At 43.4% G+C, this 71,428-nt stretch overlaps 3 protein-coding genes and 1 long non-coding RNA gene across 7 annotated transcripts in view; 2 read left to right on the plus strand and 2 right to left on the minus strand.

Annotated features, from left to right (window-relative positions):
* Window positions 1-12,571, plus strand: part of LOC115383647 (ubiquitin carboxyl-terminal hydrolase 46-like) — an 18,497-nt gene extending 5,926 nt beyond the window's left edge. The window contains exons 4-12 of one of the 4 annotated variants that reach the window (XM_030085802.1): window positions 357-427; window positions 509-634; window positions 1,189-1,305; window positions 1,414-1,545; window positions 1,630-1,764; window positions 1,882-1,919; window positions 2,012-2,046; window positions 2,565-2,831; window positions 10,606-11,505. In XM_030085802.1, coding sequence (XP_029941662.1) covers window positions 357-427; window positions 509-634; window positions 1,189-1,305; window positions 1,414-1,545; window positions 1,630-1,764; window positions 1,882-1,919; window positions 2,012-2,046; window positions 2,565-2,831; window positions 10,606-10,667 — 983 coding nt within the window. In that variant the 3' untranslated portion in view covers window positions 10,668-11,505. Of the gene's footprint in view, window positions 1-356; window positions 428-508; window positions 635-1,188; window positions 1,306-1,413; window positions 1,546-1,629; window positions 1,765-1,881; window positions 1,920-2,011; window positions 2,047-2,564; window positions 3,732-10,605; window positions 11,506-11,535 lie in introns of those variants that run through there. The other 3 variants (XM_030085791.1, XM_030085782.1, XM_030085797.1) reach the window with 3 other exon arrangements.
* A 12,952-nt stretch (window positions 12,572-25,523) lies between these two features.
* On the minus strand, window positions 25,524-31,348 carry LOC115386197 (ubl carboxyl-terminal hydrolase 18-like). Its single transcript, XM_030088419.1, has 7 exons — window positions 31,344-31,348; window positions 30,973-31,101; window positions 30,766-30,894; window positions 30,657-30,694; window positions 30,527-30,567; window positions 30,313-30,425; window positions 25,524-25,556 (listed from the first exon to the last, which is right to left on the minus strand). The coding sequence occupies exons 2-7, from the start codon at window positions 31,090-31,092 to the stop codon at window positions 25,524-25,526; spliced, it is 474 nt and encodes a 157-aa protein (XP_029944279.1). The 5' UTR covers window positions 31,093-31,101; window positions 31,344-31,348.
* A 6,769-nt stretch (window positions 31,349-38,117) lies between these two features.
* LOC115383670 (splicing regulatory glutamine/lysine-rich protein 1-like) lies at window positions 38,118-47,120 on the plus strand. The gene is made up of 9 exons (XM_030085816.1): window positions 38,118-38,704; window positions 38,774-38,876; window positions 38,967-39,088; window positions 44,449-44,519; window positions 44,597-44,722; window positions 44,893-45,027; window positions 45,145-45,182; window positions 45,275-45,309; window positions 45,828-47,120. Exons 1-9 carry the CDS (start codon window positions 38,653-38,655, stop codon window positions 46,730-46,732), a joined length of 1,587 nt encoding a protein of 528 aa, XP_029941676.1. The 5' UTR covers window positions 38,118-38,652; the 3' UTR covers window positions 46,733-47,120.
* A 9,126-nt stretch (window positions 47,121-56,246) lies between these two features.
* On the minus strand, window positions 56,247-57,693 carry LOC115383832 (uncharacterized). Its single transcript, XR_003930766.1, has 3 exons — window positions 57,469-57,693; window positions 56,916-56,969; window positions 56,247-56,817 (listed from the first exon to the last, which is right to left on the minus strand). It is a non-coding gene; the product is annotated as an uncharacterized LOC115383832 (long non-coding RNA).
* Window positions 57,694-71,428: the final 13,735 nt, after the last annotated feature.

The following is a 71,428-nucleotide window of genomic DNA, read 5'->3' on the forward strand; positions in this document are numbered from 1 at the left end:
AAATCAGCGCTCATGAAGATCTTGCTTGATGAGCAGGGTGATAGGCCCGACGCCCGATGGCGACTGGTCACGAGCCGGTACGTCCATTTGATCCGATGAATCTTGATCCGAAGAAACTTGTGGCTTCTTAATGTCTCAAGTGATACTGAGGAAGAAGAAGGGAGAATGGCTGCCTCCAGCTCGGGGTATACCCTTTGGGGCTGCGCCAGGGAGAGTGCCAATAGCGAAGCCCGTAGGCGCGCTAAGCACTTACGAAGTAGAATAATAACATGTAACCACACAAATCCAGTTCATGCACTTTTATTTTTTAAATATATGGCGGTGATCCACTAACAGGATTCCTCTGCTCTCTTCAGTGTATAAACAAAGTGATGCAGCAGAACACTTTGAGAAGATTTTGGCGCTCACCAGTCCCGAGGCGTCAAAGGTAAGAGTGACGGAAACTCCTAAGTTTGATGAAAACTAACTTTTCATCAGCGTGTCAGTCACAGTTTATTTGTGCTTTCAGATATTTCAAGGAAATCTGGTCCACACAACAGAGTGTCTTAAATGTCACAACAAAACTTGTGAAGAGGGGAGATTTTGGCATTTTCCTCTTCCACTGGAGGATTACTGCGGTCAAAGCTACAGCGTGGTAAGATCAGATTAGATTAGAAAAAATAAATGGACTTTTCTGGGCAAGTTCCTTCGGCAGCATCATTGTATTGAAGGGACAGAAACACACATGCATGTAGTCAAGTGATATGGAGTACAAAAAAAAAATATGCGCAGGAATGGAACGTAGCCTTAAACTATTGTCACACCTCTTTCTCTCGTCCTTCCAGTTTAAAGCTTAAACAGACTTCAACTTCTTGTAACACACCTTGATTATACAGTCCAATAAACCAGCTTGAAAAACAAAAGTATATATAAAAAAAAAATCTATCAAAATATCAGATCAAGGTTTCATGCAGGATTAAAAAAATAGTTTTTATCATGTGTGAATTCATTGTTAAAACCACTTAACAATTGCGTGTGTTGATATCAATCCATCAGTCCACGCAGTTAATTGGAGACTCATGCATACTCAGGGAGAACATGAAGACATCCAGCTCAGATCTGAGAGTCCCACCTTGACTTCTTTTTATGGAACAACAATGATAAAAAGGTCAGATATTTCTTTAATAGCCAGCCTTTTCTTGTTTTCAGGAGAAAGGTGTTGCAGAGTTTTTCCAGACTTGTAAGTTAAAAGGAGAATACCAGCTGTACTGTGACGGCTGTGGTGAGAAATGGGACGCTACTATTAAAGAAAAAAGTAAAGAAAAAGTAAAGAAAAACCTGTTTCTAATTCATATTCACTCTCTGGAGATCTGTGGATTTGTGGAAAGGTTGATAGTGCTTTAACAAAATTAAAACCTGATTGTTTTCTTTCAGAAATGTGAAATGAAGCATCATCCAGACATTTTGACGCTGCTGCTGAAGAGGTTTGAGTTCGACTATCGCTACATGTCATACACCAAAAACAGCTGTGCTGTGGATGTCCCATACACCCTGGAAGTTCCACAGGTAGTGGAAATAAGCAACTGTATGATTCATATTTTGCTCATTGATCATGGTTTTAATGACTTTTTGTGTCTTTCTTGTGATCAGGGTCAGATCTATGATCTGTATGCGTTTGTAGAACATGTTGGCAGTTTGAAAAGTGGACACTACACAGCCACAGTCAAGTCTCAGGACGGCAGAGGAGCCAGATGGTACAACTTCCATGATTCGAGCGTTACGCAGGTAAGACTGGTCACAAAATAATCATCCACAATTCAAAACACCTTGTTGCAAAGTCATGTGTTGAAGAGGATAAAAGCATTGAGTAAGATATGAAGCATTTTCCATTTTTATCAACAGCTTAATGACAAACTTTTCAATGAGGACAACAAGAAAGAGTAAGAGTTTTTATTCTTATTCTTTCTTTTATGTACACTTAAGGAAATACAGGGGAATATAATTTATTTTATTCTTTTCTGTCTGGTTCCAGCAGTCCTTACCTTCTGTTTTACAGGAAGAGAAAAGGTGAGAATCAAACTCTATTTTTTTCAGTGCCAAATTGTTTTAATTTGTAACTGATGGGATCAAACTGTTTGACATTTTCTTTGAATAACAGCCCGAGTTCTTAAAAGGAAAAGACATTAATTCATTCACAAACTATGTTGGAAGAAGGTTGAAATCTAAAAGCACACTGTCTCTGGGTTTGACAACAGAACCAAATGAATTATCTGACTGATAAATAGATTTTCTCCACTCTGAAAAACTCTGTCTGAAAGTTGTGGAAATAGTAAATGGAATTAACTCTTTGGTTCTTTCCATTCCCCAGACATTTACACAATTATAACACTGCTGTGTTGCAACTTTTGAAGAAAAGGATAACATGTCCTGCCTTCAACACCTGCTGTGTTTTCTATAATGTATTGTGGATGAATTACTGGTTGATAAGATTTGACAATCACTGCATCTTGTTTTCCTTGTTTCAGTCATTGTCAGGTTCACTTCTTGAAGCTGGAGTTCTAATTAACTCTCTGTGTTTGCTACAGAGATCGATCCAGACATCAGGGAACGGTCGACCAGCAGCTCTGCTCGTGAGAGAGACGACCAGAGTGGAGATGCTGTGAGGAGAGGTGGAGGTGGAAGTGCTGTGGGAGCAGACGACGCTGCAGCGGCTGATTCCACCAGCAGAGAGGAAGAACCGCCAGTCAAACGAAGAGTCAGTGACACGTCCTGTTCAGCAGGGGGGTTAAGAGATCCCTGCAGTACCGAGGTCCAGGATGACAGAGGTTCTGTCCAGCAGAGCAGGTGTAATGGTGTTATAAGTTATGTTAAAATGCTGTTAAAAACAAATGTGAATTTGTGTAATGTAATATAAGTTCTTTTAAAATGCTGTGAATATGTTAAAATACCAAGGGACAGAATGTTTTAATTCATGAAAGTATTTGGTTAAAAATAACAATTCATGAAAGGTTAAAAAAAAGATCTAAAGTGAAATTCATAGTAGTTGATCAAATTATCTGTTATCCATTGCTTTGGTCTCCCAGGCAGACAGCCGGTGTTGAGCCAAAGAGGGTTAACCTGTGTGTTAAACATGATTAATATCTGATATTGTTTTGAAATATGTATTTGTGTGTCATTTGATAATGTTTTCTGCAGTGTTTTTGCTCCTACAAGTTTATTTCTTTGAGAATTGTTTATGATCAGGTTTTGATTGCTCATGCCTGAGCCCTGTGGAGGGGAACGCGCTGCTTCCGTCCATCCATTAATACACGGGATGTGACTGAGGAAACAGCGTGTCTGTGTGTTGACTTTATTATCCCCTTCACAGGTGAGAAATGATAATGATGATGCCTTTGTCAGATCATATGTGTTTTCTGTTTGTTAAGAAAGACATGTGGAGTAAAACACTGATGTCTGTAGTAACTTTAGGAGTGAAGGAAAAGTTAAATGAAAGTGGATGTGACACTCATTGTGGTTCCCTTTTGACTGCATGGTGGCGTAAATAGCATTATTTCTGAGCCATATTTGTAGTTTTACTGTGCAATGTTAAGCATTTGAATAATATGTGATTGATAGGAAAATGTGTTTCATGTGTTTATAAATGATATTTTCTGTTAACAGTACAATGTTATTTTTCTGGCAATGTTTAATTTTGAGGAATCCATTAATACACAGGATGTGACTGAGGAAACAGCGTGTCTGTGTGTTCACTTTATTATCCCCTTCACAGGGGTGTAACATTTTCTTGGAGGCACTGCTGGGATCTGGTGAGACAGGGTCTGACTTCTGCCAGCAACAGACGTCCCCAACTCTCATCCAGTCCCCTTCAACTTACCCAGGCAGGCAGCATCCAGTGGCAAGTACGGTGGTGTTGAAGTGTGAAAGACAAAGAGCATCAGCAATCTGAGGTGAACTTAAAGTACCAGGAGCGCTATTGCCAACGTTAGGCACACAAACTACTACTGAGACTGGCACTGAGTTTTTGCTGCAAGGACAATGGAATCAACTGAGGTCGAGACAGTACAGATGGACATACTTGGACTTTTGTGTACACTATCAGCAGAACATCTAAAGAGATTATGTAATTTCCTCAATATTGCCGGATTGGATTTTGAGCATGTGACAGGAAAGAGCAAAGCATCATTAATCACCATGATAAGTAGCCACCTACAAAGGGAAGAGTTGCAAGAACTTGAGGATATGGGACTGTCAGAGCTCCTCTTCTTTAAGGACAAAATAGCTGAGATAACCATGGCTGACCACTCAACTGAGCCTCAAACACCCCAAAATGAAGACAAAAATGGAGAGGACATGGCACAAGTCATTAAACCACAAGAAAGCAGCTCCCCTCAGTTACAGACACCGCCTTTTGCAGGAAGCACTCACACGGGAAGTGAACATAAGGCTCAGGTCACCACAGTCATCCACAGATCGCCAGCCTCAGGTGCAGGTCAGGTCCCACCCCCCTGGCACAAAGAATTCAAAATTGCAGGACAAATTGGAGAACCAGGACAAAAAAGATCGCCTCACATTTTCCAGCTTAGCCCGGCAGATTGAGCACAGCCTCCTCAAGGGTTTTCCTGAGACTGAGATTGTTGATGCTGTCATAAGAGCCATTGTCCCGGGAATGCAGCTGCGCAGTTATTTAGAGGGGAAAAATGACCTCACACTACCAACACTTAGGAGGATGCTCCGTTGTCATTATCAAGAAAAGAGCACAACAGAATTATACAAGCAGCTGTCATCTGAGGTTCAGGGCATAAAAGAGACACCGCAAAACTTCCTTATCCGTGTTCTCGATCTGAGGCAGAAGATTCTATTTGCTTCACAAGAGTCAGAGTCAGGCCTGAGATACGATCGTGTGTTAGTACAGAACATGTTCCTACACTCAGTTATGACTGGTTTGCAGAACGACAATATCAAGCGGGATCTCCAGCCATATTTGGAACAAGCTGATGTTTCTGATGAACTCTTGTTTGAGAAACTGAATACTGCATGTGCCTATGAAAGTGAGAGACAAAACAAGAAAAAAATGACAACACCACAGCGACCTGTAGCCGTCCACTCCGCTCAGTCTGACCATGCACCCGCTGAAAAGGAGAAAAAGAGTCAGCCAAGTCACAGTAAGAATCAAAGTGATATCCTTTCTGAACTGCAGGAGATGAGAGCTAACATGTGTCTCTTAAAGGATCTTAAAGCTGAAGTGTCTTCCATCAAAGAGTCCATGCAGCAGCCCTCCTACCTACCGCGGCAGTATCCAGATGCAGCAGCTGCACCAGACTGTACTCCACCTCAGCGAGCACCAGCCCATTATGGCCCACCACCCAGACACTGGATTGCTCCACCCCCTGGAGTCCAACACAGCTATCCTCAATTCAACCAAAGGTTTGGCAACCAACGCTCTTTTCACACACCTGCTCCACACCTCAGAAGGAGATGTTATGCTTGCCAGCAGGAAAATACAGAAAACTGCATTCACTGCTTCAGGTGTGGCAGTAGTGAACACTTTGCAGTCGGTTGCAGGATGGGAAGAGCAGATCAAGTCAGAGGCAGCGCTTTAAACGAGCAAGGGTTACCCCAGCGGGGCAGGGAGTGACCGCTTCATCAAAAGCGCCCCAACTTTGTGCACACTGTGCTGTAAATGGAAAAAATGTGAAACTAAAACAATGCGCAGCATGTAAAGGTGTGTTATACTGTTCTAAGGCATGTCAACATGAACACTGGATAATTCATAAGGATCAGTGCTCAACAACCACAAGTAATGCAGTCAGAGCCAAAACACGACAAAGAAAACAAGTCAAAGTTGCTCCACTTGTTGGAAAGAAATATCTTATTGACTGCCAGATTCAAGACCAGCATGTTAGAGCCTTATGGGACTCCGGCTCACAAGTGACTGTAGTGAGTGAACATTGGAAAAGAGAACACTTACCACATGTAACATTGAGGGACATTTTTGAAATCATTGATGCTGATGACACATTAAACCTCACTGCAGCGAATGGGGAAGAGCTACCATATTCAGGATGGATAGAAGTGACATTTAAATTAGCTGCAAACGGACTTCCCACAACAGAGGTCGTTGTTCCCACTCTGGTGATTAAAGGTAACAGTCTTGCTCAACCTATTATTGGCTCAAATGTTATTGAACTGATTGTTGATATTGAACTGCAGCAGAATAACGCCACTGATAAAGAACAGCTTATCAAAACTGTCCAAGCGGCTTTTCCTGGCTTTGGAATGGATCGTGCTGAAGTTTTTGTAAAGCAAGTTACTGCTGAACGGCGATCCCATGAGTATGTAGCCAAGACAACCAGAGAGCGAGTACTTGTCCCCAAACACACAGCTTTAAAAGTAGAGTGCCGTGTTTTGACAGCACCTTTGCAGGAGGACACAACACTGATCTTTGAGCCTAATGTTGACCCACAGTGGCCAGAGGGCCTCGAGTTCACGGATACTCTTGTATCACTGAAAAAAGGGGCAAAACCATTCATAATGGTGGATGTGCAAAACTCAACAGATCATGACATAATGCTCACTGGCAGAACTGTTATTGGGACAGTGCAGCACGTTCAAGCAGTCTACCCATCAGAAATCTTTGGAAGGTCCTGCCCCTCCCCTCCAGTAACAGTGGGTAATGTGGAAGTAAGGAAAGAACAAACTTCTGGTGATGAATGGGATCCCCCAGTCGATTTGAGTCACCTTAACCCACCTGAGAAAGAAAAAGTTAAACAAATGTTGAGAGAAGAGTCAGGCTCTTTCTCCACTTCAGATGATGACATCGGCTGTATTGAGAACCTGCAGCTCTCCATATCATTGACGGATACTGAACCTGTGGCCAAAACGTACCTGTCTGTACCGAAATCTTTGTATCAAGAAATGAAGAGCGACTTACATGATCTCATCGCACAAGGCTGGGTATGCAAATCTAACTCCCCCTACGCATCCCCAGTTGTGTGTGTTCGCAAAAAAGATGGAAGTTTACGCCTGTGTATCGACTACCGTGAGCTAAACCGTAAAACTGTACCAGACCGTCAGCCCATTCCCAGAGTGCAAGACATCATGGATGGTCTGGGTGGCAACTCATGGTTTTCGCTCTTGGACCAGGGAAAGGCTTACCATCAGGGGTTCATGGCGGAAAAGAGTCGTCCCCTCACTGCTTTCATAACCCCCTGGGGTTTATATGAATGGATTCGAATACCTTTTGGTCTGATGAACGCACCAGCCGCCTTCCAGCGATGTATGGAAGAATGCCTGGAGGGAATCCGAGATGAGATCTGCATTCCATATCTGGACGACACACTTGTGTTCAGTCAGTCATTTGAAAACCATGTTGAAAATGTCCGAACTGTGCTGAGGCGACTAAGAGAGTATGGCATCAAGCTGAAGCCAGCAAAGTGTGAGATGTTTCGACGAGAGGTTCGCTATCTTGGACGGGTTATTTCATCAGAGGGCAGCAAAATTGACCCTGCTGACACCCTAGCTGTCAGAGCCCTAAAAGACAAGCAGCCAACCACTGTGGGAGAATTAAGAGCCATCATGGGCCTCCTGAGCTATTATCGCCAATACATTCAGGATTTCTCTCGAATCGCTGCCCCTCTCTACGACCTCATGAGAGCTCCTGCTGATGTGCAAAAGAGTGACAAACATGATACAAGAAAGAAACCAGTCAAAAGAAAGCACAGTGGCGTACCCTCCAACCAGCCCATTGTATGGACAGAACAGCATCAGCGTTTGCTTGAGGATCTCTTAGACCATCTAGTGGAACCGCCAATACTTGCCTTTCCTGACTTCGAAAAACCGTTTGTTCTACACACAGATGCTTCCAACCTGGGCCTGGGGGCAGTATTGTATCAAGAACAGGAAGGAAAACTGCGTGTAATAGCATACGCGTCCCGAACCCTCACTGCATCCGAGAAGAACTACCATCTTCATTCTGGAAAATTGGAGTTCCTCGCTCTTAAATGGGCCGTTTGCGAAAAGTTCAGGGATTATTTGATTGGCTCATCATGCACTGTGTATACGGACAACAATCCACTCACCTATGTCCTGTCCACAGCAAAATTGAATGCAACTGGAAGCCGGTGGGTTGCTGAATTAGCAGATTTTCACCTCACCATCCGATACCGACCAGGAAAGGAAAACATTGATGCTGATTGTCTCTCAAGAATGCCTGTCTGTATCGACACTTTGTTGAAAGACTGTACTGAAGAAATGTCATCCCGCTCAGTACAAGCAGTAGTACAGTCAGTTGAGGACCAAAACTCGAATCCAGCGTGGTCCATGGTTCTGTCTGCTCAGTGTAAACACATTCACAAGGCAGAACATCAGCCTCTCTTACCTGCAGAGATTTGTCGGGCTCAAAAGGAAGATAAAAATATCGGCCCAGTGATTGAGTGTCGTCAGTTGAATAAGAGACCTGATAAAAACCAGTTGAAATCATTCAGTATGCAGAGTAAAAGACTAATAACTGAATGGGAAAAACTTACCTTAGATGATGGTGGCATCCTGCGTCGAAAAACAGCCACACGAACACAACTTGTTCTGCCAGAAAAGTACAAGGCAACCATTTTGAAGGAGTTGCATGATGAGATGGGACACCAAGGAGTTGACCGAACCACCTCGCTGGTAAGAGAACGCTTCTTTTGGCCCTATATGCAACAGGACATTGAACACTATGTGACCAGAAGCTGTTCATGTTTGAAACAAAAGAAGCCCAGCCGAGAGGTGAGAGCACCCCTAACCAACATTGTCACAACTCAGCCTTTTGAACTAGTATCCATTGATTTTCTACATGTTGACAAGTGTGCAGGCGGGTATGAGTACATATTGGTTGTTATTGATCATTTTTCAAGATTTGCCCAAGCCTACGCCACAACTAATAAGTCAGCCAAAACAGTAGCAGACAAGCTCTTTAATGATTATGCTTTGAAATTTGGATTCCCTCAACGCATTCATCATGATCAAGGAGGTGAATTTCAAAATCAGCTTCTTGCACAACTGAAGAAGACCTCTGGAGTGTTAGGCTCACGAACAACGCCATACCACCCTGAAGGAAATGGACAAGTTGAGCGCTTCAATCGTACACTCATACAGATGCTGAGAACACTGACAGAGAAAGAAAAATCAAACTGGAAAGATTCATTGAACAAGTTGATTTTTGTGTACAACTGTACAAGATGTGAAGTCACCGGTTTTTCTCCCTTTTATCTTCTTTTTGGAAGAACTCCAAGGCTGCCTGTCGACATACTCTTCCGTTTGACACCAGAAACAGGTACACCTGATCACAGAGAGTATATGCGACGATGGCGAGAAGGGATGCAAGAAGCCTATGAAATCACAAAGAACAATGCAAGAAAGTCAGCTGAAAGAGGCAAAAGGAACCATGATTGCAAAGTGAGAAGCTCAGAGTTGGAACCAGGAAATCGCGTTCTGGTTAGGAACTTGACCCCAAGAGGAGGAACTGGCAAGCTACGCAGTCATTGGGAGGAAACGATCCACAAGGTTGTTCGCAGAGTGAACAAAGATGCTCCAATTTATGAAGTTGTACCAGAACAAGGAAAAGGGAGAGATAGCAGGATATTACATCGCAATCTCTTGCTTCCGTGTGATCATCTGCCTTTGGAAGTTCCCCTAAAAGTTGCCAGATCACCAAAGAAAAATGTAAAACAGACTACTGAAGAGACAACCAATACTCAGCAAGAGGATGACAGTGATGAGGACCTCAAGGATGACTGGCCTTTTTACCTGCCTCAAGTGCCACCTCAGGATACACAACCAAATGCGTGTAATGAAGAGGAACATGTTGTTCAGTCAGCAGACTCTGAACCCACTGGAGCACACAACAAGCAGCAAGAGGAACAGGATAAACTGCCACAGCTAATCGAGGATCAAGGCAGGATTGAGTTTCTGGACAGGGATGAGGCACCAGATGTAATGGAAATTCCTGAAAACGAGCCTGTGCCACCGCCTCTGTCACCTCAACCATGCGAACATCACAGTGACAACGACCAAATACAACAGCGACCAAGAAGAGAACGAAGACCACCAAAAGTTTTCACCTATAATGAGTTTGGCAATCCAGTTTGCTACAACATGGGACTTCCAGCCAGATCCATGTATAGTTGTGGCCCTATGCAACACTACAGAGCCCACCAACCAGAGACTATGTGGTCAAGTTATGCTCAGTTCCCCACGTACCAACCTGTGCTCCTGTACAGGTAACCACACACATTTCATGGACTCTTTGACACACACACACTCACACTCATATGGACTCTTGTGGAGCTGAGTGCACATTCATACTTTCACACGTTTGAACTTTCTTCATGGACAATTATCCAAGTGAAAGATACATATACACTCACACACTCATGGACTTTTGAAAAGCAAAGTGTTAATACACACTCATGATGGACTGTTGAAGCAACTTGGAACTGTTATACACATCACATTGCACACACTCAAGGACTTTGAATCTGCTGATTGTCTTTGTACATCATTTTTGGTATATCTGGACTGTATGCTATACAACTGTCTTAATCGTTCAATGTCGAGGACGACATTTATGTTGTCGGGGAGTGTGTAATGGTGTTATAAGTTATGTTAAAATGCTGTTAAAAACAAATGTGAATTTGTGTAATGTAATATAAGTTCTTTTAAAATGCTGTGAATATGTTAAAATACCAAGGGACAGAATGTTTTAATTCATGAAAGTATTTGGTTAAAAATAACAATTCATGAAAGGTTAAAAAAAAGATCTAAAGTGAAATTCATAGTAGTTGATCAAATTATCTGTTATCCATTGCTTTGGTCTCCCAGGCAGACAGCCGGTGTTGAGCCAAAGAGGGTTAACCTGTGTGTTAAACATGATTAATATCTGATATTGTTTTGAAATATGTATTTGTGTGTCATTTGATAATGTTTTCTGCAGTGTTTTTGCTCCTACAAGTTTATTTCTTTGAGAATTGTTTATGATCAGGTTTTGATTGCTCATGCCTGAGCCCTGTGGAGGGAAACGCGCTGCTTCCGTCCATCCATTAATACACGGGATGTGACTGAGGAAACAGCGTGTCTGTGTGTTGACTTTATTATCCCCTTCACAGGTGAGAAATGATAATGATGATGCCTTTGTCAGATCATATGTGTTTTCTGTTTGTTAAGAAAGACATGTGGAGTAAAACACTGATGTCTGTAGTAACTTTAGGAGTGAAGGAAAAGTTAAATGAAAGTGGATGTGACACTCATTGTGGTTCCCTTTTGACTGCATGGTGGCGTAAATAGCATTATTTCTGAGCCATATTTGTAGTTTTACTGTGCAATGTTAAGCATTTGAATAATATGTGATTGATAGGAAAATGTGTTTCATGTGTTTATAAATGATATTTTCTGTTAACAGTACAATGTTATTTTTCTGGCAATGTTTAATTTTGAGGAATCCATTAATACACAGGATGTGACTGAGGAAACAGCGTGTCTGTGTGTTCACTTTATTATCCCCTTCACAGGGGTGTAACACAGGCAGAGTCATCAGACTACTGAGAGTAGAGATGACAAGAGATGTGAAAACGTCCGTCTGGCTCAAAATGCACAGCAAGAACCAGCGAGGAAGGAGAAGATGAGAGAAAAAGAGGAAGAAAAGAAAGCAGCAACAAATGTAGAAAAGCAGGGAAGAGAGAAAAAAACAGCTCAGTGCAGAGAATTATTTTCAAAACAGTGTCAAAGATCACAAAACATAGAAGTAGATGTGATTATAAAGAGCAAATCAGATCATGTTATTGAACAGCAAGAAAGGGAAGAAAGGATTGCAACGCCAAACCAGAAAAGAGAGACGTCAAGTGGTGGCGGTGAAGAGAAAGAGCACAGAACAAAAGGAAAAGGCAACACGGGTAAAGTGGCAGCAGGAAGTGATAAGCTGAACCATAGGCATGATGGCCGCCAAGTTTATTCTCAGCCAAAAGCAAACAGAGAGGTTAAGACCAGTCAACATGTCGCTGTGTCAGAGGAAGGTTTCACTGCGATCCCAAGCAGCTCTTCTTCCACAAGGAAAGAAAGTCAGAAGCAGAACGATCACACAGACTCTGCATCTGTGTCGAAGAATGAGGAAGAGGAAAGTTTGTGGAAAAAGATTAAACAGAGTTTGAATGTGAAAGATAGAAAAAAATAGAGAGAAAAAGAAAGAAAAACAGATGAAGATGGAAAAAACACCAGACAAACCCAAAAAGAAGAAAAAGACTGGAGACAAGTTGTCTTGTTCTTTCAGTGAGGCCAAGGACTGACCAGGATGTCAACATATCTTATCCAGGAGAAAAAACAAATACTTACAATAGTCCTTTTTTTTTCTTTTTTTTCTTTGATGAGGGAAGTTTGTTGAATGATCAAGTGACAACATTTTCACGTTATCTGAGGATATGAAGGAAAGAAAAACAATATGTAGCATCAAACGTGTGTATTTGAATAATATTGTCATTTCATGTTTTAGTGGTGGTGATGTAACATTGTAAAAGTGAAACTGTTTAAATAAACAAAACTAATTAAAACACAGAATGTAAAAGTTTCTGACAGTTTCTAATGTGAAGTATTACAATTTATAGTTTCATTATGTCTTCAAAATGCATCCAGACATTAAGACTCAAATTTGTATTATTGGAATAAATTTCACTTCCTGTTTCAATCTTTCATTATATTTTCATCATCCTATCATAAAGGCAGTCACATGTGCATCTACAGCTTTCAGTGCTATTTAGATTCATTTTCTAAAGCATTTTTAGGGACCGAGCCCCGGAGGGCATGGTGGCCGCAGGCCACCATGCCCGTAGGGCAAGGTCTCTATTGTTTTTCGTTCGTTTGTCGTTCTCGTTCTTCTATATTATTATTATACTAACGCCCAAATAAACGCGAATTTGACCCCCTAAACATGCACGAAAACTCACCAAATTTGGCACGCACATCGTGACCGGCGAAAAATTTTATAAAATACAAAAACGAAAACCATCAGCTCTCTAGCGCCACCTAGATCCCAAAAAACGTCTAAAACAGTCGCTACGGCCCGCAGGAATGTCGTAGAGAGATCAAACCAACACTCATGCGTTCGTCTCATCAAGATCTACATTTCACGCGCTGACACCCCTGACCTAAATCCAACAGGAAGTCCGCTATTTCCCTTTCAAAGTAAAATTTTGCTCAAAATCACTCCTCACGAAAAAATTATCTCCTCCGAGACAGTTTGTGGTACAAACATAAGAGTCACGCGACGTGAAAGAGGACAAATTTCTCTACAAAAGTTGTGAACAACTTTGTCAAAAGTCAAGCGGTGTGGATTTTATTAGCGTTCAAAGTTGGAAGTCTGAAATCCTGCCTTGGTCCGGCCCTCATCCGTTATAATGGGGAAAAAAGGAAAAAAGTCGCCTTTTTTCAGCACCTCGAACAAGTGGCGACTGCGGCTAAACCGTGACTCCTATCAACAAACCGAGCACATGGAACGTTCCAGCAGGTTCTCCCGAACAAGATGATGTAACATAAGTGGGGAAAATATCATGTTATATGTATGTTTTCACAGGTAAGAAAAGGTGTGCGCTCTGCATTTTTGTTGTTCTCAGTTATAATGGAGCCGGATGGGGAAAAATCTCGCGCTTCTCACAAACTGAGGCCTCTGCGGTCCAAACTAAACGTCTGACTGCTCTGAAAGCCTCACCAACTGAAAGACAACAAATTTTCCTATCAAACGTGATATCTTTTGTTCAGTTATGCCAAACAGCAAAGGAACAAGGACCAGTTGTTTCCCCAAAAAAGACTTTTATTTTCTCCTCTCTCCACTCTAACTGAAATGACCATATATGGGCATACAGTGCAGTTACACAGCTGACAGCAGCTGTCAATCAAACTCTGCCACTGATTGCCTTCATTCAGTGACTGTCAAAAGCAGCTGGGAGAAGCTAACAACTCCATGTTAGTGGATGACTGATGCCACCAGCTCCATGTTAATGGATGGAACATGCTAACAACTCAATGTTAGTGGATGGGAGACGCTAACTACTCCATGTTAGTGGATGGGACATGCTAACTACTCCATGTTAGTGGATGGGAGATGCTAACTACTCCATGTTAGTGGATGGGAGATGCTAACAGCTCCATGTTAGTGGATGGGAGATGCTAACAGCTCCATGTTAGTGGATGGGAGATGCTAACGACTCCATGTTAGTGGATGGGAGATGCTAACAACTCCATGTAAGTGGATGGCAGACGCTAACTACTCAATGTTAGTGGATGGGACATGCTAACAACTCCATCTTAGTGGATGACAGATGCTAACTACTCCATCTTAGTGGATGGGAGATGCTGATTACTCAATGTTCGTGGATGGGAGAATCTAACAGCTCCATGTTAGTGGATGGGAGATGCTAACAGCTCCATGTTAGTGGATGGGAGAAGCTAACAACTCCATGTTAGTGGATGACTGATGCCACGAGCTCCATGTTAATGGATGGAACATGCTAACAACTCAATGTTAGTGGATGGGAGACGCTAACTACTCCATGTTAGAGGCAGGGAGATGCTAACTACTCCATGTTAGTGGATGGGAGATGCTAACTACTCCATGTTAGTGGATGGGAGATGCTAACAGCTCCATGTTAGTGGATGGGAGATGCTAACGACTCCATGTTAGTGGATGGGAGATGCTAACAACTCCATGTAAGTGGATGGCAGACGCTAACTACTCAATGTTAGTGGATGGGACATGCTAACAACTCCATCTTAGTGGATGACAGATGCTAACTACTCCATCTTAGTGGATGGGAGATGCTGATTACTCAATGTTCGTGGATGGGAGATGCTAACAGCTCCATGTTAGTGGATGACAGATGCTTACAGCTCCATGTTAGTGAATGGGACATGCTAACAACTCCACGGTAGTGGATAAGTGATTCTAACAGCTACATGTTAGTGGATGGGACATGCTAACAACTCCATGTTAGTGTATGGGACATGCTAACAACTCTAAGTTAGTGGATGACAGATGCTAACAGATGTAAGTTAGTGGATGGGAGAAGCTAACAGCTGCATGTTAGTGGATGGGACAAGCTAACAACTCTGTGTTAATGGAAGACAGATGCTAACAGCTTCATGCTTGTGGGTGGACGTCTCAGTTGCTGGCCGGCGGGGAGGCTCGGTCCCGACCAATGCCGCTTGCGGCTTTAATTTCCAATGAAGTCTTTATCTCCACTCAGATAACTCAGGCTGACACTTTCCGCATGCCACAAGGTACTTTAGCCGTTCCCATGTTCTGCTGGTTTAACCTGAGAACACCCTGTGTCAGGAAATGCATACAGAGAATTATTCAGATGTTTGTGCTGCTTGTCATGGAAATCCATTTAACCATTGTCTTACTGTTGCTCAAATATTTAAGCCTCATCATCTGTCACTTTCAACATTTACAAAAGCGCTGAAATAAAAATATCACTTTGATACTAACTTTACATTAAAAAGTGATGGACGATGAGGTGAGTCTATTTAGTGATTTGTATAAAGTCATAATTTTAAAATCAATGTAAATGTGTTGAAAGGTAAGAGTGACGGAAACTCCAAAGTTTGAAAAGTAACACCTGTGTGTCAGAAACAGTATATTTGTGCTTTTAGATATTTCAAGGGAATGTGGTCCACACAACAAAGCCTGTGAAGAGGGGCCATTTTGGCATCATCCTCTTCCACTGGAGGATTCCTGTACTCGAAACTACAGTGTGGTAAAATCAGATCAGATTAGATTAGATTCAACTAAAAGAAGGTCACTGATTTGTCTGGAATTGACTTTCAAGGAAATTTAAATTTCTGACAGCATCACAGAAAGTACAGGAACATGCAGATTAAGAGATCCCTGCAGTACTGAGGTCCAGGACGACAGAGGTTCTGTCCAGCAGAGCAGGCAGAGTCATCAGACTACTGAGAGTAGAGATGACAAGTGATACGGCCCTTGTAGTCTTGAAAAAAGACGTCAAAAGAGTTGTCTCGTCTTCATGGAGGAGGTTTGTGACTCACTTAAACAAAAAGCACTCGCGGAGATCTATATGTCAAAAGAGATTATATTTATTTCCAACCAAAATCATATCGGCTCTCCGTGGTTGACTTTCCAAAGAAAATATATAAATAATGTGTTTAGAGTGGTTGAAAAAACTGTTACTCCTCACTCCTTCCACACAAAGGGCATTACCTCTCCCAAACAGCTGATCCCTCTCTCTTAATTACTGGAGAGGGCCGTCAGCCCGGAGGAGGAGGCAGGTGAGTGGTTTTTAGCAACCAATCAGAACAAAGAATAGCGCCATGACTTCAGATTCAGACTCATCATCATCGTCATTTAAATAATAATAATTTGATCAACAGGCTCCAACAATCCGGCCCCTAATTGTTAGCCTTAGCGGAACAATTACACAGACAAAAGGAGCCAAACAAATAACAATAACGGGTAAATAAACTTAGAATTTTTATGTCCTAGTTCCATTCATTCAATGATCATTCTTTTCACAGTCCATGATAATGTCCACAGAAGCTGGAGAATCCTAGCTTCAGGTTCAGTTTATCCCGCTGCCTCCATCAGCAGACACAGTTTATCTATTGGTCGCTGGATTATGTTGTTCTTTGTCTTAACCAGAACACTCCTCACAAAGCCTTTGGCATCTGGAAATGTCTTTACCACACGTCCCATGATCCAGGAGTTTCTTGGTGCCGTGTCATCAACGATGATAACCAGGTCTCCAGGATCCAGATTCCTTTTTGTGTTGTGCCATTTGTTTCTTTCTTGCAGCAGCGGAAGATACTCTCTCGTCCATCGCTTCCAAAAGAGATCAGCGAGATACTGGGTTTGCCTCCATCTCTTTCTGGAATATTGATCTCTTTTCTCAAATACACCTGGCGGTATGATTGTCTTCGCCTTAAGTTGAAGCAGGTGGTTTGGGGTTAATGGCTCTAAATCATTGGGGTCATTTGATACCGTGGTTATCGGTCTATCGTTCAGGATGGCTTCGACTTCACATAGTGCAGTTGACAGGGTTTCATCATCCAGTGTTTGTTCTTTTAGAACCGACGTGAGGATCTTTTTGACTAACCTGATTAATCTTTCCCAGACTCCGCCATGGTGGGCTCCAAAAGGTGGGTTAAAGATCCATTTCACTTCTTCAGCTAGCAATGTGTTATGGATCTTCTGCTGATTCAGCTCTTTCAATGCTTCCTTTAGTTCTTTTTGAGCTCCAACAAAGTTAGTTCCACAATCTGTTCTGATGCTTATAACTGGTCCTCTTCTGCACACAAATCTGCGTATTGCATTTATGCACGAGTCTGTAGTTAGAAAGTTTGCCATCTCCAGGTGGACAGCTCGACTTCCTAGGCAGGTGAAGATGACGCCCCAGCGTTTCACCATGGATCGGCCTCTCTTCACTTCAATGGGACCAAAGTAGTCAATGCCAACGTGACTGAAAGGTGGTAGGTCAGGATACAAACGCTCCTCAGGAAGATCCGCCATTTTCTGTTCTCCAGGTTTTGCCTGCATGCGTCTGCAGAAAACACAGTTTCTGATTATTTTTCTGGCGGAGGAATTTGCATGAGGGAGCCAATACCGTTGATGTAACCTGGAAAGCATGTGGCTCCTTCCTGAATGCCCAACTTGGTGATGGGTATGCTGCAGAATCAGATGGGATATGTGAGAACCTTTAGGAAGAATGACTGGATTCTTCTGGTTCACTGGCATGGCACTTTTGTTTATTCTGCCACCTACTCTCAAGATGCCATGATCAATGACTGGATCCAGTTTGCGAAGAGGACTTTTTGCACTGACCTTTTTACAGTTTGTCAGACTCAGAAACTCATCGTTGTAATAGCGCCTTTGTTCAAAACAAATAAGAGCATTTTCTGCCTCTTGCATATCCTCTACTGATAAAGTTTGTTGTCCATGTTTGAGTTTTCTCTTCTTCTTCAGAGACACATGTGTTTGATCTCTTCGCTGTTGACTTAGAAGTTGGAGGAATTTTTTCACCTTTAATATCCATGCAACCGCTCTCTGAAGTCGTTTCCATGAAGAGAAATATTTGATCAGTTTCCATACAGGGTCTTGGTTATCGACACTCACGCTGTGAACTGTGACTTCCTTTCTCACTTCAGGGTCTTGTGCTGATATTTCTCCCAGGTCTTGTGAGCTCTTCGGCCATGTCTTCTTGTCTTTACCCAGGAATTCAGGACCTTTCAGCCATCTTGATCTTAAAAAGGATTCCACGTGCAGCCCTCGCGACGCATCGTCCGCTGGATTGTCTCTTGAATGAATGTGTCTCCACTGATTCGCCCGAGACAGATCATGGATCATTGCAACTCTGTTTGATACGAATGTGTGAAATCTCTTCGTTTGATTGTGGATGTATTTTAACACAGATGTGCTGTCTGTCCAAAAGGTGGAATCAGTAAGCGGGAGCTGTAACTCCTTCCTTAGCATCCGATCCACTTTCACAGCTAGTGTTGCTGCAGTCAGTTCAAGCCTGGGTATTGTGATCTGCTTGAGAGGTGAGACTCTGGCCTTTCCAAATATGAAAGAGACATGGATTTTTCCTTGGCCATTTGTGAGTCTGAGGTAGCTCACCATGCCATAACCTGACTCACTTGCATCACAGAAGTGATGCAGTTCAACAGTTTCTACCGGATCAAAGTTTTCAGGCTTGATGCATCTTCTTATTTGAAATCCTGCCAATTGATTCAACTCCTTCACCCATCTCTGCCAAGGCTTTGCAACCTCCCATGTAATGACTTGATCCCATCCATACCTGGATCTGCAGAGCTCTTGGAGTATCTGTTTGGCTGTTAAGACAAATGGAGACAGGAAACCTAATGGGTCGTAAATTGAGCTTACTGTAGAGAGAATACCTCTTCTTGTTGCAGGACGGCTCTTTACAGCTACTTTAAAACTGAAGGTGTCACTGTGAATGTCCCACTGGATTCCAAGTGCTGGCTCTACTGAAGCTTGAGCTTTTACTTCACTGTCATCTAGGTCCAGATCTTTGACTGTCTTCGCTCTGTGCGACTCAGGAACACTTGCCAAAACTTCACAGTTGTTACTGACCCATTTTGTTAATGTGAAGCCTCCCTGGGAGCAGGCTTCTGTCAGATCTTTTACGAGTTGAATTGCTTCATTCTTGGTTGGCACAGACCTGAGGCAGTCATCCACATAAAAGTTAGTCTTGATTGTTTTAATGACCTCATCCGAGTAATGCTCTCGGTTGTCATTGGCAGTTTGATGCAGGGCAAAATTAGCAATGCTCGGAGATGATACAGCTCCAAACAGGTGGACTTTCATCCTGTAAACCTCCAGTGGTTTGCTGATATCACCTTGTGGCCACCACAAAAACCTCAGAAGGTCTCTGTCCCTCTCGTCAACACGAACTTGATAGAACATCGCTTCAATGTCTGCCATGACTGCGATGTTCTCCTGACGAAACCTTAGGAGGACTCCTATAAGTGTGTTTGTTAAATCTGGTCCTTGGAGGAGCTCCTTGTTTAGGGATGTTCCCTTGAACGAAGACGTGCAGTCAAACACCACTCTCAGTTTGTGTTTTCGTTTGTGGTAAACCCCGTGATGGGGGATGTACCACACATGTCCATCTTTCCTATTAAGCTGCTGAGATGGAACCTGTTCTGCATACCCCTTCTTCAGAATGTCCTCCATGAACTTTGTATACTCCTCAGCATACGCTTTGTCCTTCCTGAATTTTTTCTGAAGGAGCAATGTGCGTTCTCTAACCGGTCCGTAGTTCTCCGGCATAACCTTGTATTTGTCCCGGATGGGCAGCGGCAGATGATAGTGGCCATTTTGAAGGGATACTGAGGTGGAAGCTATGTTCATAAACTGTTTATCTTCAACTGACATTTCATTTTTCTCCTCATACATGTTCTCAGAGAAGTCCTGATTATACTGTTTGATGAGGAGATCCTTCAGCTCCACCACTGAGATCCTATTTGTAGAAACTGCAATGGGTCTTTCATGTCCATCAGTACCATCAACACCAAGTGGTCCAGTCACCACCCATCCCAATAAGGTTTGGACTGCATAAGGCCCATTTCCCTGACTGTTGATCACATTCCAGGGCTCCAATGCCCGTGGAACATCAGTCCCAATGAGGAGCTCAATGTCTGCTTCAATTTCCTTCAGCTGGATGCCACTGAGATGAGGCCACCGTCTTAAATCAGCGTGTGTGATGATGTTTTCTTTTGACACCGGGATTTTATTTTGGGTGTAAACCTTTGGCAGATTTAGATACATCTTTCCTTCTAAATCTCCCACCTCTAGTCCTTTGACGTCATAGGTCCCTGTAAGATTTTCCTGCCCCATTGTTCGCAAGAGGATCTCAGTTTTGCGCCCCTTTACATTCAGTTGGTTCATGAGGTTTTCAGTGCAGAATGTAGCCGTACTTCCTGGATCCAGGAAAGCGTATGTCTGGACATACTTGCTTCCTTTTGCCACCTTCACTCTGACTGGGATAATGGCAAGTGCACAGTCTTTTCCGGCCCCAGTTGCGCCCCCTGCTGACACAAGAGCGCTACTTATGGGTGTCTCTTCTGTATCAGTGGTAGGTTTTGACTGATTTTCCTGCCTAGATCTTTTAACAATATGAAGAATAGTAGGATGCTTCATCTGACAAACTTGACATTTTAAACGGCGTTTACAGTTTTTGCTGACATGACCTCTCAGTAGACAACCAAAACAATAACCCCGATTTCTCAAAAATTCAACCCTTTCGTCATGTGGCCGCTTCTTGAATTGTGAGCAGTCAACTAGAGCATGTTTCCCCTCGCAGAATCCACATGCAGAAATGATAGCATTGAGTGCAGATTGATGCTGTTGTGGAACTAATGAAGGTTTTGCGGTGCTCCCTAACATCTCAGTATTCACTCCAACTGATATAGCAAAACTGCTGTTTTTGTTTCTCAGTGATTTTTGTTCCATCTTGCTTCTTGGAAAAGACTTCTTAGTTGTCACTTGGTCTTGAATATCTCCAAACAATGGATCCATAAGCATCTTAGCATTTCTTTCCACAAACTCCACGAAGTGCTGAAATCCGATTCTCCTGCCAGTCTGTTGTTGTATCTCATAAGCCGTGGATCGCCATCTTTCCCTCAGTTTATAGGGTAGTTTTGAAGCCATGAGTCTTAAGTTGGACAGGATATCAAGTTCTTCCAAATACTGTAAATCCTGCATGACATTGCAACAACCTCTCAAATACAGGGCATATTCCTGCAACATTTTTCCATCTTCAGCCTTAATGGCTGTCCAGTTCAAAACTTTTTCCAGGTAAGCATCAGATATTTTCATTTCATTACCGAAATGTTCTTTTAAGAGGTGTCTTGCTTCTTTATAGCCCCTACTGGCCTCCATATGTAAACAGCTACGGATCAGGTCTCTTGGCAAACCAGAAGTAAATTGCTCAAGATAGTAAAGTCTGTCTTGATTGTTTTTAGTCTTGTCTTCGATTAAATGTTCAAACGCATGAACAAAAGACTGATATTCCAGTGGATTGCCATCAAACACAGAGATCTCTCTGGCAGGTAACAAAGACAGCTTTTGCTGTGAAACAATAAGCTCTGCAATGTCACTTTGTCTTTGAATAATTGTATTCATGCTATCGTGTGCAGTATCGACAACCGTATTCATGTCAACTTGTACAGCACGGCGTCTAGTCTGAGGAGGATCCACAGTTATAGTCCGGTTCTGAGGTCCATTTGGATCATCTTGTGTGTTGGTGACCCTAGCAGGTGCTGATTCCACGTTGCTTTCCACAATTTCAGGTTGATGGTGAGAGTCATAGTATGCATTCATACCATCGCCCTCCTGAGCAGTATCCACACACTGAAGGACTTTTATTTTAGCAGTTGATGCTGCAAGATCTGCCTCCAGCTCCATTCGCTCCATCTTAGTTTTCAGTATCGTTTCTTCTAGTTGTAAATTGTGCTTTTCTTTCAGTGCAGCAGCTCGTGCCAGCGCAGCAGCTTGTTCGGCTTTGGCCTTTTTTAACTCCAAGGAGACTGAGGACGAGCTGGAGGTTCTTGATCCAGTGGAGGTGGACTTTGATTTTAGAGACACATTCGATATGCTGTCAGAAGGTTTAACTCGAGATTGTGCAATTTTCTCTTTCCATGTTTCAACATCTTTCTTAAAATAATCCAGGTTAGTTATTCTGGGTTCATACCAGTCAACGAAATCATTTCCACTTTCCTCTTCTGATAAGAGTTCTTGCACAGACCTATGAGCACCTTTGAACTCCTCCACAGCTCTTTCAAACATTTTAAACATGTCATTTACTTTATCCAAATTTCCATCGTCAGTCATCAAAGCCTTTATTTCGTTCAGTTTCCTCGTGCACGCGCCCAGCTTGGCTCGACGTGACGCAATGCGCGCTCTCAACATCTCCTCCGCCTCAGCTGCGGTCTCTTCCGTGCCGAACATCATTGCAATCACCACACGGTTTCCTTCAATATCCTTAAAGTCCTTCAGATCTCAAACATCCGGCATCAAGCAGTCCATGTCCACAATCCGTCATTCGCAACTTTGCTTTCCGCTGTCTTGATCGGCTTCTTTAGCGCGCAGCAGCGCATCCATTCATAAATTCGATCAGCTGACTTTACTCACGACCTGCCGGTTGTTTCTTGTTCCTGATGAGCGATAATCCAAACTCGCCCACGTTCCCCGTTTCCTCCGAGTCTTTAGTGGAGTTTTTTCAACTTGATACGGCCCTTGTAGTCTTGAAAAAAGACGTCAAAAGAGTTGTCTCGTCTTCATGGAGGAGGTTTGTGACTCACTTAAACAAAAAGCACTCGCGGAGATCTATATGTCAAAAGAGATTATATTTATTTCCAACCAAAATCATATCGGCTCTCCGTGGTTGACTTTCCAAAGAAAATATATAAATAATGTGTTTAGAGTGGTTGAAAAAACTGTTACTCCTCACTCCTTCCACACAAAGGGCATTACCTCTCCCAAACAGCTGATCCCTCTCTCTTAATTACTGGAGAGGGCCGTCAGCCCGGAGGAGGAGGCAGGTGAGTGGTTTTTAGCAACCAATCAGAACAAAGAATAGCGCCATGACTTCAGATTCAGACTCATCATCATCGTCATTTAAATAATAATAATTTGATCAACAGGCTCCAACAACAAGAGATGTGAAAACTTCCATTTGTGTGTATTGCTGTTTGCTGTACATTGTACAGCAAACAGCAGCCAAGACAGGCAAAGAGGATGAGATGACAGCAGCAACATATGTAGAAAAGCAGGGGAAAAAGCAAAAACAGCTCAATACAGAGAGTTGTTTTCAAAACAGTGTCAAATGTCACAAAAACATAGAAGTAGATGTGATTATAAAGAGCAAATCACATCATGTTATTGAAAAGCAAGAAAGGGAAGAAAGGTTTGCAACGCCAAACCAGAAAAGAGAGACGACAACTGGTGGCAGGAAAGAGCACAAAACAAAAGGAAAAGGCAAAACGGGTAAAGTGGCACCAGGGAGCGATGAGTTGAACCGTAGGCATGATGGCATGATGAACACCTGACCACCCCATAACCTATAGGAAACAGCATCGACACACTGTTCAACTTCACTCAAACTTTATGAGCATATATAAGTACATAATTGTTTGTTTGTTTTTTTCATGTGCTTCACACACAGTTATGTTTCCAATCATGTGCTAAATATTGAAAGCTGCTGTTTGTGAGACTTGGCTTCAGCAAATGCAGCCACAATGTCCTCCATGTCATGAAAAGTCACCAACTGATGTACGAGCCAGTCTTGTGAGCCTCTCCTGGTCCATGATGGACCTCGTGTTGTGGAGGTGCAGGAAAGAGGTTGAAACTCAGTTCGTCCCAAGGTCGAAGCCGTGAATTCCAGCAGGGGAGATAATGTTGGTTTCAAAAAGAGCCAGGGTCTCATTGGGACCCATTCAAAAATGCAGATTTTCAGCATGCAAATTAACAATAAACAATAAACATAAAACACCCGGTTTCAGAACATGTTTTGGTCTCTATCACTAGTTTATATAACCATGCTGGCTTCACCAGACTCTGATTTTCACATAAATCATCTGTTGATTTTATTTTACGAGTTAAAGTTTTGCATAAGTCGCCCTATCACAGCGTCTCTGTCTATGTTATGCGGTCATGTGACAGGCTGGATCAACCACATTCACATCCAGTTTCAAATGTTCAGTATGGAGATGCAATGCTGAACTCGCTGAAATCTTCAGAACGGGATTTCAGAACCCTGTGGGTGATGTCATGAAAGGTTCAATGGATGAACAAAGGTTCACCATTGTATTTACTATCTATCTATCTATTAAGAGGATAAGCAAACCTTTTAATGCCTCATGTCTGCTTTATTAATGCCTCAAATCAGGTTTTAAATTTTATTTAAAACTTTATATAGTGCGCATTTGCGCAGCATCACCTCTCATTCACACTCTGCGCACTGGTTGCCCTGATAAACACACACACACACACACACGCAATAGTTGTATTATTAACCATCGATAACAACAATAATGGTGCTGCCCACCAGGACAGACACCTCCCCACACGGCCCGTCCTCACCCTGCTCATTTGATTCTGGGACTGCAGGCTCCACAGGACAAAGGTATTTATTCAGAAAATATATTCGTTCTAAAATTAATTTTTGAAACGAAAAATACATGGTTTGCTGTACTTTGATGAAGGATATAATATTTTACCTGAATCTGTAATTGGCATCTCTGGAGACGCTGCAGGGCTCCTGCTGTTAACTACCGTGGTCACTGTTGTGTTTAATTTTATTACATTAGTTTATTTATTTTTTACACCATTTTATGTTATTATTTAGTTGTAAACTGACAGTAGCCTACAGTAATTCTCTATACCTGGAGGTGACACGTATGTGAGTGCTTCCTTGCGCCACTGCAGGTTCTGCGCTGGACTGTACAGCAGCTGGAGGTCGGTCGGGTATTTTTGGGGCAGCAAGATTACATTTTTTTTCGCTGTTTGGCCCGTGTCTGTTCTGACTCTGATTCAGAACTTTCCTCCTCTTCACTCCAGTCAAGATCGCTGATGCCTGACACGTCTCCGCCATCCGATTCCCCCTCACTGACCTCCTGTATCATTGCTAAAGCGTCTTCCACTGAATATCGCTTCATTACGCCTCTTTTCATTGGCTTTCTTTGGGGATTTGGTTGATATTTTTGGCCGTCTGTCTGATTGTCTGCTGTCAGAGCTAGCTCCCTGTTCAGATGCGCGCATATGGACCAAAACAAATCAATGGCGGAAAAAAAGCCCCGCAAATGTGCGTCTTTTTTTTAAAAAATCTTTTTTGGAGCTATAAATGCTTTGTAATTTTATGTGTCATTGTTAGGACCTTATTTGCTTCTGAAAAACATACAACACACATATTTAGGAAAAGTCAAAGAATTAGAGGACAGGGGAATTATTTTTAACAGGTTTATTTGAATTATAAAAACCAAAAGGTCTGTCAGACCATCTTGGCTGCTCTGGTGTTAATCACCTGCATTTAGACGGAAAAAACACTGCGCAACAGTTGCGGGTTTGATGATTCATATTGTGGGTGATATGACACATGGGTGTTTTTTGTCCAATCCCATTGAAAACAATCATATTAGAAGCATAAAGCGATCCAGATTCTATCCTCCCAGGTGAAGCGCATTATTCAGTTTCTGTGACACTCTGTCCCACTTTACAGGATCTGATGTTGAGCAGTCTTCAGCCCTGAGCAGAGTGTTTTGTCCTGATGGATATCTGCTGAAACAGGTCAAACATCTTCACGATGCGCTCTGCTGCAAGTTCTGTAACCCTCCGCTCCACCGGCGAGGCTCCAGACGTTGCGGCGCAGAGCTCAGCCAGCAGCCCGCTGACAGCGGGCGCTCAGTGGACCCCCAGTCCGCGGTGCGACCCGCTGCTCAGCCCAGTCACCACGTCTGGTCCTGGGTCAACTGGTAGCCTGTCACTGAGCTGCTGCTGCTGAGCTGCCCATGTCTCTGGACAAAGACCGGATCAGAAACACGCAAAAAAAAAAAAAAAAAAAAAATTAAAAAAACACACACAAAACAAAACTCCAAGAAATGATATTGGCGTCGGGACAAAGGGCTGCACTTGATGCGACATCAGTGGTCAAAATCAAGTTATTTGTATTTATTTATTCATTCATTCATTCATTCATTCATTCATTCATTCATTCGTTCACTCACTCACTCACTATTATTTTCCAATGACAAATAGCTTCTACACAATCACAGGAGCTCTTCAGGTTCAAACCCAGCAGTCAAAAAACACAGGAGGAGGAAGCGTTTAGAAAGAAAGTATTTATTTCATAAATGATCTTAATGGCACTGACAAGCTGGAAACCTGTCTGTGAGGTGTTCTCAGACGAATTATCATCAGATCTTCCGCTCCCCTGCCTGCGCACACCTTCTGCACAAAATTATCACTGCGCCCAGCTGATTCTGTCGACACCTCCCCCTGGTGCGCGGCCACGCCCATCTCGGCGCAAGCGCAGCGGACCGGTCAGAAACCCATTCACGAAAATATGACTGCGCCACCACCGGTTTGCGATCTCTGCGTTGCGCCGTGAAAATACGGCCCTAAATGTCTGCGTACTCCAGGTTGCGGGTTTCTCAGGGGTTCTCCACAGTTCTCAGCTGTGGGCGGCTGGCATTAAGTACGGGTCATGCTGCAGCCTGAAATCCGTATTTTCTCCAGGTACCGGTCTTTGTGTGTTACGTCAAGATTGTCCACTTGATCCGACAACACAACAGCATCCCTACTCTCCTTATCAGTCGACATTTTCAACGTTAAAGAACACGAACGCGCACTACTGTATGTAATGAAACCGAGTATCACTGGTTGTTTTCATTCCAATATGGCGGCGGTCCTCCAGTTGCCAACTCCCGGGTCACGTGACTGCAAATACTCGATAGCCATCATGCTGCTAAATTACACCAATTGTACAAAACATATAGTCCTAAATGTTCCAGTAGATTATCACTCGCCAGTCTTGATTTTTCTCGTCCTTCTCCTTTCTCTTTTAAATTTCTGTCTTCCCGATGAGACACTCTCAGGTGCCTGACTGGCTCCTGTCAGGAGCTGATGGGCCCTTGTCAGGGATTCTGATAACGGCGTGGTTTACACTTTCCTACACTGACCGTCACATAATTTAAAGGGAGCTCACTCAGTGGTGCTGCATTCAGTTCATAACCAGTCCTTGACTGGGGCCCCTGCCAGCTCGGGGCCCCAAGCAATTGTTTGGTTTGCCTGCCTTGTTGCGACCGGCCTTACGAGGAGGGCTGCATCAACCTCGACCTGGAGCTCCTGAAGAACTGCAAGCTGACCGCCCTGCCTCAGGTGGAGGAGGTGACTGATTGTCCCTCCATCCTGTATCACCTGTGGTCAGAGGGTGGAGCACAACAAAGCTGCAAGAACATCATCTGTCCTCGCTGTCAGATCGAGTTCTGCTTTGTGTGCCTGAAACTCCTGAAGACCAGCACTCACTTCCAGAAATGCAGTGACGGTGTGGCTCCAAAACAATCTATCCAGGTGTGGCGCAGAAACTAAGAGGCAGGATGTGCCAGCATCTATTTCCTGTTATCAGATATATCAAGATGACTTTCATTTGCTTTGCACCAAAAATCAAATGTTCTACTATCCTGCTTTATATTGACAGCATTTGTTTGTGGTTCCTCTGCGGTATTCGCTGATTTATAAAGATAAACAATGTTCTTTGTTTATCCGTTATCCTTGATTTGCTGTCTGTTCAGTGGTAATTCAACATTAATAAAGACTGTTTAAAGTTAACCCATAACACATTTATGACCCAAAGTGGAAATTCTAGGAAAAGCAGAATGCATGTTTTGTGAACTAAAATTCATCAAATGTTAAAAGTAAAGCTCACAAGGTCCACGAATAAAGGTCTCATTGTCATGGAACAAAGCTGGAAGTTCCAAAATAGAAAGAAGAACATTTTGGGGGAAAAAAAGCACAGCACAGCTTGGATCTTTTCTGGGACTAAAGCACCTTTTAGCTGTCAATTTGAAAACAACAGCAAACAAATGGCAAGTGGAACACTGAAAATGATTCAACATCCATCAACAATAAACTGATTTTGAATGACATAGTTAAAATATTTCTTTGTATTTTAGATTTCATCCAATATTAACAAACTGCCAGTGGAAGCTACATTCAAACTAAAGTCAATAAAGAGCCATGCACCACTTTTGTTACCGGACTCCAGATATAGACTTCTCTGTGCTTCACTTTGAAACAGAATAGAAAAAAAAATAACTGAAGTGAAATTGTTCCAAAGCTAATCCACTGTTCATAGGTGGAATTCTGAATCATTCAGACATCTTTAGAAATGAAAAAGGACTCACAGGATGGATTCAAGCCATTTATTGAGGTCAATCATCACCGTTGTTCTTTGCACCCACTTCAAATCACACTGCTACAATGTTACACAAGTAAACATTATGTATAAACCGTACACGTAAATCAAATACCTACCAAATATCAATAATCAGTCACATGACAATCACCAAATTATATGAATAGAAAAAGGGAGTCCAGGACTCATGTTAGTCAAAAACCATTCAGGAAGAATCAGATGAAAGACAAAGACAGGAGTGATACAATACTTTGGTTTAGTGTACACCCAAATTAACACTTTCACAATGCAGCCCACTAACATGGAATTTATTCTAAATTACACTGAACCCTCTTCTAAATTAAACTCTTAAAATGTGATTTGATCTTGAAGCTAAACAAAGCTGTGATAAAAATAAAAACCAAACTGAACAACCATGAACAAGAAGAGATTTAACACTTTTGATACACAAGTTTAATACATTTCCAGTAATGTGACTCTGGCCAAAGTCTGTACTCTCTTATTTTGAATTTTAACTGTGGTCAGGACCTTTCTTGCAGGGTATGTAATAAAGAACACTATTAAACACTCTTCCTTCAGAGGTGGCCCCACGCTGCACTTCAGCTCGTCTGCCAAACCGCTGTGTCACTTCATGATTAACACTTGAGCTTGTAGGATTTTGTGGTGGACCAGTGGTTTGAACTGGAGCTGGAGGGAGGATGGGATGTGCAAACTCGACCCTACTCCAATAAAAGCATGGATGATTTAAAGGTATGAATGTTGGTGTGTGTGAATGTGTGTCTGTTGGGATTATTGGGACGACAGAGTGGCAATGTCTGCACACCAGGTGTGAATCTCAGTGTGGGCTCTGCCAGCTGAAGTAACCAGTGTTTCTACTGTATGTGTCCAAAGTTGATGGAACACTCATGTCCTCTGTCTGAGTACCCATGTCCCTTCTTTCAGGTTTCTCTGCTGAACTTGAATCACTTAGATTCAAATTGCAGAAATGTTCTGACTAAGACTCCTCTGCTGCTTTTGAATTACATTTTTCCTCTGCTTAGGTTTCCCTTTTCCTGTATTTACTCTCCTGGATTTCTCTCATCAGTTCTTCCTCACTGTTGTGTCTTTTCACACTAACATCTGGCCTCGTCTCTTTGCTCAGATCCTCCTGTGGTCTCAGTTTGAAATGACCCCCACACTGTGTTTTATCCTGACCCTCTGCAGTCTGACTGCTGTGTCTTTGAGGGTTTTCTCTGGTTTGTTTCAGTCCATCATCTGTCCTGATCTCTCTCCTCTTCTGACACTTGTTCGGAGGAGGACGATTAGAACTCCGTTGCAGGCAGGATTCAATTTCTGATCTGTTCCTCTTCTGATCTGCTGGTTTGTGAATATAACTCTCATCACCTCCTCTCCTGTCTTCCAAAGTTCTCTTAACTTGATCTTCTGATTCATAATCTTGTCCTGAAGTTTGACCCGTTGCTGAACAGTCATTGTGAGGATCATAGTTAACAGCTGCAGAGGTCTGATCTTCCACATCTTGATGGAAACTTTTGCTTTGAGAACTTTCTTCCTTTCTTTGTTCCTCATGCCTTGTCTCTGATGTCTCACTGCTTGTGTTTCCCAGAGGACTGCGGCAAAGATTGTATTTTGTCTGTACATTTTTGTGCTCTCCTGCCGGCTTCCTGTCATCTGCTGCTTTTCTGTTTGGTTCTTGTCCCTCCACATCTGCTGGACTCCTTACTCCACCTCCTCGTTCATCTATAGTAGTTATTCTGTCTTTCTCCTCTGAAAAAACCTTTTTTCAACTCAATATATTCTCTCCTCTCTCTTCATCTCCAGAGTTACTCCTTCCTTCACTCTCAGTAACATTTCTTGAACCTGCTGTTGCCTCCTCGTCCTCCTTCTCTTCTCTCTTCACATAGTTTCCTCTCAGATCACTGACGCCTCTGGTTTGCAGTGTGGAGGCTGCAGGACGGGACGCCTCGTCTCCAGATGAACTTCCTGCAGCACACATGGACGGATGAAGTCGATTCAAACTGCGTGTTTTATACTCATCAGGACTGATCCAAATATTTCACAAGTATTTCACAAATATTTCTTACTTTTCTCTCTCCGGTAAAATAGAAGGTAAGCATCCCTGAATCTGGAGAAGTTACATGAAGACAAATTATGGTAACTGACAGTGAATATTGAAGAAACAAAGAGAAGGAAGGAGTGAAGATAAACTCTGACCTGTGACTGGGATCCACCTGGAGAGGCTGGAATGAAAGCTGATCATAAAAATATAAATTAAAATACATTTTTTCATTTACCATAAACTTGAACTACTGACCAGACTCACCGGCACTACTGTGGTGTCACTGAACCAATACCATTTCCCATCATCCTCAGACTTGATGGTTGCAGTGTAATGTCCTGCTTTCAGATCACCGCTGTGCTCCACACATGCATACAGCTCATATTTCTGACCCTGATAAGTTTAAAATAAGCATGTAAATAAACACATGGTCACAATGTTGAACCTTAAATATGACAGTCTGGTGTTTACCTGTACTGTTATTGAGTGGGGAACCTCCACACTGCGCTGGATTTTATCATATCGATTCCAACTGTGGTCAAACTGAAATCTCTTCAATAGCAGCGTCAGAACTTCTGGATGATCTTTCATTTCAAATTTCTGCTCAAAAACAAATGAAAAGAAAAGATAGCGACAAGAGAAATGCAGTTGAAACAAAAAAAGAGGAGTGAAGTCGTGCAACATGACAAATAGAATTTGTTTTTCTACATTATAAAGGAGAGCAGCCTCTCAGGTTGGTCCACAAGTTGTCAAAAATAAATTATGAATCTGTTGGACTTGAGTATACATGGTGTGTGCAAAGCAACTGTGTTGCTTTTATGTTGTATGCTTTATTTCTATACATCATAAGTATGAAAGTTATGAGCGACAGCATCAGGTGTTTTTTTTTTTAAATTGATCTTTCAACTCAACTGTGCTGCTTCTCTTATGTATATTATATTATCATTACTTCATTAACATTTTACTAGTTTACCATATTGTGCTTACTTTTTTTATCTGGACAAATACTGGACAGTTGAAGCACATCTCTGTGTTTATGCCACTCCCACAATCTTACATTAAAAAACAATCATTGATTGATTAAAACCAGAAGAATCAGGACGTGTCACTTACATCAGTAGAATTCCATTTGGTCTCACAGTCAGCTGGTCCTGTCCTGTCACCAATGACTCCCTGAAGAACGCCCTCAAGCCATCAATCTGAAAAAGACTCTTTGTTACTTTCTGGTGGGATTTAGTCATCAGCTTCTTGTATGTATAGGTAACTGAGATTTTCTTTTCACTGATCAAAACTTATTGTGGGCTGATCTGAGAGTCACTTTCAGTCTGAATCATCAAGAGTTTTACCACAGCAAACATCCTCCTCACCACTTTGAAGGGATGATAGCGTTCTCCATCCAGTTCCAGTGGAAGATGCCAAAACTTTTCTTCTGTGCTTGATTCTGTCCCACAACCCTCACATTTGTTCTTGTGTGTCAACACTATGTTGAATATCTTCAAAGGAAGAACAACAGTTTGTCATTCACATTTTAAAAGGTCGGACGTGGATCAAACAACTATCTTTTGCAAAAGCTGTCGAGCAGAAGTTGTAGCCGGCGATGCTAACACTAGCAATTAGCTTCACCACCTTAGCCGAAAACACGTTTTAGAGTACCAGGAATTTCATAAACTAAGATCCACATCCACAGCTCAATCTGCAGCAGCGGTCAGACGTCCATTCAAGATGCGTTTGCTGAAGGGACTGTATATGAGGGGGAAAAAAAAAAAAAAAAAAAGCAAGCGGCAGGTTGAGATAACAATCGCAATCAGCAATCTGGACATGAAAAAAAAACATGATGCAGTCCTTCTGACAGTAAAATGGGCTATTTAAAGCCAATCAACTGCAGTAATTATCTTCTTATTAGAAGAAAATGTGTGTAACAACACTCTTGCATGAAAAAAATACCGTCAAATACCGTGAAACCGGTATGAATTTAAAAAAAACCGTGATATGAAATTTTTGCCATACCGCCCAGCCCTAAGATCAATGCATTCCGACTGTTTACAACACTATTTATGGAGAACTGATGAATTCCTTCTCTACTTAATTTGACAGCGGAGCACGGAAAATGCCAAAGCTTAAGAGCATCTTCTCAGATGAACTGCAAAAAGAATTTCCAACATACCGAGATGAAAAATAGAATGTAGAAGAGAAGCAGGATGAAGAAAACAAAGATTAAAAGTATATATCTTTTTTATATCTTTTTTGTTTGTTAAGTTACTATTTTGGTGAGACTCTTATATTCTTCTATCTTATTACAGTTATTAAGAAATGTATTGTTGAAGCTGGATTTTCTAACAGAAGAGTTCATATTGAGAACATTATTGAATATTTGTAAAGAGTCTAAGAGAGCTATTATTTTGTTACAAGTTTTTACATTTCATTTTATTTTGTTAAGAGAAGTTAGTTTCGCATCATTGAAGCATAGTAAAGCATGATCATCAATCTCTGAGAAGCCTATCAGAATTTGTGTTTCGAGCCCCCCCCCCCCCCCCCTCTTTTTTGAAGTCCAAAACATGGTCACCCTAATTATTTGGAAAAATAGAGCAAAAGGCTTCAATATATCAGTGTACGTATTCATTCAATATATATGAAGGGAAATATATTTAATGTTTTGCACAAGTATTTCAGCAAACAATCAGTGAAATTGCGTTCCTGCCACTGCCGCTTCAGGGGAGACACTGGTCACAGAATACACATTCAGCATGGAACAAATTTTCAATGAACTCAAACAAAAGACCTTTTGCCCAGCAACTTCTGAAAACCACGGGTTTATCAATAAACACAGCTCTTAAAGAAACACACCACCCTGTCCAGAAGTCACGTGAATTCCTGTAAATGAGAAATACTGAAAGTGAAAATCAGTCACACACAATGACTCAGCACTATCTGGACTACATCACCTTTCATTGTCACAGAAGGAAAACTGAGTTCATAAAATCAATCATGACCTCATTCTCAATACAAAAGGAACACAACTGGAACAAAACTGGTGAAAATATGAAATGTGTTTGTAATCCCTTTCTCAAAGTACATTCAATACTAAATACTTCTTAGTATAACATTCTGTCATCTTTCATCGTTGGTGTAACTTGTGTGATTATGTGATCATACTGTTTCTCTTTCTATTCCTCATCTTCACCCAGAGCTGCCATTTCTTAGGTCAAAGTGTGAGAAACCCATTAACTTCATGATAATAGGCATCATAAGGTCATCATAATGATGACCTTCCATGATTAAGACGTGCTCCATCAGCAGCTGAATGGCTGAACTGGAAGGTCAGAGCACTGAGAGGGACAGCAGATCACTTCTGGCCTGAGTTTTTAGTTGCATCCTCCTCCTGAAGCAACCTGAACAGGTGGGGGTTCAGGACCTCACTCAGGGACCCTCAGTGGTGGGATTTAAACCAGAGAAGTCCTGTTTACAAGCTTCGTTTCCTAACCTCTAGTTAATTATGGCTTTTAAAAACCATACCATTATCTCAGTCTACAAAAAAATATGCTTGACTTTGTGTTCTTGTTTGCAGGGCCAGTACAAATTTAAGCGCCCTGCACTGAAGGATGGCACTTTGTTCAAGTGTGGTGCAGTGTGGTCTTAAGAGGTGCGCAGGCTGGCGGTGCTGACAGCTGAAGAGATGCAGTACTTTGAGGAGAACATCGCTTGTATGGCTGCAGCAAAACACTGTGAATTCAAATCAGTCAGCGTCCCAGTATCTTCTAAAACATGTACAGAGGATAGTTCAGATGCAATTTCATGCAGGATGCCTGAAACCAGTTTGGGAACTGGTTTTCTTGTTGACACCAAAACAGAAAGAAAACCTGGTGCTTTGTTTGATCGGTGTGTGACTGTGTATCAGCAAGGCAGCTGGACTGAAGTATCATGTCAGCTTCAGAGGGTCAGTGGCTTCTTTAATGCTCTGATATAATTGAACTAAAAGATTCTTTTCAATTAGTCTTGCTGCAGTGTCCCGGTTTTAAAACCTACCTGGAGAGGCAGGACCAGACCAACCTCTGTGTGCAGTGCACGGTGTGCACAGCAGACAAGAAGAAGGTGTGCCAGTTCTGCTGGCAGTGAGCCATGGAAAGGAAAAGATATGAAGATATTCTGGATGAAAAAGGTTTGAACACCTGGAAAGGTACAGTTTGGGTATATTTTTAACAAGTTTTGAGCACTTTTAAAAGCAACATTTGGAGCTGTGTGTTGTGAGTTGTCTACCTGTAGATTTTTCTTCTCTTCACAAATACAACCCAAAACTTACGGGTGTGAAAGCCCCCCAATGAAGAGAGCCTGAAGAATAGAATAGAGAATAGAATGGAGAATATATGAATAGAGAGGCATGAAGTATGCCTTGACAGGCATGAACTTTATCGTTTGTACACAACTGTTTTCCTGATGGAAGCTCCTCTTCAACCTGTAATGCTTCACTTTTCTCCTCCATCCTCTTTCCTTCAAGCTGTGTTCCTATCTTCTCCTCTCTCCATCCTCTCCTTTCCTCCCTCATGTTTTCATGTCTTCTGCTTTCCTCCTCAAAGGGGCAAGTGTACTTGACACTATATAAATCAAGCTGAATTTAATTAAAAAATTAATAAAGCTACTGCAGGCAGCTAACACAAACATTACTGTGTATTGTCTTGCGAGCCATCATGCTGCTAAATTACACCAATTGGACAAGACATATAGCCCTAAATGATCCAGTAGATTATCACTCGCCAGTCTTAATTTTTCTCTTCCTTCTCCTTTCTGTTCTTTCCTTTCTGTCTTCCCGATGAGACCCTCTCAGGTGCCTGACTGGCTCCTGTCAGGAGCTGGTGGGCCCCCTTGTCAGGGATTTTGATAAAAGCATGGTTTACACTTTCCTACACTGACCGTCACATAATTTAAAGGGAGCTCACTCAGTGTGGTGTATTCAGTTCATAACCAGTCCTTGACTGGGGCCCCTGACAGCTCGGGGCCTCAAGCAATTGTTTGGTTTGCCTGCCTTGTTGCGGCCTTACGAGGAGGGCTGCATCAACCTCGACCTGGGGTTTCTGAAGAACTGCAAGCTGACCGTCCTGCCTGAGGTGGAGGAGGTGACTGATTGTCCCTCCATCCTGTATCACCTGCAGTCAGAGGGTGGAGCACAACAAAACAAGCTGCAAGAACATCATCTGTCCTCGCTGTCAGATCGACTTCTGCTTTGTGTGCCTGAAACTCCTGAAGACCAGCACTCACTTCCAGAAATGCAGTGATGGTGTGGCTCCAAAACTAACATCGACCAGTATCCCGGTGTGGTGCAGAAACTAAGAGGCACCACATTCCTGTTATCAGAAATATCAAGATGACTTTCATTTTCTTTGCACTGAAAATCAAATGTTCTACAATCCTGCTTTATATTGACAGCATTTGTTTGTGGTTCCTCTGCGGTATTCTCTGATTTATAAAGATAAAACACTGTTCTTTGTTTATCTGTTATCCTTGATTTGATGTCTGTTCAGTGGTAATTCAACATTAATAAAGATTGTTTTAAAGTTAACATCGTCTACATGTATGGCACAAAGTGGAAATTCTAGGAAAAGCAGAATGCTTGTTTTCTGAACTAAAATTCGTCAAATGTTGAAAGTAAAGCTCACAAACTCCACGAATAAAGGTCTCATTGTCATACCCTCAGTTAAAGGTAAAAAGCTGGAGACTGTTTCAAAGTTAACATCGTCTACGTGTATGGCTCAAAGTGGAAATTAAGCAGAATGCGTGTTTCGTGAACTGAAAGTCCCCAAATGTTACAGGAAAAACTCATGAACTCTAAACAAAGGTCTCAGTGTCAGACCCTCAGTTCATGGAACAAAGCTGGAAGTTAAAACTTCTATTTCAAGCCAAAATAGAACAACAATTTTAAAAAAAGAAGAAAATTATGGACACCGGCGCGGACAGTCAGCTGTTTCTTCTCCGCCATGTCGATCTTCTCCCAGGCGACGGTCATCAGCTTGACGTCGGTGGGGGCCCAGTCGGCGGAGGGTCAGCCCGCCGTGTCGGGGAGGAAGCTGGGCCCCACAATGGAGACAGTGGACCCAGTGTCGACGAGGGCGTGGCAGGGTTGATTGTTTACGTGACAGGACAGATACAGCCCTTTTGTGGGGCCGCACTGTCCCACCAGCGGACACTGATCTTGGCGAGTGGTTTGAGCGGGGAGCGGTGACCCCCACACGGCGCCGCTCCTCTCCCGTTTGTTTTTGGGGCGGGCGCCGGACAGTTCCTTGTGACGTGGCCTGGCTCACCACACCGGTAGCAGCGGTCATCTTCATGGCGTTTGCGACGAATTGTTTGTGGCGATATCGAGTACTGCGCCTGGAGGGCTGCTTCGGTGTCTTCTTTGGTGGCGTTAGCCAGTTGAACACGGGGCGGTGATTTGGCGCCGACCCGCGGTGTGGAGAGGATAGTCTCGGCTCATTCTGCTTCCCAGAGGGCCTCCTCCAAGGTCTGCGGTGTAGCGAGGTGCACATGCTGACGCAGCCACTCGGGCGTGAGTCCTTGCAGGAATGCATGGAGGACCAGTTCCTCCAGCATGCTTACGGGGACGATGGGGAAGCCTTGCCGTGCGTATAGCTGGACGTCAGCCGCGAAGGAGCCCAGGTTTTCTCCTTCGCGGCGGCGGCCGTTATTCAGCTTTTCCCTTTCAGCGGCCTCTAAGGTGCGCTGCCTGAAGCGCCGCTCGAGTGCGGTGATTAACGCAGCCAGGACCCACTCTTTTCTGGGCACCAAGTCGAAGAGAACTTGCTGGGCCTTGCCTTCGAAGGCCAGGGCTAGATGCGCGGCGGTGTCTTGGTCACTCCAGCTGTTGTGCGTTGCAGCGACTCGTGTCTGCTTGATGAAGAGCTCCAGTGAGTAGGCGCCGTCATACTTTGGCAGCTTGACGGGAGCTCTCGCCGGAGCGGTGGGCAGGCGAGCTCCCGCATTCACGCCATCGCCACCGTCCTCAGCCATCCTCGCCGCTTCTGGACGGTGCTTCCGCCGATCGCTGGACCCGTCTGGCAATCTCACTTTGAATATGGTTGGATGAGTCAAAAATGCACTATTTCAGAGGGCTTTTATTTTGAAACTACACATCAGATCTGGATGACACTTGGTGAATGGGACCCTGGGGAGTCTACTATCAGTCAGAAGTGGACTGGTTTGTTGGCAACAAGGTATTTGTTCTTGGTGTGTGTTCGTGTTTAATTTGATAGAGTTAGTTCTGACATTGTAGCAGGAGAATATCTATTTCACTGTGCCTGTCACTCCAGGTCGTGAAAACTTAAAGGTGCTGTAGGCAGGATTTTGCTAGTCAATGCTAATTTTTCTGTGTTTTCTTTGGATTAAATGTTAGAGTATCCATTGATAATCCTTTAGGACTGTAGCATAATTGCACTACCGTGAGGGCGCAGCGTTTCCATCTATCTCTGTTCTGAGCTGAAAAGGAATCTCGACAGCTCCAGGTATCTTTGACCAATGAGAAGAGCCCCTGAGGCTCTAACCGTGATTGGTCAAGGGGCGTTCGTCACACGTTCTTGTGGGAGGGGCTTAACTTGCATAAGGGCATGATGTCAGAGAAAACAAGACAGGATTGGCTGTGCTGGTTTTCAAATCGCCATCTTAGATGGGTCAAATCGCCATCTTGCTTAGGTAACCCTAAGCAAGATGGCGGCAATGCCAAATCCTGCCTACAGCACCTTTAAGAAAACTAACTTGGTTAACCAAATCAAAAGAGAGCTCTCATTCAACTTGACCCAACTTTTATTGTGAAGTCACTGTGAAAATGCTGTTCCCGTAATGCACAGAGTATGCACGCACCATAGAATCAATTGAGTGCCAGCTTGACCGTGCTTTCTGAAATGAGGACGGGCTTGACCGCAGTGGTAGGTTTGTATTCAGTGGAGTGAGAATCTATTCAGAAGAAATGCTGGCATTTGCCTGAACGCATCACTGGAGAACCGAAAGAGAAACTACACAAAGGCTGGTGTGTGTGTGTGTGCGTGTGTGTGTGTCATCAGACTAAAGCAAGTTCATGATACGATTGCAGCATTTGCTTTGACAGAGTCTCAGAAAGAAAAACCCTGCTGGAGAAACAAGTGTGAAGTTGAGTCTGTTCAGTGAAGGATAATGTCTAAAGGGAAGAGCAAGGGACGAGGACGTGACTCAAGCTTCACCAAAGGTAAGAGATGAATTAAACACTCCGGAAATGTCACACAGATGTGTAATGATGTATTTTTTTTCCACTCAGATAATCAGTTCTATGGCCTCAGAAACCAAGGATCAACATCTTACTTGAACAGCGTGCTGCAGGTGCTGTTCATGAATGAAGAGTTCAGAGAAGCTGTGAAAAGGTTTGTGACCAAGTTTATTCTGCACCCTGCATGTATGATAGGATGCAGTGTGTCTGTTTGTCTCTGATCACTTGATCTTCACTGTGACAGGCACACTGAGGACAACAGTAACACAACACACATTGACAGACAGCTGTCAGAGCTGTTTGATGAGTTAAAGAAAGGCCCAGCAGAGACCATCGGAATCACAGACAAGCTGGGAATTCGCTCAGGTACAGTGTGACAGTGTTTTAGATTGAATGGCTTGGTTTCACTGCATCTGTGGAAAAATAGTGAAATGATTATTAAACAATCCTAGAAAAAGTGATTCTATAGTTCTGCTAAGCTTTGATAAGCTACTGTAGAATCACTCCTATTTCCATTTGTCAGAGAATTACTCCCTCACAGTTTGTGGACCAGAGACTGATCCATTTAACCTAGAAATCGGACAAAAAAAAAAGAAAATTAAATGTATGAACTCATCAAAGTAGCCCAAGTGTTAATTCTTCAAACAAATTCCAGAACCTTCTAGGAAATAAGAGCCTGTATGATAAGAAATGATGCTGGTAAATTAGTAGTTAATGAATGGACGTAAATCCAGCTGTACGAGTAAGTGCGTGCCCGCTATTGGTACTCTCCCTGGCACAGCCAATCAACTGAGACAACAAAAAAGCTTGACGCACCAATCCCCGCCGCCCGGTGGCGCAGCTCCACGCCCCGAAGGGTATACCCCGAGCTTGAGGCAGCCATTCTCCCTTTTTCTGAATCAGCCAAGTAAGGGAAGCAGACAGCTGGGCCAGCAGGTAGGCGGGCACGCACTTACTCGTAGAACTGGAGTTACGTCCAGTAACTACTAATTCTACTTCTTAAAGGGGCTGTATCATGCTTCTTTAGCTAGTCCAAACCCTAGAAATGGCATTAACATGGTAATAGTTTATTTTTGGCGCTAAGGAAAAGTAATTTTGTGTGAAATAAAAGATTTTCTGGGCTAACTCTGAAACCCGGAGGAGAAAACGCTCCGTTTCACTGAAAATCCCGCCTCTCCCCCTGTGGACTTTGACTGACAGCGTAATCCAACCAATCAGTGCTTCAAAACAAATACGCTGGCGAGCTTTAGCTCTTTAGCTCTAGCTTCTCCACACACAAAACGTCTTTTCCTGTGAGAAACTCACCAAGCACAGACCCTTCAGACTCTTGCTCTTGCTTGACTGTTGCTTTCAGACGATGGTCAAAGTTTATCCTCAAAATCAGAGTTACAAAAAGCAGCAACGCTGATTGCCGAGGGCCTGCGGGAGGGGGGCTCAGGGGAGCCATCTTCACAGTGTGATGTAAACGTGGGAAAACAGAGCGTTTTCACGGGTGCGGGAGGGGCTGCCTCTCCGAGCAGCACAAACACTAGGAAAGCTTAAACACGCGGGCACAAAGGAAAAAAAAACGCTCTGGGGGTGTTTTCGGTGAGTACATAACTATATAACAAGGTTAAAACATACAAAAAGTGAATTTTGCGTGATACAGCCCCTTTAAGTGCTAAGCCCGCCTACGGGCTTCGCTAGTGGCACACACCAGGAAGGCCGTAGGTCGATGAATGTACTTCCAGCTGGCCTGCTGACGAGATTGGTGCGTAAGACGGAAGTAAACAAACAGTTCATCCAGAACGGCCGCAGAACTCCTGAAGAACGAGGCGGGCATCCATGCACCGAATTGCCGTCCGCGACGTGAACAAGCATCACCACAGCGACACACACACATGCCGGCCGGGGCAAAGCCACAGCGGCAGGCGGGGAAAACCTAGCCTGACCAGCCATGACCAAAACGTGCTTCTCCAATACTTTACAAAGACGCGGTTTGGTCTGGGGTCACAGCGCCTATTCTCAGTTTCTCACAATTTTTTTAATTTGTGTATGAAGGCAGCTCATTGGCTGAGCGGCGGCCAATGGGAGCCCCCGTGTGTGACGTGCAATAACATGCGACGGACCCGGGTATGTCAACAAACGAGAGTCGCTGTAGTCACGTGGCGCGGTGCTGCATGCAGCATTTGGGGATTTAAAGGAGTCATATGATGCAAAATTCACTTTAAAAAGGTGTCTTGACAGTCATATTACCTCCCAGAGCCTCTGTATGAGCCCCCAGAAGTGAAAAATTCAGTCACCTCCCTCAATTGCGCACTCAAATTTTAAGGAAAGACAGCTGGCTCCTCATCATCAGCTGCAATTGAACCATACACAGTGGTTCCTCCAGTCGACGCCGATGGTAAGCCAGACACCCAAACTCTGGTTCTGTAATCAGTCGAGCCTTCGGACACAGCCACTGATGCTCCCTCCACATCCAGATCACTCAAATCAGACAGGGACGAAACTGCCACCCCATCCTCGGATGACTGATTACAAACTGGAAGGAAGTTTACTGGCATAACGAGATTGCGGTGGACCACCTTCTCTTGACCTGAGGAGGGATTCTGAATCCTGAAAGTGTGACTGCCCTCCTGCACCCCAGTCACCACATAAACCACGTTCTCCCAATGGTCAGCAATCTTTCTTTTCCCACGCTCCCCTTTGTTCGCCAGCAAAACCCTGTCACCCAGCTCACAGGCGTGCCCCTAACTTTCCTGTTGTACAGCTCAGCATGGCGCTGTAATTGCTTTGATGCCACCGTCTGCACCACATCTGTGGCTTCCTTCAAATCCTTTCTCAAAGACTGAATGTACCGATCATAATCAGTGACTTCTGGTACATCCAGCACAGAGCCAAAAATGATGTCCACAGGCAGCCTTGGGACCTGCCCAAACATCAGAAGAAATGGTGGATAGCCAGTAGTCTCGTGAACTGTACAATTGTAGGCAAAAGTGAGAGACTTCAGCACTGTGGGCCATTTCTGCTTGGCTTTTGGAGGTAAAGCCCGAATCATGTTCCCCAGGGTCCTGTTCATCCGTTCACAAGAGCCATTCCCCATGGGGTGGTAAGGAGTAGTGTGCGACTTCTGAACACCAGTGACCTCCAACAACTCAGCGATCAAGGCACTCTCAAAGTTGGCCCCCTGATCGGAATGTATTCTTCTGGGGAACCCATAAATGAAGAAATAATTGTGCCATAGTTGATGTGCCACCGCTTTGGCAGACTGACTGGGACACAAAAACACATGAGCCAATTTGGTAAAGTGGTCTGTCACCACCAAGACATCAAGTGATCTGTTGGAAGAGTCTTCGGCCGTCCAGAAATCCACACACACCAGCTCAAGAGGTGCAGTTGTTTTGATGTTCTCCAATGGAGCTCTAGCCTCAGGATCTGGAGACTTTGCCACAACACACCGCCTACAGCGCCGCACATACTCCACCACATCTTTGCACAGCCCCAGCCAAAAGAACCTCTGCCTCACCAGGTACAGTGTCCGCAGTTGACCCTGGTGACCAGCCTCATCATGAACATCACTCAAAACTTTGACCTGCAGTGATGAAGGGACCACATACAGGTATGTTTTGTTCCTCATCAGCACGTTTCTCGATACACGGTACAATATGCCGTCTCTGACTGTCAACTTGCTCCAGTCTCCCAGGAGTCTATTGACCTCTGCTGGCTCCTTAGCCCGCTCTCTCCGTGAAGGTCTCCGCCCCCTTTTCACAAAGGACAGTACTCTGCACAGCACAGTGTCAGCACACTGCTTCTCTAGAAGTTCCTCCTGTGGAATCACCTTCAAACCAGAACAGTCTGGGAACTGCACAGTTTGTGGGAAGTGCGGCAGAAGAAGGGCTTGCTGACACAGCCTGGGCTCCACTCAATCATGTGCCCGGAGGACTGCTGAGACTTCGTCAGCCTCCAGAGACCCTGTTCAATCGCAGCCAGTAATCAAAGGGATCCTCACCCTCCTTTGGCAATGTAGCATAAAAATCAGCCAGAGGCAACTCAGAAGAAACTGTGCCACTGAAGTGTTGTGCCAGAATCTCAAAGACAGGATCTGGGCCTCCAGAAAGGGATACATGTGGCTTACTGCGAACGCCCACTTTAACAACTTCCCGCGCCCTCCCACTGAGCTTACTCAGCACTTCTTCGGCTTGTTCAGCAACTGGAACCCCTTTCTTCTTCAGGTAAGCCAACATCATTTCCTCCCACTCCTGAACAGTGTGTTCATCACGACCATCCCCTCTGAATCCAACAGGCTCTTTAACCTCAGGTTTTATCACCACATTCACATTCAACAGCGATGGATCAATAGCTGTGTTACCTGCTGGACTCACAGAACTAGGTCCCAGGCCGGTACCCAAACGAGACTCTAGGCATGCAGTGATGCTTTCACCTATGGAGAGGCCAATCTGTGCTGGCACGCCAGCCAAGTACTGGTCTGATGCCTCACCCCCTTTTGGAAGCTGTGTTTGACATATGTCATGATCCACGCTGCTGGAAGCACCATCATTTTCCTCCAGAATCCTCACCAAGTCCTGGTGTGGGGGGCACCGGGGAGAGCAAAAATGTACCTCTGCCCCTGCCAACCTCCTGAAGTGGGGTGGATGTCACTGTACCCCGCCCCCTCCCAAAAAACAAACTTTTATCCATCCTGCACAAACAATACAACAGCCCTTTTATGTGGAAATAACCAACAAATAAAACACTAGCAAATGAGGGAAGAAAAAGATTCAATGAGGTTTCCACACAAAATCAAACATTCATGAGCATCTCAAAACATCAGTGTAGACCGAGCTGTTTAACCAGGCAGTAGGAGAAAATGCCACAATTTCTTATACAACACTGCCCCCTAGTGGTGTAATGTGTACCCGACTGTAAAGCCATCGTGACTGACCGGCACTTTCATTCATTGCCATTGCAGGAAGCAATAAACGGCCGTAGTGGGGCAAAATCCCTACAATCGTCTCTGTCCTCGTTATTAAAGAAAATAAAAACACAACGCAGAGTCAAAGGACAGAACTGAACCTGCCAGCACCAGCAGCTGGTATGGTTACACTGGTGTCGTGACCCGTTCAGGTGTTTTCTGCGTCCGAACCGGGCGCCGTCTATTCCTTGGAGCGTTGCAGACGGTGGAGGAAAGCCCGCGCAGTGGACTCCACCCTGTCTGGTGTGAAGCGCGCTCAGACAGAAAAGCCTGCGAATTGGAGCCAGCGCTGTGTGGTGGACGTTTCCGCGGTGGGAAGAGCCACAGAGCTCGGTGGCGTGGTCAGAGACTGAACAGCGGATCAGCGCAGGTGGCGGCGCTGTGTGTCCGGGCGGCTGGATTGAGGAAGCGTCTTCTCTTCTGCTCTGGCTGCGGTCCATTTGATCCGATGAATCTTGATCCGAAGAAACTTGTGGCTTCTTAATGTCTCAAGTGATACTGAGGAAGAAGAAGGGAGAATGGCTGCCTCCAGCTCGGGGTATATCCTTGGGGGCGTGGAGCTGCGCCACCGGGAGGCGGGGATTGGTGCGTCGAGCTTTTTGTTGTCTCAGTTGATTGGCTGCGCCAAGGAGAGTGCCAATAGCGAAGCCCGTAGGCGCGCTAAGCACTTACGAAGTAGAATAATAACATGCAGTCGCTGAAATCCAGTTCATCCACTTTTATTTTTTAAATATATGGCGGTGATCCACTAACAGGATTCCTCTGCTCTCTTCAGTGCATAAACAAAGTGATGCAGCAGAACACTTTGAGAAGATTTTGGCGCTCACCAGTCCCGAGGCGTCAAAGGTAAGAGTGACGGAAACTCCTAAGTTTGATGAAAACTTTTCATCAGCGTGTCAGTCACAGTTTATTTGTGCTTTCAGATATTTCAAGGAAATCTGGTCCACACAACAGAGTGTCTTAAATGTCACAACAAAACTTGTGAAGAGGGGAGATTTTGGCATTTTCCTCTTCCACTGGAGGATTCCTGCGGTCAAAGCTACAGCGTGGTAAGATCAGAATAGATTAGAAAAAATAAATGGACTTTTCTGGGCAAGTTCCTTCGGCAGCATCATTGTATTGAAGGGACAGAAACACACATGCATGTAGTCAAGTGATATGGAGTACAAAAAAAAAATATGTGCAGGAATGGAACTTATTGTGTCTTTCTTGTGATCAGGGTCAGATCTATGATCTGTATGCATTTGTAGAACATGTTGGCAGTTTGAAAAGTGGACACTACACAGCCACAGTCAAGTCTCAGGACGGCAGAGGAGCCAGATGGTACAACTTCCATGATTCGAGCGTTACGCAGGTAAGACTGGTCACAAAATAATCATCCACAATTCAAAACACCTTGTTGCAAAGTCATGTGTTGAAGAGGATAAAAGCATTGAGTAAGATATGAAGCATTTTCCATTTTTATCAACAGCTTAATGACAAACTTTTCAATGAGGACAACAAGAAAGAGTAAGAGTTTTTATTCTTATTCTTTCTTTTATGTGCACTTAAGGAAATACAGGGGAATATAATTTGTTTTATTCTTTTCTGTCTGGTTCCAGCAGTCCTTACCTTCTGTTTTACAGGAAGAGAAAAGGTGAGAATCAAACTCTATTTTTTTCAGTGCCAAATTGTTTTAATTTGTAACTGATGGGATCAAACTGTTTGACATTTTCTTTGAATAACAGCCCGAGTTCTTAAAAGGAAAAGACATTAATTCATTCACAAACTATGTTGGAAGAAGGTTGAAATATAAAAGCACACTGTCTCTGGATTTGACAACAGAACCAAATGAATTGTCTGACTGATAAATAGATTTTCTCCACTCTGAAAAACTCTGTCTGAAAGTTGTGGAAATAGTAAATGGAATTAACTCTTTGGTTCTTTCCATTTCCCAGACATTTACACAATTATAACACTGCTGTGTTGCAACTTTTGAAGAAAAGGATAACATGTCCTGCCTTCAACACCTGCTGTGTTTTCTATAATGTATTGTGGATGAATTACTGGTTGATAAGATTTGACAATCACTGCATCTTGTTTTCCTTGTTTCAGTCATTGTCAGGTTCACTTCTTGAAGCTGGAGTTCTAATTAACTCTCTGTGTTTGCTACAGAGATCGATCCAGACATCAGGGAACGGTCGACCAGCAGCTCTGCTCATGAGAGAGACGACCAGAGTGGAGATGCTGTGAGGAGAGGTGGAGGTGGAAGTGCTGTGGGAGCAGACGACGCTGCAGCGGCTGATTCCACCAGCAGAGAGGAAGAACCGCCAGTCAAACGAAGAAGCAGTGACACGTCCTGTTCAGCAGGGGGGTTAAGAGATCCCTGCAGTACCGAGGTCCAGGACAACAGAGTTTCTGTCCAGCAGAGCAGGCAGAGTCATCAGACTACTGAGAGTAGAGATGACAAGAGATGTGAAAACGTCCGTCTGGCTCAAAATGCACAGCAAGAACCAGCGAGGAAGGAGAAGATGAGAGAAAAAGAGGAAGAAAAGAAAGCAGCAACAAATGTAGAAAAGCAGGGAAGAGAGAAAAAACAGCTCAGTGCAGAGAATTATTTTCAAAACAGTGTCAAAGATCATAAAAACATAGAAGTAGATGTGATTATAAAGAGCAAATCAGATCATGTTATTGAACAGCAAGAAAGGGAAGAAAGGATTGCAACGCCAAACCAGAAAAGAGAGACGTCAAGTGGTGGCGGTGAAGAGAAAGAGCACAGAACAAAAGGAAAAGGCAAAACGGGTAAAGTGGCAGCAGGAAGTGATGAGTTGAACCGTAGGCATGATGGCCGCCAAGTTTATTCTCAGCCAAAAGCAAACAGAGAGGTTAAAACGAGTCAACATGTCGCTGTGTCAGAGGAAGGTTTCACTGCGATCCCAAGCAGCTCCTCTTCCACAAGGAAAGAAAGTCAGAAGCAGAACGATCACACAGACTCTGCATCTGTGTCGAAGAATGAGGAAGAGGAAAGTTTGTGGAAAAAGATTAAACAGAGTTTGAAAGTGAAAGATAGAAAAAAATAGAGAGAAAAGAAAGAAAAACAGATGAAGATGGAAAAAACACCAGACAAACCCAAAAAGAAGAAAAAGACTGGAGACAAGTTGTCTTGTTCTTTCAGTGAGGCCAAGGACTGACCAGGATGTCAACATATCTTATCCAGGAGAAAAAACAAATACTTACAATAGTCCTTTTTTTTCTTTTTTTTCTTTGATGAGGGAAGTTTGTTGAATGATCAAGTGACAACATTTTCACGTTATCTGAGGATATGAAGGAAAGAAAAACAATATGTAGCATCAAACGTGTGTATTTGAATAATATTGTCATTTCATGTTTTAGTGGTGGTGATGTAACATTGTAAAAGTGAAACTGTTTAAATAAACAAAACTAATTAAAACACAGAATGTAAAAGTTTCTGACAGTTTCTAATGTGAAGTATTACAATTCATAGTTTCATTATGTCTTTAAAATGCCTCCAGACATTAAGACTCAAAGTTGTATTATTGGAATAAATTTGACTTCCTGTTTCAATCTTTCATTATATTTTCATCATCCTATCATAAAGGCAGTCACACACGCATCTACAGCTTTCAGTGCTATTTAGAGTCATTTTCTAAAGCATTTTTTCCAATGAAGTCTTTATCTCCACTCAGATAACTCAGGCTGACACTTTCCGCATGCCACAAGGTACTTTAGCCGTTCTCATGTTCTGCTGGTTTAACCTGAGAACACCCTGTGTCAGGAAATGCATACAGAGAATTATTCAGATGTTTGTGCTGCTTGTCATGGAAATCCATTTAACCATTGTCTTACTGTTGCTCAAATCTTTAAGCCTCATCATCTGTCACTTTCAACATTTACAAAAGCGCTGAAATAAAAATATCACTTTGATACTAACTTTACATTAAAAAGTGATGGACTATGAGGTGAGTCTATTTAGTGATTTGTATAAAGTCGTAACTTTAAAATCAATGTAAATGTGTTGAAAGGTAAGAGTGACGGGAACTCCAAAGTTTGAAAAGTAACACCTGTGTGTCAGTCACAGTATATTTGTGCTTTTAGATATTTCAAGGGAATGTGGTCCACACAACAAAGCCTGTGAAGAGGGGCCATTTTGGCATCATCCTCTTCCACTGGAGGATTCCTGTACTCGAAACTACAGTGTGGTAAAATCAGATCAGATTAGATTAGATTCAACTAAAAGAAGTTCACTGATTTGTCTGGAATTGACTTTCAAGGAAATTTAAATTTCTGACAGCATCGCAGAAAGTACAGGAACATGCAGATTAAGAGATCCCTGCAGTACCGAGGTCCAGGACGACAGAGTTTCTGTCCAGCAGAGCAGGCAGAGTCATCAGACTACTGAGAGTAGAGATGACAAGAGATGTGAAAACTTCCATTTGTGTGTATTGCTGTTTGCTGTACATTGTACAGCAAACAGCAGCCAAGATAGGCAAAGAGGATGAGATGACAGCAGCAACATATGTAGAAAAGCAGGGGAAAAAGCAAAAACAGCTCAATGCAGAGAGTTGTTTTCAAAACAGTGTCAAATGTCACAAAAACATAGAAGTAGATGTGATTATAAAGAGCAAATCACATCATGTTATTGAAAAGCGAGAAAGGGAAGAAAGGTTTGCAACGCCAAACCAGAAAAGAGAGACGACAACTGGTGGCAGGAAAGAGCACAAAACAAAAGGAAAAGGCAAAACGGGTAAAGTGGCACCAGGGAGCGATGAGTTGAACCGTAGGCACGATGGCATGATGAACACCTGACCACCCCATAACCTATAGGAAACAGCATCAACACACTGTTCAACTTCACTCAAACTTTATGAGCATATATAAGTACATAATTGTTTGTTTGTTTTTTTCATGTGCTTCACACACAGTTATGTTTCCAATCATGTGCTAAATATTGAAAGCTGCTGTTTGTGAGACTTGGCTTCAGCAAATGCAGCCACAATGTCCTCCATGTCATGAAAAGTCACCAACTGATGTACGAGCCAGTCTTGTGAGCCTCTCCTGGTCCATGATGGACCTCGTGTTGTGGAGGTGCAGGAAAGAGGTTGAAACTCAGTTCGTCCCAAGGTCGAAGCCGTGAATTCCAGCAGGGGAGATAATGTTGGTTTCAAAAATAGCCAGTGTCTCATTGGGACCCATTCAAAAATGCCGATTTTCAGCGTGCAAATAAACAATAAACAATAAACATAAAACACCCGGTTTCAGAACATGTTTTGGTCTCTATCACTAGTTTATATAACTATGCTGGCTTCACCAGACTCTGATTTTCACATAAATCATCTGTTGATTTTATTTTACGAGTTAAAGTTTTGCATAAATCGCCCTATCACAGCGTCTCTGTCTATGTTATGCGGTCATGTGACAGGCTGGATCAACCACATTCACATCCAGTTTCAAATGTTCAGTATGGAGATGTAATGCTGAACTCGCTGAAATCTTCAGAACGGGATTTCAGAACCCTGTGGGTGATGTCATGAAAGGTTCAATGGATGAACAAAGGTTCACCATTGTATTTACTATCTATGCTTCCACCCACCGGCTGAAGACAGTAGGGACTTTTGAAAACTCTTTAATTCCATGTGTATATACCAGTGGCGAGCAGTGACCTGTTACAGTGGACATGCTGAAGTGTCAGCTACAGCCAGCGCCCAATTTTTGGGTATTTATGTATTAATAAAAACACGTCATATGTTTTTTACAGAGCCCCGCAGGTGTTAGGCTGCAGAATATTTTATTAAGACGAGGGCACGCCTTCTATAGTGTGGGTACACGTTAATAAAGCGTTCCCTCCACGCTATATTATAGTGAGGGACCGGGATAAATAAAGCGTTCCCTAGCCATTTATGTTTTTCATATGTGCTAGCTTGACAGTGACAGTCAAAATTCTTTACCGTTTTTGTGATGACTACATCAGGAGTAGGTCGACCACTTGAAATTATTTCCCTCTTTTCTTCAAAAGTTCTCCAGGAAAACGAAACTGAACGCAAAGACTGAATTGTATTGATTTCACTCATTTTGACTCGGCGACTACAAGGGAGTGAAGTTAGGTTATCAAGTGAATCCAGTTATGAGCATGCGCGCTGGCAGATAAGCTGCTTCACTGACAGCTTTTTTGCCATTCAAAATGCTCATGTACAGTAAACACAGCCCCGAGCGCGGAGACTACTCAATATCGCAGTGCGCATGCGCGAAACAAGCTGTCAGCTTTCCAGCTTTTCTCAAAACGGGACAGATAAGGCAGGAATTTCAGACCAAAACAGTAGAACAAAGGTATTTCATTACAGAACACACTGACAGACGAATATTTTCAATTATTTTATTGAAGGGCTTGGGCATGCACTGCATTTATAGCTTATTATGACCGCTTGCGTCTGGTGTATATCTCGCTGACAAGAAGTATAATCAGAATTATTCTTAAGGTGCACTTTCAAATTAAGCAATCTACCTCATGTTAATGTAAATTTGAAAACTATTGTTGTTTTAATTATTTTAATTCATTTGAACATCATTTTTATTTATTTATTTATTTACTTACTTATTTATTTATCTATTCATTTTTGTGCTACTTGGCTTATTATTTTCATATTACCAAAAAGTTATGGCTCAAGACTGTTTCCGTATCAGTGTACATTTAAATAAATATGTTTGAAATAGTTTATGTTGCAATTGTTGTTTGTTTTTTGTTTTTGTTTTTGCTTCAGTTTTTAAGTACTCAGTACAGGTGTGAAAACCCCCTAAGAAGGGAGGCATGAGGTATGGCTTGACAGACATGAAATGTATCCTTTGTACACAACTGTTTTCCTGATGGAAGCTCCTCTTCAACCTGTAATGCCTCAGTTTTCTCCTCCATCCTCTTTCCTTTATGCTATAGTGTACTTGACACTATATCAATAAATCTGAATTTAATTCAAAAATAAATAAAGCTACTGCAGGCAGCTACCACAAACATTACCGTGTACTGACTTGCTATAGAGTATTTGCAGCTGACGTCACACACCCGACCTCGAAATGCATGTCGGGTAGTCACCGCCATGTTGGAGTGAAAACAAACATCCACGCGTATGACGCTCTTTCACTATTCTAGAGGATTATGCGGCTAATTTTGGCCAGAGGAGAGCTTGAATAGATGGAAAATGACCACAAAACGGTAAGGACATAAAATATGTTGTCTTTGGTGTGAACAGCTTTGAGATTTGGCGAAGAATATATGAGAAACATGTGATCTGAGGTCCTGGTGGTGAAATGTGATGATCGGTTTTCGGATTGTTTTGCCGCTGACGGGAGCTGGTCAGCTCAGAGAATATTCTGCCTAGTGTCATCTTAAAGTGTAGATTTTCTAGTTTCATATGATATCCAATATGTTGCAGTCAGTGGCGGACCGTGTATTTCACACTAAGGCCTTCAGAACAGATCCGCCTGAACCAATCCACCTCTCAATAACTATTTTATGTCCATAAAAAAAATCTTATATGCAGATATGCATATAAAGAGTTGTTGCACAGCAGATAGATACTTGTGCAGCCAGAATAAATGCCTTTGCTGAAGTGCACAAGTCTCCTAATACATCTGTGCACATACAATAAGCATCAACAACTTAATAAAACAGAAATATTATTTAGGAAAAGAGGAACATTTTACTCACCAAAATCCCGATTATTTGTAAACAAAATCCATCCTCCTTTCCTTCCTCAAAAAGAGTTCACCTGCTCTGTCATATAGATTATCCGTGAGTTTCAGTTCCATAAAGCCAGGGCTGAAAGTCCAGCTTGTCCTGTGGTATTTCTGGCGTAAGTTTTATTTCTCTTCAGGTCTTCTTCTTCTTCTTCTTCTTCTTCTTCTTCTTCTTCTTCTTCTTCTTCTTCTTCTTCTTCTTCTTCTTTGGAATAATTGAGGTAGGCGACCAACAACTTAGGTGCATACCGCCCCCTACTGTATCTCTTGGTGAATGTAAATCAGAAAGCCTGGATATGCTGTTATTAGTGTACGCTAGCTAGAAGGCGCTGAGACGCCAACTCGAATTGTGATTGGTTGAAGCAACTGTCTGATTGGTTGAAGCAACTGTCTGATTGGTTGAAGCAACTGTCTGATTGGTTGAAGCAGCTGTCTGTTTGACGCTTCACTTTACTTTACTGCGCCATCAGGAACGGACAGTGAAGGCCTCGGGCAGATTTCTTTGACCCTAGCAACAGATGATGCCTGAAATCTGATTTGTTAAATGATTTAATATGAAAAAAAACATGTCTGGAAGCAGCGCAACCACGGGAAAACTATGAAAGGAACTGGAGCATACCGTTTGGAATCATTTATTAATTATTTATGGACAAAATATAATTTACATCAGTCTGTAATTCAGATACTTTTAAGGCCAGCAGAGAAGGCCTTGCAGGCCCTGACGGCCCACCACTGGTTGCAGTGCAGCAAACGGACCTTACGTTGTGTAGCGTTTTTTGTCTGGAGGTGCGGGTGAGGGGGGCATGTCGAACTGTCGCTGGATTTTAAAGTAGTTATAAACCAAACACTCGGTTGTCAAAGTGCAGCTGGAGTGTTCAGTTAGTGAGATTAAGGCTTTTTGTTTGAGACACAATTGAAAGAAATCATCCTCACAGCATTTTAGTCACTTTTTACACTCGATGAAGTGGAGCAGACGGCTGCTGGACCTGGTGCAGGGCCCGGGTTAAATGACTTCCGTGATGAACAAGTCCATTTTGGCCTGGAGTTTAACACTGACATGTAAGTTAGCAGATCTACGCGCTAAATGTCCGCGTACTCCAGGTTGCGGGGTTCTCAGGGGTTCTCCACAGTTCTCAGCTGTGGGCGGCTGGCATTAAGTACGGGTCATGCTGCAGCCTGAAATCCGTATTTTCTCCCGGTACCGGTCTTTGTGTGTTACGTCAAGATTGTCCGCTTGATCAGTCGACATTTTCAACGTTAAAGAACACGAACGCGCACTACTGTATGAAACCGAGTATCATTGGTTGTTTTCATTCCAATATGGCGGCGGTCTTCCAGTTGCCAACTCCTGGGTCACGTGACTGCAAATACTCTATAGCCATCATGCTACTAAATTACACCAATTGTACAAAACATAAAAGGCTCTAATTTGACGGCGCAACTTGGCGATGATCACCAACGGAGGCAGCGCATTCCTATTTTCGACAGGCGCAGAAGAGGGTTTCTGCACTTGCGCCGAAATGGGCGTGGCCGTGCACCAGGGGGAGGGCTCGACAGAATCAGCTGGGCGCAGTGAGAGTTTAGTGCAGAAGGTGTGAGCAGGCTGGGGAGCGGAGGATCTGATGATAATTTGTCTGAGAAAACCTCAGAGGCAGGATTTCAGCTTGTCAGTGTCATGAAAGATACACAAAATCACTCATGAAGCACATAATTGTTTTTATTATCTTCTTTAACACTAGAACATCCAAGATGGTCTGACAGACTGTTTGGGTTTTTAGAATTCAAATAAATTTGTTAAAAAAAATTCCCCTGTCCTCTAATTCTTTGACTTTTCCTAAATATGTGTCTTGTATATTTTTCTGAAGCAAATAAAGTCCTAATAATGACACACATAATATCACAAAGCATTTATACCTCCAAAGGCCAACAGCGGTGTCACAGACCGCTGATAAAAAAGACGCACATCACGGGGCTTTTTTTTTTTTTTCTGATATTGATTTGTTTTGGTTCATGCGCACATCTGAACAGGGGGCTAGCTCTGACAGCAGACAATCAGACAGACGGCCAAAAATATCAACCAAATCCCAAAAGAAAGATAGTAAAAACAGGCATAAATAAGAGATATAAGGTGGAAGAAGCTTTAGCAATGATACAGGAGGTCAGTGAGGGGGGATCGGATGGCGGAGACGTGTCAGACAACAGCGATCTTGACTGGAGTGAAGAGGAAGAAAGTTCTGAATCAAAGTCAGAACAGCCACGGGCCAAACAGCGTAAAGAAATGTAATCCTGCTGCCCCAAAAATACCCGACCGACCTCCAGCTGCTGTACAGTCCAGGCAGAACCTGCAGTGGCGCATGAAGCGCTCACGCGTCACCTCCAGGTAGAGAATTACTGTAGGCTACTGTCAGTTTACAACTAAATAATAACAACATAAAATGGTGTAAAAAAAATTAAAATAAACTAATGTAATAAACCTCAACACAACAGTGAACACAGTATTGACAGCAGGGGCACTGGCCCAGCGTCTCCAGAGGTGCCAATTACAGACTCAGGTAAAATATTATATCCTCCATCAAAGTACAGCAAACCATGTATTTTTCATTTCCAAAAATTAATTTTAGAACGAACATATTTTCTGAATAAATACCTTTGTCCTGTGGAGCCTGCAGTCCAGAATCAAACGAGCAGGGTGAGGATGGGACCGTGTGGGAACATGTTCGTCCTGGTGCGCAGCCGGGGAGACTTATTTTACTAATTTTAATATGTTCTTGATTATTATTGACTGTTAATAATACAACTATTTTGTGTGTGTTGGCGTGTGTGTGTGTGTATCAGGGAAAGGAGTGCGCGGAGTGTGAGTGAGAGGAACGCTGCTCAAATGCGCACTGCAAGAAGTTCAATATATTTTAAAACCTGATTTGAGGCATTAATAAAGCAGATATGAGGCATTAAAAGTTTTGCTGATCCTTTTGACTTAATATGTTGTTTCTTTATCTTAATTTCTAATACATTAGATTACAGAAAAGAAACCTGTTGGTGTGCTCCTGCGCAAAAACACTGCATATGTCTGACAGTCTGGCTGACCGTAGCGGCCTTTGGAGGGGGTGTAAGAATGCTGGCAACACGTGAAGCAGAGCGGAGGACGGAACCGATAGCAGATGTCGCCACCATTCTCTCATAATTGATTATCCTTCGTCTGAGATGGCCGGAATGCCATGTGTGTGATAGGAATTATAGGGAATCATTTCAGAGGACATTGATCTGGATGACAGCAGAACCAGCAGTCCTAAGTAGACTCACCCAGCTCCGCTGTGCAGCTGCGCTGAGTGATAGACGCGCAGACACCTGTAATTCTTTTTGCTTTCCCAAATGTATCTTTAAGAGTTATGATGCACACAAATAAAACAGATTTTCCCTTTCCCTACAAAGTCTTTATGTAGCCTCTAAATGCAGGGTGTCTGCATTGTTATTTCATTTGTCTGGCTCCCCAAGCTCTTCAAGTAAGGGCGTCAGTTTGTTTTGAAAAGTGGGGGGGACAACTAGCTACTGGCAAAAAGTGACTTTGGAGCTGTGTGTGCGCGTGTGTGTGAGCGTGCGTGTGTGTGCGCGCACATATAAAAAGACTGACAATATATGCGTTCACTCACCAAAGCTGAGGACTCGCTTTAAAAGAAAGGCGCACCGTGGTTCTTCTTTTGGACAAACTTTTCAATGACCTTCATTCATTTTGATTTCCGATTGTTAGCTTAAGCTTTAGCTTTAGCTTTAGCTTTAGCAGCGCCGAACTGTCACGTCTCCCTGTCAGTCTCTAATCAGGACCCGCCCACATTGGCAGCAGCCAATCAATAATAAATAAATAAAAATTGCTCGGTCTCATTGAACGCAGCACAGATATTTCAGATCGTCTTAAAGAAATTATAACATTTTACCTGCAGTCCTTTATGTTGACTCCTGGTGGCGCTGTGCTCCACCTGCCTCTAATGACCAGTCACCACTGCTTTTGAGTAGTGCTTGAGAATGTGACTTTAACTGACTTTATTTTGGTATGGCTGCTGAGAATTATTTCACATTGTAGGCAATTGTCATGTTTTGAAAAAAAAGCCTCTGGCCTGAAACTTTAACCCAACAATGTTGAACTTCATGTTGAAATCAGCTCCATGTCAGATACATCAGCTACTTGTCAACTGGATTTACAGCTCAGAGACAACACAGAAACAAACCCCTGAACTCTATTCATCACTAATAGGAACAAGGTTAAAGCATTTCCAGAATAAAAGCATAAACCTCAGGTCACTGGAGGATAGCTGGAGTTACATTAGACCACAGGCTGTTACCAGAACATATTATATCTGTGACTGGATGAATTTTGACTTCAAGCCTCACCATCCATTCCCACTCAAATAGAACATTTTACTCAGGGTAAATGGAAAATTTACAAAAACAGTCAGGCAGCCCACAGCAGAAACACCACAATGATCAGTCTGATGACTCTTTGTCAACTTTGCCACAAAAACCTGGTGAATCAGCAGAAGATGAACAGCAACATGAAGCCTTATTGTCTTACCTTTGTTTTTGAGAGGTTGGAAACATTTATTATCATTATTATTACCTTTAATTATTGGAGCAAAACTCTGACGCGACCTCTTACTGTTATGCTCTCTGGTGTTTCATGGAAGGTTTGATTCTGCTGTGCTGCGTTCACTGCCTCCTGTACAACCTGCGTACGGCCAGTCATTCTGTTTCCTTCTCTCAGTAATAAAATCTGAGGAAAGATCTGATCACAAATCAACATGTCAGAAAGAAAAAAGCAGCCGACATCAGAGGAGACAGTCTGTTAATCCACAGAATCACCATCAGACGTCCTCAGATAGCTTTAGACTGATCAAGCGAATGTACCAACTCCACACACACTGACATGTGTTCGTCCTGGTAAAGATGCTCCAGAACCATTAAAGAAATATATCAAAATATTAACTGAACCATCGACACAAGAACAAACACTACTGAACATCCAGGGTGTGTCAGACACAGAGAACCATCAGTCTCAGGAGGGTTTTCCATTATTTTATTTGTCCAGGAGCAGAGATCAACAGAAATAAACACAGAGCTGCAGAACAGGTGACTGAAGAGGCAACGTCTGTACAAAGAAAGAATAAAATCACAGTTAGTGAGGTTATCTACCAGGTTACAGATTACTAGTTACAACGGAAGTGCAGTGTGTATTTATCTAATCAGGAGACCCTGGTGCTGGAGGTCCCAGTGGAGACCCTGGTCAGACCCTGGTCCGGCTCCTGCTGGTGGTCCAGTGTTCTCTTGTGAAGCAGAGAGACGCCTCAGGCTCTACGGCGTCTGAAGACGAGGCTCTGCTCCACGATGTCCCAGGAGAGGCTCAGCAGTGTGGCTGCCTGCCATGTCCAAGCTGGGAGGACGGACAAGGAGGACAGATGTCATGCCCTCATTAGTGCTTCAGAACGGCAGGACAATGGTTTTGGGCACTTTTAAAAATGCAGATGTTACCTTGTAGCCTAGAACTCTGGACCTGTAGGACCTCCAGTCCTCACAGCTGAAGTTCTGTTGGGGACAAAAGACAGTGTCTGAGTATGTTTAGCTCTGTTTTCTATGTTCAATATGAAATGTCCAGCTAGCTGTGAACCAAGGGGCAGTCATCTCTAAATATTAAAAAAAAAGTCTTCACTAAAGTGTGCACATTTAAACCTATCTTAAAATAACTTGTTTCCTTAATTAATTAAAGCATCTTCGATGCATTCTTCTTCATTACAGTTCAATATAAAAATATAAAATTCATCCCTATTCAAATCTTTCAATAAAACTCGCATTTCTTTTTAATCAAAAGCAGCGGTCCTACAGGGATGATCAGTATATCCCTGATGATGAAGTTTAGCTGAGGTTCTATCAGAATGAGTCCAAACAGTCTCAAAATGTTGCTGTTAGCATGTTGACAGTAAAGTTCTTCAGGACATATCCACTTTTCAAAACAAACTACCGCCTCTTGCGTTTCTAACCTGGGATAATCACAGGGTTAAACGAACAACCAAGTATTCAATCTCACCACAGGTGCTGCAGAAGAAAGAGCTGCTCTGGGTCGGAGCTTCCACTGGAACAGACGCACATTCAGAGCAGCAGCACTTTTCTTTTTAATCATCGTGAGTCTCTGCTGCCACCGGATGGTGCGTTCAGGAGCGTCGGAATGTTCTAAACTACTGAAAATAACCGGGGTTACAATGGCTACACGTGAAGGATTTGTGTGTGGTGGAAAAAAAAAATACCCCTGGCAAAAAGTGGGGGGGACACGTCCCCCCCGTCCCCCCCTAAACTGACGCCTATGTCTTCAAGAGATTATTTATTTCAAAATACAGTCATAGACATTGTTGCTTCACTATGGTTTAGTATTGAGGCCAGGAAATAAAATGTATTTCATCATGTTAATATAGCAGTGTCTGTAGTGGAGGCTCAAAACTGTGACTGGGTTCCTTATCCGCAATCGCAGAGCGCGTGTCGGTCAGAACGCATTTGAGTTCCCCCAAGACTTCATCCAAGGATGACACTGAGATGATATGTCCCTTTATGTTGCTTTAATGGTGCTCAACAGACATGGTACAGGTCTATTCTCTCTCTCTCTCTCTCTGTGTGTGTGTGTGTGTGTGTGTGTGTGTGTGTGTGTGTGTGTGGTTCTACGAATAAACAGAAAACAATAATCATTAATGACCCACCACACTTATCCATCATTCCAGACAACTTCACACAGATAAACAAAGCCCAACACAGCATGAAAACATTATCATAAGATCAACCAGAATGTGTTGTTAGCTTCTATGATCCTCTATCATCACTCATTAGCATTGCTAATCATGCATAGCGTTAGCTTTTAGCAACGTCGCCACAAACAGGAAAGATACAACAATAACATGCACTGAACAGGGCGACTTACTTCTCTCTGGACGCACACTAACTCTCAGAAAAACCATATATTGTCCAAAAAAGGCATAGCTTGACCTTGTCCTGAACATCGGACTTCTCAGTGTCCTTTTTTTCTCCTTCATGGAGCAGTGCTCACCAGTCCTTAAAGCTAGGGTTGGCGATTTGAATGAGATACATTTTTTTAAATACTGGTTAAAATGATCTTTATGACCCGATGGGAAACAATTCATAGCTTGTTCTTAACGTAGTTTGGAAAATATCCGCTATCTACAGCAGGAGTAAAACGGGAAAAACAGCAACCAATCATCTTGACGGGACACCTTTTTTTAAACCAATCAAATCCCTTCGCCGTTCGACCTGCCCCCTGCGCGTACATGTCAATGGCGTGCACTGACCCCGATTCAGTGGGTGCGTAGAAGGACGGAGCGTCGTTGCAGAATGGCGGAGAAGAATATTTGGGGCTTTACTTACCGGTGAGTGCGCCATACTTGGCATAGTGCAAATAAAGAAAAACGAAGAAACGAAGCGCTGAGGACAGGTTACGCCAGGAACGCACTTGACGCAGAAGTGCTGCGAGCACCGCGCGCCCCCCGCGCGGAACGTCTCTGCGTCTCCGCTCCCAACGGAGCTCCTCCAATGCGGTGGGAGCTGGGGGGAGCCTTGGGGAGATGCTACATTCGTGCTACATGCTAGTTTTCCAAGATCGCCAACCCTCGCTTTAACTGTGAGCAGGCGTACACTGCCCCATAGTGGCTGGATGTATGAACAACGCCTCCAGTCTTCAGAACAGTGTCCTTCGCTGCAGTGCATTTGAAAAAAAGGAGAGGTGTTCATTTGATTGGTCAAGTTACGCTCAGCTGGGTTAAACCCACTTTCTCGTCTCCCTCTTGTGCCACCCGCACAGGTGGGCGGAATGGAACGGAATGACTGCGCCTGGTTCAAGAAATTAGGACAATTTTCTGGACACGCCCCGTTGACTTTATCCACAGACGACGCACTTTACGCTCCACTGACAGCGGGCGGACTCGGCGGAGTCTACCAAGTTAGAGCCCATAGTCTTAAATGTTCCAGTAGATTATCATTCGCCCGTCTTAATTTTTCTCTTCCTTCTCCTTTCTCTTTTAAATTTCTGTCTTCCCAATGAGACCCTCTCAGGTGCCTGACTGGCTCCTGTCAGGAGCTGGTGGGGCCCCTTGTCAGGGATTCTGATAACAGTGTGGTTTACACTTTCCTACACTGACCATCACATAATTTAAAGGGAACTCACTCAGTGTGGTGTTGCATTCAGTTCATAACCAGTCCTTGACTGGGGCCCCTGACAGCTCGGGGCCCCAAGCAATTGTTTGGTTTGCCTGCCTTGTTGCGACCGGCCTTACGAGGAGGGCTGCATCAACCTCGACCTGGAGCTCCTGAAGAACTGCAAGCTGACCGTCCTGCCTCAGGTGGAGGAGGTGACTGATTGTCCCTCCATCCTGTATCACCTGTGGTCAGAGGGTGGAGCACAACAAAACAAGCTGCAAGAACATCCTCTGTTCTCGCTGTCAGATCGAGTTCTGCTTTGTGTGCCTGAAACTCACCCCGGAGTGCCTGAAGACCAGCACTCACTTCCAGAAATGCAGTGATGGTGTGGCTCCAAAACAAACATCGATCCCGGTGTGGCGCAGAAACTAGGCAGGATGTGCCAGCATCTATTTCCTGTTATCAGATATTGCTTTCGTTTTCTTTGCACCAAAAATTAAATGTTCTGCAATCCTGCTTTATATTAACAGCATTTGTTTGTGGCTCCTCTGCGATATTCTCTGATTTATAAAGATAAAACACTGCTCTTTGTTTATCTTTATCCTTGATTTGCTGTGTGTTCAGTGGTAATTCAACATTAATAAAGATTGTTTAAATTTAACATCGTCTACATGTATGACCCAAAGTGGAAATTCTAGGTAAAGCAGAATGATTGTTTTGCAAACTAAAATTCGTCAAATGTTAAAAGTAAAGCTCACAAGTCCAAAACAAAGGTTCTTTTCCAAAGACCAGGGAGGTATTTTGTTATTTACCTGACGGTTTCGGCAGCTGTCAGCTGTCTTCTTCAGAGAGTCACGTGATGCCGAAACCGTCAGGTAAATAACAAAATACCTCCCTGGTCTTTGGAAAAGAACCTTTGTTTTGGATTATAACTTGGAAGACCAATGAACCTTTTTGGACTAAAGCTCACAAGGTCCATGAATAAAGGTCTCATTGTCATGGAACAAAGCTGGAAGTTAAAACTTCTCTTTCAAGCCAAAATACAATAATAATTAAAAAAAAGAAGGACATTTTGGGGGGAAAAAAAGCACAGTACAACTTGGACCTTTTCTGGGACTAAAGCACCTTTTAGCTGTCAATTTGAAAACAACAGCAAACAAATGGCAAGTGGAACACTGAAAATGATTCAACATCCATCAACAATAAACTGATTTTTAATGACATAGTTAAAATATTTCTTAGTATTTTAGATTTCATCCAATATTAACAAACTGCCAGTGGAAGCTACATTCAAACTGCAGTAAATAAAGAGCCATGCACCACTTTTGTTACCGGACTCCAGATATAGACTTTTCTGTGCTTCACTTTGGAACAGAATTGAAAAAAAAAATAACTGAAGTGAAATTGTTTCACAACTAATCTGCTGTTCATAAGTGGAATTCTGAATCATTCAGACATCATCAGAAATTAAAAGCACTCACAGGATGGATTCAAGCCATTTATTAAGGTCAATCATCACCGTTGTTCTTTGCACCCACTTCAAATCACACTGCTACAATGTTACACAAGTAAACATTATGTATAAACCGTACACGTAAATCAAATACCTACCAAATATCAATAATCAGTCACATGACAATCACCAAATTATAAGAATAGAAAAAGGGAGTCCAGGACTCCTGTTGGTCAAAAACCATTCAGGAGGAATCAGATGAAAGACAAAGACAGGAGTGATACAATACTTTGGTTTAGTTTACACCCAAATTAACACTTTCACAGTGCAGCCCACGAACATGGAATTTATTCTAAATTATATTGAACCCTATTTTAAATTAAACTTTTAAAATGTGATTTGATCTTGTAGCTAAACAAAGCTGTGATAAAAATAAAAACCAAACTGAACAACCATGAACAACAAGAGATTTAAAGGGGCTGTATCATGCAAAATTCACTTTTTGTATGTTTTAACCTTGTTATATAGTTATGTACTCACCGAAAACACCTCCAAAGCGTTTTTTTCCTTTGTGCCCGCGTGTTTAAGCTTTCCCAGTGTTTGTGCTGCTCGGAGAGGCAGCCCCTCCCGCACCCGTGAAAACGCTCTGTTTTCCCACGTTCACGTCACACTGTGAAGATGGCTCCCCTGAGCCCCCCTCCCGCAGGCCCTCGGCAATCAGCGTAGCTGCTTTTTGTAACTCCGATTTCGAGGATAAACTTTGACCATTGTCTGAAAGCAACAGTCAAGCAAGAGCAAGAGTCTGAAGGGTCTGAAGGGTCTGTGCTTGGTGAGTTTCTCACAGGAAAAGACATTTTTGCGTGTGGAGAAGCTAGAGCTAAAGAGCTAAAGCTAGCCAGCGTATTTGTTTTGAAGTGCCGATTGGTTGAAGTACCCTGTCAGTCAAAGTCCACAGGGGGAGAGGCGGGATTTTCAGTGAAACGGAGTGTTTTCTCTTCCGGGTTTCAGAATTAGCCCCAAAAAATCTTTTATTTCACACAAAATTACTTTTCCTTAGCGCCAAAAATAAACTATTACCATGTTAATGCCATTTCTAGGGTTTGGACTAGCTAAAAAAGCATGATACAGCCCCTTTAACACTTTTAATACCAAAGTTTAATACATTCCTGGATTGACAGCAGAGTGACTCTGGCCAAAGTCTGTACTGTTATTTTGAATTTTAACTGTGGTCAGGACCTTTCTTGCAGGGTATGTAATAAATAACACTGTCGAACACTCTTCCTTCAGAGGTGGCCCCACGCTGCACTTCAGCTCGTCTGCCAAATGGCTGTGTCACTTCATGACATTAACATTTCATTAACATTTGAGCTTGTAGGAGGAGTTTGTGGTGGAACAGTGGTTTGAACTGGAGCTGGAGGGGGGATGGGATGTGCAAACTCGACCCTACTCCAATAAAAGCATGGATGATCTGAAGGTATGAATGTTGGTGTGTGTGAATGTGTGTCTGTTGGCATTACTGGGACGACAGAGTGACAATTTCTGCACACCAGGTATGAAACATAGTGTGGGCTCTGCCAGCTGAAGTAACCAGTGTTTCTACTGTATGTGTCCAAAGTTGATGGAACAGTCATGTCCTCTGTCTGAGTACCCATGTCCCTTCCTTCAGGTTTCTCTGCTGAACTTGAATCACTTAGATTCAAATTGCAGAAATGTTCTGACAAAGACTCCTCTGCTGCTTTTGAATTACATTTTTCCTCTGCTTAGGTTTCCCTTTTCCTGTATTTACTCTCCTGGGTTTCTCTCATCAGTTCTTCCTCACTGATGTGTCTTTTCACACTAACATCTGGCCTCGTCTCTTTACTCAGATCCTCCTGTGGTCTCAGTTTGAAATGACTCCCACACTGTGTTTTATCCTGACCCTCTATAATCTGACTGCTGTATCTTTGAGGGTTTTCTCCATCATCTGTCCTGATCTCTCTCCTCTCCTGAGACTTGTTCAGAGGAGGATGATTTGAATAACTATGTTGCGGGTAGTTTCTAATGTCTGTGGTGTTCTTCTCATCTGCTGGTTTTTGAATGTGACTCTCATCACCTCTTCTCTTGTCTTCCAAAGTTCTCCTAACGTGATCTTCTCAAAGGTCAAATTTATTTATAAAGCACATTTAAAACACAGTAGCCACTGCCCAAAGTGCTGCACAAATTTTAAACAAGCATTAAAATATAACATACAAGAAGGAAAGAAAGAAAAAGAAAACTATTTAAAAATATAAGGCACACTGTCTGGTTCAGGTTGTGTTGAAGGCCAATGTAAAAAGGTGGGTTTTAAGCTGTGATTTAAAAATTTCGATCGAGGGGGCAGACCTGATGTTCAGAGGGAGACGGTTCCAAAGCTGTGGTCCCACGACTGCAAAGGCTCTGTCGCCTCGGCTCTTACACCTGGAGCGAGGACATACTAGAAGTCGCTGGTCACACGACCTCAGAGCTCTGGCAGGTGTATACAAACATAACATTTCTGTCAGATACGCGGGCGCTAGGCCATTTAGAGATTTAAAAACAAGCAGCAAGATTTTAAATTGGGCTCTGAAACAGACAGGGAACCAGTGGAGAGACTGCAGCACAGGAGTGATATGATCAACACGTCTCGCCCCTGTCAGGAGCCAGGCGGCTGCGTTCTGTACCAGCTGTAACCGGCGCAGAGAACAAGCAGCCAGACCAATATACAGTGACAATATACAGTTACAATAATCCAAATGTGACGTGACAAACACGTGCATTAGTCTTTCCAACTGCTCGGAAGGTAAGTAAGGTTTAACTTTAGATATCAGACGTAGCTGGAAAAAGCTTGTTTTAATCACTGAGCTGATCTGTTTTTCCAAGCTGATTCATAATCTTGTCCTGAAGTTTGATCCTTTGCTGAACAGTCATTGTGAGGATCATATTTAACAGCTGCAGAGGTCTGATCTTCCACATCTTGATGGAAGTTTTTGCTTTGAGAACTTTCTTCCTTTCTTTGTTCCTCATGTCTTGTCTCTGATGTCTCACTGCTTGTGTTTCCCGGTGGACAGCGGCAAATGTAACACTTATCAGGGGGTGTAACAATGGAATTAAAGTAAATAAACGTTAGGGCGGAGTTATGGCAATGGAGGGGTGTATCTGACTTAACAAAAGAAACCAGGTTCGCTATGGGAGCTCGGTACGTGAATGAAAACCCAGTGGAAACAGAAATTAAGTTTTTGGTAAATTGTATTAAATGAAAAATGTATTGACAGACATAAACAATAATAAACAACAAAGGGCCCAACACAACAGAAAATTCACAGATGAAAAAAAAAAAACCCAAAGGGAGGAAAAAAAACCTTCAACTTTATTCACAGTTAGTGTGTTGGTTGTTACTCAGCTCACAGTCCACACAATCCTTGGTTGGTTTGCAAAGTTTAGTTCAGTTCATGCGATTCTTGGGTTGGTTCACAGAGTTTAATCGAATGCCCCAGGGGGGCACCAATGCGCTGTCCACATTCCAACGTCTGATGGAAAAATGCGTTGGAGAGATGAATTTAAAAGAAGTGCTTGTATTCATAGATGACCTCATTGTCTTTGCGCCAACTCTGGAGGAGCATGAGGAGAGATTGATGAGAGTTCTTAGCTGTCTTAAAGATTTCGGCCTGAAGCTCTCAGTAGAGAAATGCACTTTCTTCCAAACATCAGTAAAATACCTTGGACACATAGTCTCCAAAAACGGCGTTGAGACTGATCCAGCCAAAATCGATGCCCTGAGATCCTGGCCAGTTCCGACCAATCTCAAAGAGCTCTGGTCCTTCCTTGGATTTGCCGGATACTACCGGAGATTTGTCCAAAGCTATTCTGCAATAGTCAAGCCACTCCATGAACTCACCTCTGGATACCTGCCGTCACAGAAAAGATTGAAACCCCTCATCAAACCGGAACAGTATCTCAACCCAAAAGAGCCATTCGGGGGTCGATGGTCATCCGCCTGTCAGAAAGCATTTGAAGAGATAAAAGAGAAACTCACCTCTGCTCCAGTGCTTGCTTTCGCCGATCCACAGAAACCTTACCTGCTACACACTGATGCCAGTTCCACCGGGCTTGGTGCTGTATTATACCAAGAGCAGGAAGGTCACCAGAGAGTCATTGCTTACGCCAGCAGGGGCCTGTCCAGAAGCGAGTCGAGATACCCAGCACACAAGCTGGAATTTCTGGCACTGAAATGGGCTGTCGTGGAAAAGTTCAATGACTACCTTTACGGCACCAACTTCACCGTTGTAACCAACAGCAATCCACTAACTTACCTCCTCACTTCTGCTAAGCTCGACGCTACAAGCTACCGCTGGTTGTCTGCCCTCTCCACCTACAGCTTCAAGATCATGTACCGAGCAGGCAAGCAAAATGCGGATGCGGACGGTCTTTCCCGCAGACCTCACAATGAACTCTCCTCTGACCTGATGTCTCGAAAAAGAAAGGAAAGGATTCTCAGATTCACAGAAACCCACCCTGAAAGCCCCAATGTCATCACCATCGACCAACACACCGTACAAGCTCTCACTGACCGCCATCTCATCTGTAGTGCTCCTGACTCACCTGATTATGCTCTCGTACACTCTTTGTCTATGTCCGCTGACAGTCTACCAGATAGCTACACTGCTGACGAACAGTTTGCATCCTTGGTTGTCAATCAGCTGAGCCCATCAGACATCACCGACAAGCGACGTGCCGACCCTGTGCTCAGACACGTCATCGCACAGTTGGAAACTGGTGAATCACCTCCCCCTACTTTAAGGGAACAACTGCCAGAGTTGCCACTTCTCCTGCGGGACCTAAATCACATGGAGCTCCACAATAATGTCCTCGTGCGGAGAAGGCAGCTTGGTCCCCAGCTCCAACACCAACTTGTGCTCCCTCAAGAATGTCGTGCTGTCGAGCCTACACGACCAGATGGGCCACATGGGCATTGAGCGCACCTTGGACCTCGTCCGAAATCGGTTTTACTGGCCACGAATGGCCAATGATGTACAGACCAAGGTGAGGACCTGTGAGCGATGCATAAAACGCAAAGCACTACCGGAGAGAGCCGCACCACTGGTGAATATCCAGACATCCCATCCACTCGAGCTTGTCTGTATGGATTTTTTGACATTGGAGCCCGACAAGAGCAAGATCAAAGACATCTTGGTCATAACAGATCACTTCACCAAATACGCAGTTGCCGTACCTACCCCCAATCAGAAAGCAAAAACTGTCGCAAAGTGTCTCTGGGAAAACTTCTTCGTTCACTATGGAATCCCACAGAAACTTCACATTGACCAAGGACCCGATTTCGAGTCAAGAACAATAAAAGAACTCTGTGCATTGGCAGGCATCCACAAAATCAGAACAACGCCATATCATCCACATGGCAACCCTGGGGAAAGATTCAACAGGACTTTACTGGACATGCTCGGCACTCTTGCAGAACAGGAGAAATCTCACTGGAGGGATTTTGTTAAACTACTTGTGCACGCATACAACTGCACTCGAAATGACACCGCCGGCTTCAAGCCGGGCTGATGTTTGGTCAACAGCCACATCTCCCGATTGACCTCGTGTTCGGCCTCCCCGTGTCTCAGCCAGCCCACAGCCACTCTGAGTACGTCCAGAAGCTGAGGTCACACTTGGCGAAAAGCTACCAGCTTGCTTCTGAGAATGCTGAGAAATTGATGCAGAAGAACAAAGCACGTTTTGATCGAAATGTCACCGCATCTGAGCTGGAAGTGGGAGATCGTGTGCTCGTCCGCAATGTTCGGCTGCGTGGAAAGCACAAGATTGCCGACAAATGGGAGCCCAACATCTACGTGGTAGTCAAGAAAGCAGCAAATTTACCTGTTTACACTGTAAGGCCTGAGCATGCTGACAAACCCATCAGAACTCTCCACCGTGATTTACTCCTGCCCTGTGGATGCTTACCTGTCACATCACAACTCCAGCCGACGCCTGCAAGAAGACCTGCAAAAAGGGACTTACCTGCACCTGATCCCAACGAACCACCATCCAATGATGAAATCCTGCCAACGCACTGGTACGAACCATTCACCTTCGAGCCAGTCCAGATTGTCACCACTGCGGACATTCCAAGACCTCAGCCAGAAATCACCACCGCTGACCTACCTTCTGTGCCTCTCACCACTGCACCAGAAGAAGAAATTGCTGAACCCACTCTTGAACCTGAACCAGAACAAACAGAACTTGAGCCTCAGACCCAGCCAGAACCATCTGAACCTTCCTCAGAGAATGAAAGTGCCGAATCTACCACTGATTCTTTAGCACAACCTAGCGTTAATGCTGATCCAGTTGAACCAAACTCACCTGTCGCTGAAAGCAACTTGCCTCCCGATCCTGTCCACGTACCTGCAGGAAATGACTTACCGTCTGATCCCGACATGTCCATCTCGGACGATGCACCACCTGTAAGGAGTTCAACACAGGTACGGCGTCCTCCACAACGGCTCCAGTACCGTGGCTTAGGAAAGCCATTTTTAAAGAGTGTGCAAACCTTCCTTGACAACATGGGCACAATACTCTCATTCGCTGTCATGGGACATGAGGAAAGTGCAGCTGCCGCCACTAGCCTGCCATATACCAACTGTCAGTCCAGCTCATGTACAGAGACGCACATGAGGTCAGGGGGGGACCTGTAACCCATGTCGCCTGACTGCCCATGAACGCACCACGCATTGATTGGCCCAGGCCACTAGAGGGCACTAAACAAATATGGCCGAGCCGAGCCCACTTCCGGTTTCTCCGGCTGTGACTGTGTTGTCGCGGCAAACCCTCTCTGCTGAGAGATTGCCCACTCTGCTGCAAAATCAAGCTTAAACTCTGAGATCAGGAATCCCATCCGGTAATGAGAACCGACTCATTCCTGCCTCAGATCCGCTTCATTCTGTGCCTTATAAACTACAACATTTTTTTCCCTCCCTACCAAAAAGAACATTGAAAAAGATTCCTCCCCTGGGAGGTGGCGAGCTGCCCGAGCCTGGTAGGACTTTCTTTTTTTTTCCCAATTCACCTGGATTATAAAAACTGAACTAAACCTTGCGAACAAACTAAGGATCGCATGAACTGAGCTAAACCTTGCAAACCAACCAAGGATTGTGTGGACTGTGAGCTGAGTAACAACCAACACACTAACTGTGAATAAAGTTGAAGGTTTTTTTTCCTCCCTTTGGGTTTTTTTTTTTTTTCATCTGTGAATTTTCTGTTGTGTTGGGCCCTTTGTTGTTTATTATTGTTTATGTCTGTCAATACATTTTTCATTTAATACAATTTACCAAAAACTTAATTTCTGTTTCCACTGGGTTTTCATTCACGTACCGAGCTCCCATAGCGAACCTGGTTTCTTTTGTTAAGTCAGATACACCCTCCATTGCCATAACTCCATCCTAATGTTTATTTACTTTAAAGTTAGGGTAGACGATGTTGTCCAAAAGCACTTTTTGTCATACTGAGTGAAATGCTCCTTGCCTGTTGAGAGAAGTCAATACACTATGTGGACGGAAAAAAGTGCGGAAAAAATCTGACCACTGTAGCGGCCACAGGAGTGTAAAACCTCCGACCAATCGTATCGCGCGGACCGCTCTTAAGAAACCAATCAAATCCCTTCGCTGTTCTACCAGCCCCCCTGCACGTACATTTCAATGGCGTGCACTGGCCCTGGTTCAGAGTGCGCGCGCATTGCCAAAGAGCTGTCGGCGCTCGCGGCTCGCGTGAAAAATAGAAGGAAGCACTGCACTCCTATGCGCATTGTGTGCGGGCAGTCAGAAAGGTTAATAACATTTGAGGCGATCACAAACTCCGTGCGCGTGGCGCTTTAGTGCGCGCGCACGAAGCACTTCCTCGTCCAGTGCGTTCGCTCCCAACGGGAGCTCCTCCAATGGGGTGGGAGCTGGGCGGAGCCTTGGGGAGATGCTACATTCGTGCTTACATGCTAGTTTTCCAAGATCATCCACCCCAGCTTTAATTCCATCGTTACACCCCCTGATAAGCATTACACAAAGATGGTATTTTGTCTGTACTTTTTTGAACTCTCCTGTTGGCTTCCTGTCATCTGCCACTTTTCTGCTTGGTTCTTCTCCCTCCACATCTGCTGGACTCCTTACTTCATCAAATTAAAAATTAAATTGACCACAGTCTAACCACTGGGCTTGCAGTCTGAGGTTCAGGCATATTCTTTCAGTCATTTCAGCATTTTATTACAGAACGGTGAAATACAGGATTTGAACTTACGACTTAGGCCCAATCCCATTTCTCTTTCTAGCCCTCCCCCTTGGCCCTACCCCTTAGCCCTATCCCTATGAAACAGAGTGCTAAGGGGTAGGGCAGAAAGTAAACCCCTCCGAATTGGGACACCCCTCCGACAATTGCGTAGGTCATCAGTAGTCGCCGCTGCCGATGACGTAGGCAGATGCGACAATTGTTTGCCGAAGAAGAATGATTTTCTTACATTTTAAAACTTTATTAAATGACAAAATACTGACATTTATGAACTTCTTTCGTTGCGGACGCCGCCATCTTGCCGATCTTGGAAGGCTTTCTGAGAAATCTGTCATCCAGTGGCAGCGGTGGCGAGGGGCGCTTGTTTTGGTCGCCTGGACCATCACTGGCGGGCGGGGTCAGTTCACTTCCGCATTGGCTGGTGCGCTCGTTTCCCACCCGTGCATTCCAGGTGGGCAGTGTTGAAGAAACCAATTTATTGAAAATAATCGTATATCTGTTGTGTTTGGAATGCGCCTGGAATGCGCAGGTGTAGAAACGAGCGCCCCCGCCAATGCGGAAGTGAATTAACCCCGCCCGCCAGTAATGGTCTATGCTGACAGAACAGGCGCCCCTTGCCATCGGCTGATACCCCTCTGTTTGGAGTGTGCCTCTCGAGAATCTCCTTTTGGAGGGGTGACTGGCCCTCCTTCTTGGCCCTACCCCTATGTCATAATGAAAATTGGGACACTCCTACCCCTACGCGTGAACGCGCAAAACGAGGGGAAGGGCCACGGGGAAGGGCTAATGGGTGAAATGGGATTCAGCCTAAGTTTATTGTGTATGTAATCTGTAAATGGGAGGGTGACCACAAGTTTTCAGAAAACTACTTGAATTATAGTGCAATACACACGAAACAAAGTGGTGGTTTTAAAGATGTTTTGTTTTTCACCAAAGTTCACGATTTGATGAAATGACATACTAAATTGGACAAGGTACCTTTTGTTAGTTTGATTTCCTGTTAAATTGACATCATCAGATTCCAATAAACGGGTCGTTTTCTCGTTTTTTTGTTTTTGGGCAAAAACGAAAAAACGAGAATTCAACTCAATTTCTCGTTTTTCTGTTCTGACTGACAAAACGGATTTTCCACTGTTTTTTTCATTTTTGACAGGTAGGCGGGGCTTAACACTTCTCGCTCCTGATAGGCTCATGTTTGCACCGTGCTCTTCAGAGTAAAGGTCTGTCTTAAAACGCTGTATGACTGTCTGACTGACGCTTCAGCCTCCTGTCAGTACTGCAAATATCATAGCAGTTGCATTAGTGTTAAACACACAGGCTCACTCGGTGCTGTACTGCTCTTTTATCCTGATTGTTAGACGCTAAACTGCATTTTTTTTTACACCCGACTTCAGGAAAGTAGTTAAAAAAATGACCAGCAGGAGTCGCCCTGCGTCGATCTCCTCATCACTCCGTGTTCCGTGATCAATATCTTAATCAAAAGAAATGTGGATAGATACACTAAAAATAAAAAAAGATTATTGTTATATTTTTATTTTCATGTTTCACCACATAAATATCATTAAACCAGTACAAAATCTGTCTCCAATACATATTTCAAACAGAACTTCTAGTAGAATTCTTCATTTCCACAGACATGAACACGAAACGAGCCATGAGAATCACAATATTCGTTTTTGTGGTTGTACAGTGTACAATGAGATTGGAGAATTTCTTCTTGCCAGTGCAGGCACAACAAATATAACAGTACTACATTTCCCTTGTTACGGACCATAATAATAATATCTGGGATGAGTCAGTATTAGTCCTCTTAATGTGCTTGGGAATGGTCAGTATCCATTCTGATGGTCGTCTCATGTCAGCAGTGTGAACCCATGCTCTCAGATTGTTGTCATACTGGTGGTGTGTAGGGTGGTGGTATGGATTTATGTAGATGGAGTCTTTCTAAAGTGAAAGACTCAGTCCCAAACTCTCCCCCTACCAATTTGCATGTGTTTATTTATCTTTTGCATATTTCTAATCACATGAACATTCAATAAATTAATAAATTCTATCTTTTATCTCACTCCTTTGGAGTGTCAGTTGCCTGCAAAAAGAGTTGAAGCTCTAACAGGAGTTATGGAGTTTGTCTAAA

This window comes from Salarias fasciatus, chromosome 3 (genome assembly GCF_902148845.1).
Source record: "Salarias fasciatus chromosome 3, fSalaFa1.1, whole genome shotgun sequence".
Taxonomy (NCBI): Eukaryota; Metazoa; Chordata; class Actinopteri; order Blenniiformes; family Blenniidae; genus Salarias; species Salarias fasciatus.

Coding starts and splice junctions, on each gene's coding strand:
- LOC115386197 (XM_030088419.1), bottom strand. CDS start 31,092: ATGAAAGATCATCCAGAAGTTCTGACGCTGCTATTGAAGAGATTTCAG. Junction 30,568..30,656: donor CAGGTGGATCCCAGTCACAG/GTCAGAGTTTAT, acceptor TAACTTCTCCAG/ATTCAGGGATGCTTACCTTC. Junction 30,426..30,526: donor ATTTTACCGGAGAGAGAAAA/GTAAGAAATATT, acceptor TGTGTGCTGCAG/GAAGTTCATCTGGAGACGAG.
- LOC115383670 (XM_030085816.1), top strand. CDS start 38,653: ATGTCTAAAGGGAAGAGCAAGGGACGAGGACGTGACTCAAGCTTCACC. Junction 44,723..44,892: donor GCGGTCAAAGCTACAGCGTG/GTAAGATCAGAA, acceptor TCTTGTGATCAG/GGTCAGATCTATGATCTGTA. Junction 45,183..45,274: donor AATGAGGACAACAAGAAAGA/GTAAGAGTTTTT, acceptor GTCTGGTTCCAG/CAGTCCTTACCTTCTGTTTT.